The sequence below is a fragment of the Momordica charantia genome (assembly GCF_013281855.1).
Source record: "Momordica charantia cultivar OHB3-1 chromosome 10 unlocalized genomic scaffold, Mcharantia_2.0 BLBB01000010.1, whole genome shotgun sequence".
In the NCBI taxonomy this organism is placed as follows: Eukaryota; Viridiplantae; Streptophyta; class Magnoliopsida; order Cucurbitales; family Cucurbitaceae; genus Momordica; species Momordica charantia.
Window position 1 is genome coordinate 19,493,882 of NW_028275158.1, and position 64,962 is coordinate 19,558,843.

At 33.9% G+C, this 64,962-nt stretch overlaps 5 protein-coding genes across 6 annotated transcripts; 4 read left to right on the top strand and 1 right to left on the bottom strand.

Annotated features, from left to right (window-relative positions):
• Positions 1–8,171: 8,171 nt before the first annotated feature.
• Positions 8,172–11,424, bottom strand: LOC111020425 (SNARE associated Golgi protein family). 2 transcript variants are annotated; one of them, XM_022297101.2, is made up of 4 exons: positions 10,850–11,421; positions 9,898–10,134; positions 9,588–9,805; positions 8,172–8,777 (listed from the first exon to the last, which is right to left on the bottom strand). In XM_022297101.2, the coding sequence occupies exons 1-4, from the start codon at positions 11,132–11,134 to the stop codon at positions 8,594–8,596; spliced, it is 924 nt and encodes a 307-aa protein (XP_022152793.1). In that variant the 5' UTR covers positions 11,135–11,421; the 3' UTR covers positions 8,172–8,593. The 2 variants fall into 2 exon arrangements, with proteins under 2 accessions (XP_022152793.1, XP_022152794.1); XM_022297102.2 differs by lacking the exon at positions 8,172–8,777 and adding an exon at positions 9,353–9,459 and having other exon boundaries at positions 10,850–11,424.
• An 8,812-nt stretch (positions 11,425–20,236) lies between these two features.
• Positions 20,237–24,396, top strand: LOC111020412 (putative sodium/metabolite cotransporter BASS5, chloroplastic). The gene is made up of 8 exons (XM_022297079.2): positions 20,237–20,474; positions 20,566–20,663; positions 22,315–22,445; positions 22,546–22,739; positions 22,823–23,075; positions 23,158–23,411; positions 23,535–23,617; positions 24,140–24,396. The coding sequence occupies exons 1-8, from the start codon at positions 20,303–20,305 to the stop codon at positions 24,221–24,223; spliced, it is 1,269 nt and encodes a 422-aa protein (XP_022152771.1). The 5' UTR covers positions 20,237–20,302; the 3' UTR covers positions 24,224–24,396.
• A 6,797-nt stretch (positions 24,397–31,193) lies between these two features.
• On the top strand, positions 31,194–32,228 carry LOC148208753 (uncharacterized). The gene has a single exon (XM_088119175.1). The coding sequence runs from the start codon at positions 31,194–31,196 to the stop codon at positions 32,226–32,228; it is 1,035 nt and encodes a 344-aa protein (XP_087975301.1).
• Positions 32,229–36,921: 4,693 nt separating this feature from the next.
• On the top strand, positions 36,922–52,793 carry LOC111020413 (Phospholipid/glycerol acyltransferase family protein). Its single transcript, XM_022297082.2, is given in 7 exon segments — positions 36,922–37,153; positions 38,918–39,160; positions 39,258–39,385; positions 51,368–51,453; positions 51,938–52,012; positions 52,014–52,076; positions 52,344–52,793. Coding segments are annotated over 6 exon segments (852 nt in total). The 5' UTR covers positions 36,922–37,153; positions 38,918–38,936; the 3' UTR covers positions 52,620–52,793.
• Positions 52,794–57,705: 4,912 nt separating this feature from the next.
• Positions 57,706–60,594, top strand: LOC111020411 (pectinesterase/pectinesterase inhibitor PPE8B). Its single transcript, XM_022297078.2, is given in 3 exon segments — positions 57,706–58,496; positions 58,498–58,636; positions 59,791–60,594. Coding segments are annotated over 3 exon segments (1,515 nt in total). The 5' UTR covers positions 57,706–57,821; the 3' UTR covers positions 60,492–60,594.
• Positions 60,595–64,962: the final 4,368 nt, after the last annotated feature.

Sequence of the window (64,962 nt, forward strand, 5' to 3'; positions counted from 1 at the left end):
AACAAATTATATTATAAAAGACATGTTTAATAATTATTTTGTTTTCGATTTTTGTTTTTTCAAAGTTAGATTTATTTTCTAACCATTTTTTGTTTGTTTTCTAATATTTACTTTAAAAGTCGTTTTCAAAATCATAATTTTCAAAAACTAGAAAAAAAAATTTGAAAAATTAATTATAGAACATAGTAAATATTAATTACTAATCATAGAGACCAATAAATAGGTCCACAAAAGCTGACTATTAAATGACCTTTGAATATTTCATAGGATTATCTATACCCTTTGCCCCCTTCCTAAAAATTTATTACTATTTAGTTTCTAAATTCAACAAAAGAGTGTACAATATTTTTATTATATATATTTTTACCATGATAATTTAAAGAAGAGATTTTTTTAGTACAGCAGATATGTGGATATCTAATTTAAACTCCCATCTCAAGAGAAGAAGTTGATACCTTAACCGCTTAGATATACACATTTTAGTAACGTAAGGAACAAATTTGAACTTAAAATAAAATTTTAAGTTTTTTTTCTCCTTTTTTTATAATTAAATAGCCAATTTTCTTATGAATTTTATATACTCAATTTTGTTCCATCATGCACTAGTATATCGTTTGGAAACCATATTTTTTATATTTTAAAAAATTAAAATTACATTTATAAATACTTTTTCAACCTCTGTGTTTCTTTACTTTGTCATCTATTTTTTAACGTATGTTTTTCAAAACCTAGCCAAATTAAAAATAAAAAATAAAAAGTAGTTTTTAACGTGGCAAGAATCGAAATATATCTTCTAAGTGGTCGTTTGTTTCATGGGAATCCAAGATTCTCGTGAGACGAGCATCTGGATTCCCACATTTGTTTTGCAGTAATGTAAGATACCCGGGTATCTTGCCCGAATATCCTACGATGCCCATATGGGAGGCACCTTATGAATTTTGGATGCCCTTTTGAAACACGGGTTTCCAAGATTCCCGCGTTGAGGGCATCCACTTTTACATTTGTTGCCTTCTATTTTTTTCTCCATATACTTTGATCAATTTTTTTAATTTTTTCTAAACAATTTCTTTATTTTATTTTTAAATTCATAAATAAATTAATATACTCATTGTTTAATAACTAACTTTATGCTATTAAGTATATTTGTATATTAGATTTGCATGTAAAATAAACTACAATTAAATTATATAATATATCGATTTTTATTTTTAATATTGTGAAGTAATTACATTATTTATAATATTTATTATCATAAATATATAATTGTAAAGCAACATTTTTTTACCATCAACATACCCGTCATATTTTTCGTTTTAAAAAAAATAATAAGATGATAGGATAAATAAATTTTACGTAAGATAATATAAATCATGTAATTGTCATTTTGGAAAACTATTGAAGTTGAAAATAAACTTATATTAAATTAAAAATAAAACTTATATTAAATTAATAATGAATTAATTTGTTCTACAAAATAATATATAAAAAATAAAAATATTAAATTAATTCAAATAAAATATTTGTGTGGAATAATAAATTAAATGAAATAATAAATTATATAAATATTTGTGTAGACATTTTTGAAACATTCTATAAATTTAACACATTCCTAAGAATAAATCCTACAAAACAAACGTGACTATCCAAATATTCCCGAATATCTTTAAAAATATTCCTACAAAACAAACATGGTTATCTGAAGATGTCGGACATCTAACATTTCGGGCATCTGAAATTCCGGACATCTCTAGATGTCGGTCATCTACATTCCCAAAAAACAAACGACACCTAAGAGTTATGAGATTTTTTTTAAGTTCAACAATGATAATGGTAGGAGATTGAACCATCAATCTTTTTTACAGTAATATGTGTCTTAGCCACCAAATTACACTCGAATTTAACAAAAAGTTCTCAAATTAAAATATGAAAATTTTTATTTTTTAAAGTTGAATGATTAAAATAAAAGAAATGAGATTTATGCATCCCCTTCCCATCCATAATTTGTTATAAGAAAAATAAATAAATAAAAAGTGAGAGAGATTTGAAAGCGTGATGAGTGGACCAAAATTGCTGTATTCTTTAATTCTTTGATTGCAAATTTAGTTTCAAACTACATCCAACTGTTTTCAATAAATGCCAATGAAATTAACTAAAATGGAAAAAAAATGTCAGAGAATTGAGAAAGCAAAAAGAAAAATAAAATAAAATATAGATGAAACTTTATAAGTTAGATGCTTTGATAACCTCCCGTTTTCTATTTCTTCATTTTTAATAATGATAAACATAATTATATGGCTTCAACGTCCATCAACTTAATCCAACAATATTTATGTTTATGTTTTGTAACAAATTGGAAATGGAAACAAGAAACTTATTTTGACTGTTTTCAAAATTTCTATACAATTTTAAGAATGTTTCCAAAAAAAATGAGAAACAAAAAACATAATAATTGTAAAATACTTAGGTTTCTTACTAAAATTTGAAACAAAAAAACAAGAAATATAAATGTTACTAAATATGCCCTAAATTTTTAAATCCATAAAAAATAGAGTTCAATTTCATTTTGATTCTTGAATTTTTGGATAAATTCTATTTGACTCTTAGATTTTCAAAATGTTTATTCTAGTCCATATTGTTCAATACATGGTTAACTAAGGTAGTTCACATATTATAATTATTATTTTTTAATTTTAAGTTTAAGATAAATGTAAAATATCTTAACTAGGGCAATTGTCTCCTCTTCGTCATTTATATTAGAAAAACCACGTTTAAAAGTTAGAGGACCCATCTGATAGCTATTTTGTTTTTTGTTTTCTATTTTTTTTATAATTAAACTCGTAAACACTCTTTTCAACCGATGAGAAAAAAATAGTTTTCAAAAACTTGTTTTTGTTTTTGTTTTTTTTTAAATTTGGCTAAGATTTTAAATACGTTTTATTAGGGTGAAAACATACCAAATAAATTGTGGTCAAGCAAGCATTATTTTTAAAAAAAATAAAAAAACTAAGGGTGAAATAGTTATCAAACAGGGCTTAAAATTTTAAGGACCCCTCTTTATTTTTCTGTCACTAAATTTTCAAAATTGAATGTTATGATATATGAAAAGCTATAATGTAAAATTGTGAAAATTTTTTACTTCACTTAACCAATTAAGCTAATTAAGCTAAGCTTAGACATTTTATTATGATATTCATTGATTATTCCTAAAAAATTATTCATAGATAAATATAAGTTGGTGATTTTTTTTAAAAGAATAAATATGGATAATTGACTAATTATTGATTAACTATAATCATAGCAACAAGAAATTAATATTAACCAGCGTATTAATTAATCGTCATCACTTACGCTGTTACGCACATGTCTTGTAATTTATTTTTTATATTTATAATTGTTTTTTGAAAATTAATTATTTTATTTAGATTATGGAAGATTTGCAAGTACCCTAATAATTAATAAATTGAAAAATGCTGGTATTAAAACGGAATTTCCTTAAAAGTGATGCAATTACAGCCTTTGGATCTTTGTTTTCGTCTACCACATCAACGTCAGAGAGCACTTTATTTCGCATTGACCGTTATGCACCTGCGTCGCACCTAAGCGTCTAGAAATCACTGTCGCGTGCATCGAACGCGCGTTTACATTCAGATTAAAAACTTTTTTTTTTTTATTTTAATTTTAAAAATTAAACTGAAAAAAAATGTGAAAAATATTCTAAAAAAATGTGAGAAAACAAACATAATTTTTTAAAATATAATACTAAAAACGACGTTATTACCGAATAGAGTCTTACTTATTACACTTCAATTTAATTTCCTTATATTTTCACATCTTTTCTATTTTCATATATTTTCAAAAGTTTATTTTGATTCTATACTTCTACTTTGAGCTTTTGTGTATCTTGACATCGTACTTGGAGTCCAAATGTGTTATTTTTTTTAAATGGTTTAAATTCTATTTTGGTCTATATACTATTAATTTTGTCAATTTTGATTTATATACTTTCAAAATAGTCATTTTGGTGTATATAATTGTTTTTGTCATTTTAATTTTAAAACGTATATTTTGGTTCTCATACTTTTAGAATTAGGTCGTTCTGGAAAATATATTTTCCCTTTTTTTTTATTAGATTTTAACAAAAAACTATACTCAATCAATTTCTTGAAATATTGTCGTAACTTTATATTAAGAAGTTTCTTTTATGTATAGAATTTACCAGAGTATTTTTTGCATACAATGATTAAAATTAACGTTTTGAAAGTATATATGAATCAAAAATAGACAAAAACTAAAAGTACACATGGTAAAATAGAATTTAAACCGAACCATTATTCGGTGAAATTACAAGTTTAGTTCATACACCTTCAAGACTAAGTCTAATACATCTCTCAAGTTTAAAATATGTCTAATAAGTCGTATCTAATACGCCAATGACATATTACATAAAATTTTAAATAAACGGAATCTATTAGAAACAAAAGTGAAAAGTCAGGTCGGACCAATGAATTATTTTCTTTTTTAAAAATTCAAGTAGATCAATGGCTTATTCAACAACTTATTTCACCATTTGAAAGTTTTCGGATTTATTACATATAAAATTGAAAAAAAAAATCATAAAAGTTTAAGACGAGGACAGAAGGAAGTGTCCCACTCTCAGAGGCTGTCCCGCTCGGCGCGTGTGGTTGAGAGGCGTTTGTGCCCATATTTGTTTGTTGGGTTGTATACAAAGATTCTCAGGCTCCATACAGATCAGATAACTTTATATTATATGTTTTTTAAAACTTCTTTTTTTTTTTTTTTTTGTAAAATTAAAATTAAAATTAAATAATTAAATGTAGTGGACAATTGCTTGGAACTTGTTCTGTTCATTTGCTTTTGTTTTTTTTTCCTTTTCTAGAGATTCATTAATGTGTTTTGACTGGTTCAACACCATTGGAGTAGAAGCCCATGGGCTTTGGCCCATTATTATTTAAAAGAATTCCGAATTCGCTTTGAAGGGAAAATGGCCAAATTCATGGCATTCTAATGAAAAATGACCCTAAGTGCTTATAATTGTTTTTTTTTTATATATATACTTTTTACTTTTTTTAAAAGTGCTTTTGAGTTACTCTCCAATAAACATGATGATTATGAGTGGGAAGTGTTTAGAATCTTTTATTCTAATACCATAGTTCATATATTGATATGATTATATTATTAGGCTATTTAACGAGCTATCTTTAAGTGAGACGTGATTAAGTGAACTAATTAGACTTTTATTGAGTACGAGTCTATGAGTGGATACCCATTCACTCTTATTTGACTTAGCAGGCCGACGAAAAATTTATATAAATGATGTGGTCGTGATGAGAGAATTTTAGTTCTAGTGTGTTTAGTTAAAGTTAACATCGTTTAGTGAATTCCGGTTAGATTGTTCCTATGTACTTGATTCTAATAGTTCAATATGCTTAATCTTGGAACTTCGTATAGCTTTAAAGAGTTACTTTTCTAAACCTAATGTTTTTTGTCTTCTTATTTTAATATTTCAAAAAGTGTTTAACTACCGTGAAAATGAACATAACCTTATTCAATTGTACCATCAAATTCTCAGTCTATGAAATTTATGATTTCAATAATTTGTGGATCATGGAACTACTCTACTCCCCTTCGAATAATGAATTGTCACAACTACAACTTAAACTTTAATTGGCATGTACCATTTCCCTTCGAAGGTTCAAATCTCTACCCAAAACATTTATTGACGAAAACATAATAAGAATTAAAAGTTAAAAAAGTCATAGAATTTGAACTGGGTATGAACTAAATAAAATGGATACCTAAAGAGTTAAGATAGAGGAACTTCGACAAGATTCTATTTGAGGAACTTCGTGGTATGATTTCCAATATGCTAAACATTCTACTTTCTCTATTCTTCGTCTGGCAAATTGCCCCACGAGTATGTTTCGAATCAAGAATACCACTCTTGCTAATATTGTATCAAGAATTCCACACATTTCAATATGGTTCGCTAGATTCATTTTACCTTTTGGCTCTCTTTTGGAATGTGTTTCTAAGTCTTACATGTTTTATGTTTAAGCCAAGTAGTTGTATTTTTACACGAACCCTCGTTTGATTGGTACAATTTTCTACATGTTTGTTTAATGAATTTACATTACAAAACTCAAACACTAGAAATTCCTCCATCCACATTGTAATTGTTGAACTTAAAAATGTCCTCCTTATCTTATTACATCATCTTTTAAGATCTAAGTGTGACAAGTCTTTATTCAAAAGTTCCTTTTTTTTAAGAGTATGGCGGTGTGAAGTGGGGCACGCAACATATTCTCTATTCTCATCCCCGTTTAGGTGGCAGGGAAAAAACCTCCCCCATCCTCACTTGCGGGGGCCTAAACAATGATTCTCCGCTCCATTTAAGATGGGTATCCATGGAAAAATGGACACCCCAAGAAAAAATACACATGAATCCCATGATGCAGATACATTTTAAGATGCCTACGAATCTAGGAGCTTTTGATGCCTTCTTTTTCAAAGTTATATTGTATCATCTCAATTTATATGCTCTAACATACTGTCAATTTGAACAGAGAAAATCCAAAGGTTAATGGTTTGATCTCTCTAAGCTAAAAAAAATACAAATTAATAAGATTAAATTTTCTTAGATTATTAAAAAGAAAAATTGAACTTTTCTATAGTTCAAAAAATATCGGGTTAAAGACCATATTTTCAACCTTAATGAGTAATAAGTGTCTTATCCATTGAATTATCATTGACAAAATAATAATAATAATAGTTTAACTTTGAGTATATTATTTACTTTGTATTAAAAATGATATAACTAAATTTATCATGGTCATCGTGCCTGTATCATATGATGATCCAATCAATTTCAACCACATTTGTATATCATTATGAGTAGTGGGTTCAAATCTATTTCCTAAGCAATATATATTCTTGAAAAAAAAATGTATTAAATATATCTAATAAAAAAATTAAAAAAGTTTATTGATTGATACCACTCCTTATGAATGATAGTTCCTTCTCCTAAGTTTTCTAATCATAGACGCCACTACCTTATAGTTGACAAGCACACCATTCCAATTGAAATAAAATCGTTAAAAAAACCAATTTTAGTGGACTTTAAAAAAACATCCATTCAAATTCTAGAATTTTATAAAAAGTTTGTAAACCCATTTAATAAACAATTTGTAAATCCAATTCTATTACTATTTCATTTTTAGTTTTCATGTTTTTGAAAACTTATTAGTATGCTTCCACTTTTAGCCAAATTTAAAGAACAAAAATAGATTTTTGAAATTTATTCTTTTGGACTTTTGAAACATCTTTAAAAAAGTAGATGCAGAACATGTATTGTGAAAGTAGTGTTTACATCTATGATTTTCAAAGATATAAAACTAAAAATAAAATGATTATCAAACGAGATTTTAACAATGGATTACCTTGAAAAGTACCGATCTTTGATTGAAAGACGAAAAAGAAAAAAGGCCTCCATTCTATAGAGCTTATTGGAGTTTCTTCCTATACCAATAAACTTCATTAGACTTAAACATGACACAAAAGAGAGTTTGAGTTAATTACAAATTTATTCCATGAACTAATAAGTAGAGACTTAAAAAAGTATCTACTAAGTCTAAACTTCTGGAATCGTGTCCTTAAAATATGTTTAGTAAATGTTTAGACTTGTATGGAATAGGTCTCTAGATACAAATGTTCGAGTTCGAGACCATTTAAAGTTAAGAATCTATTCAAAGTTGAGAACCTATTCGACACAACTATGTCAGAACCATTATAATTTAACCCATAGTCTTTTTCAGGAGAGGGTCTAATTTTCCATAACTTGTACACTTGACCTGTGACATGAAAAGAAACTGGGATATTCTTCTTCCAAGGAAGAGTCCAAAAGAAACAGTAACCCATTTTAACTAATCAATGGATGAAAATAGGACCCTAGCAGCCAGCAGCAACAAGAATTATTTTTTAGATACTTACGTCTCATGGTGGAATTATCCTTCTGTCTCATCACAAACATACAGATAAAGGCAGACACAAAGGACTTCCATGTGAAGCCAACAGAGCTTCAATAATGTAAATTGAAAGAGAAAAAATGATGGGCATTGTATACATTGATTCAACGTTTTACTATTTGTGAAACATTGAACTCAGAAACAGAAGAATGAATAATATTATGTACCATCAGCAGCAAACAACAAAACTAAAACGTTTCCATATACAGATCTCCTGCATTTGCCTAAATCCAATCCAATCCAGTCCAGTCCAATATTTCATAATAGCTCATTCCAACCATTACAATTAAGATTTGAAAAGCAGACAAAGGGATAAAAGACAACATACTTGTTTCGCTTGATTCCGATGGCTTTTGGATGAGTTTTGTAATCAATCTATGATTATCTGGTGTATGATATTTGCATTATTTCTTTGTTTCTCTGTACCACTACTTGAAGCTTCTTTGAAACCACCGTGGATACGAATTTGTTTGGTCGGTTCAATCATTATATTGTCCAGCAGCTCTATGTGCTTGAGAATAAGCAACTTTAACCCGGCTAGGGAAGAAGCCTTACAACAGCAATAATTGCTCATCTTCTGTCTGCAATGCCTTGAGTTTCCTTTTTGCATATACAGTGAAGAAAACCGTCGTAGCTGCAGTAACGCAAAAGCCAACAACGGTGAATACAATCTGAGGGGCTGAGAGGAACTGCTGATTTTGCGAAGCATTGGCCAATGTCCTGATTAAAATGCCGCTGCAGTAGAACAGGAAGGTAATGAAAGTTTAGGTAAATAGGTATTCTATAAGCATTTCAAGAAAAGGAAAAAAGAACATAGTAAGGTATATTTTTGAGTAAGATAAACTGTCTAACACTCAAATAATCAACTGATCTATTTGTGAAAGAGCATCAGTTAATTTCAAAGCTTATTTCGCCTTAGATTAATCATAATCTAAATAACATACTGTGGGCATGATCAGATGATGGGGGTGGCTAACACAAATCAATCATTTTAGAAATTTCCATATCTTCTTGTCAACAGGAGGCAACCATTAGTAAGCTCTCCTATGTCATTCAATTTAGTTTACTATAATAACACGGTCATATCATGCGTTATCTCCACTGCACCCACCACCTCTAAAAAAATTGAGAGTTATCCATAAATTTCATCCTAATGTACTTTTTGTTCAATAAGACACGAACATAAGAAGTCAATGGAGAAGTTGAATGAATATCTTTTGGACCAATGTCTTATAAAGGACAACATATGGTCAGATCACAATCAACCTAAATGAGAACAAGGCCTTTCCATAATTCACAATTTACCTTGCAAAAAAAAAATTCCCAAGCTAATTAGAGAAAAAAGTTGTATTGATGTGGGAAGATTTTCTGAGCAAAAGTGTGGAACGGTTGTGTTTCTTGCTGCAGGAATATGATGCTGATTCCAATGTTTTTAAATGTCAGAGAACATTCTTAAAGTAAATTTATAAGCAAGCATTCAATAAATATGGAATTCAACATATGCAATGTATAAGTAAGGTTCAGGGTCAAGTTAGGCATACGTACGTGTATATAGTGACAAATATTTCTGGCACCATTCCAACCAGTGACCCCAAGATGTAAGGACCATATCTGACATTCGTTGCTACAGCACAATAATTATATAGAATGTAAGGAAATGGAGAAATCCGAATTAGTGTTACCGCCCGAAACTGATGAGTCCAATTTCCTTCGCCTGCTAATCTTAAGACAGAAGCTCTTTTAGGATATTTGTCTAACCATCCCTGTAAAACGAGGAAGAAATGTTTAGCACCAAGGGATAGAAAGTGTGTTGAGTGTTTAACAAGTAGAATGAAGATTTGAAACAAGCACTAACTTGAATTTTACGATAGAATAGGGAGCCAATGAAAAATGGAAGTGATACACCAATAGTTACTGCCGATATAATTAACAGGAACCCAAGGCCATAACCAAAAGTCATCCCTGCCAACCACATAGAAGGTGAAGATGGTAAAAACAATGAAGGGAACAGTGCTACTGAAGTAAAAACCAAAACTGCCAGCACTGGAGTACTAAACGTCTCAGCTTCCCAGTTTATAATTGGTATTATTTCCTGTAGCAAATGAATTACATGTCAGGCTAAAAATAAAACTTTGGAGAATTCTATTTATATAAGCTAAAAATGCATATGTCATTAAATGAGTGAAATGTAACAGTCTCAAGAGTTATACATTATGATTGATCTTAGTGTCAATTATGAAATAAATGCACTGCATGGCCATTGTAATAGCTGCATAATATAACCTTTTCCCTTGAAGATAACATAACCAGAAGAAAACACACGATCTAATACTTTTCAATATGAAAGAAACTACCATATGGAGAAATTTCTCCAACAAGAATTCGATTCTCTTAAATGGTGACACAACAAGAAACATTATGGACAAGTTTTTAAAGGATTAAAATCAAAAACCCAGAAGCAATAAACACCACAAAACTTAAGAACAACCGAACAGAACAGCTGCATCATTTGTTTGAAATGAACTCCTAAAGGTTAAAACACATGCAAGTAAGTATCTCCATTTGTTTTCCGGCCATATAGTCAGAAATTACAGAACCCTCAATCATCAATTATAAGAATTAACAGAATTCTTAAGCAAAGTTAGTAAATCAAACCCAGAAGACAACAGGATAGACAATGCCATTGCATGAAGAATTCAACCAAAAAATATATATATATCTAATACGAAAGCAAAGTCCAAGCAAACAAAACTTTATAATGATGGAAAAATCACGATTGCGTTCAAATTCAACACAAATATACTGACCTTATTCATGAAAAAGGGCCCAACCCATTTGAAAAAAACAGCAGCTAATAACCCCAAGAAAGCAAATAGCACCACCAACCGAACCCAAAGCCACAAAGAGCGTCCGGGAGAACAAGGCTCAGAACCCCCATGCGAGGGCACCTCCGCTTCACAATTGCGAGGAGTCTGCCCCAATGTAACGTAATCCCCATTGTTATTACGGTCACATCCAATTCCCACGGTGATATCCTCCGCAACCACCACTTCTCCTCCTCCCCGGCCGTTCTCCGTCTCATGATAGGTCATCGGGCACAACCCAGCAGCTCGAGGCCACAAAATGGCCTTCCTCTCTCGAAAAATTCGTGGGAAATTTCAGAAAACCCTAGAAAATGAAACGAGGGGAATAGAAAGGAACAATTAAATGGAAGAAATGGAGAATTGGAGAAGGGTAACAACAATGAGGCAGATTTGAGCCGAGGTTGCAGCGGTAGAGAATCAGAGAGAGGGGAGATTGATTGAAGAACGAACCAAAAATCAAAAAACTGGCAGGGAAGAAATTTCCTGAAACAATTTTGTATTTCTGAAAAGATAAAGAGACGAAAAAGAAATATATATATATATAAATGAAGAAAACATTGCCGTTGTTTGGGATTTGGGATTTTCTTGGGAAAGGAATTGAAATTACGACTTTGCCACTGTTTCGCACGTGGAGGAGTTCGGAGGGCGTGCGTGACAGGTGTGTGTATTTAATTGGTTGGTTCTGTTGTCTGTCGTGGCTTCGGCGTCACGGTCAGTGAGATTAGACTTATTACGCGTTCGAATTTCCGGACTCCACAGCTTCGGACCGTGTTTCATCATCTCCTCGTTTATTTATGGAAAATTTGCAAAAACCATTTTTCTTTCTTTTCAAAACAAATATCATCTTTATCTTTAATCAATAAAAGTTGTTACATTTACATCATCTTTTAATTTGCTGAATCATCCCTAAAATATATAAAATTGTTGCAAAAAAAATTATAAATATTGTTACAATCAATCTCAAACTTAATTTTTTTAATTGATTATTTCTTTTTATAAATTAAGATATCTGGTCAACATTTAAATATATATGAAAACTAAATTTTCAATGATTAATATTATGGTTTTTAAATTTTATAGAGCTAAACAAAATCGAGTAAAATTGTAACAATCTTATATTTTAAGGTACACCATCAAAATCTCATAGTTTAAGGATGATTTGTATGCTTTGAAATATTTATGGATTTGACTGTAACAATTCATAAGCTTAGAAAATGGTGATTAAATTGGAAGTTTGATTTTGTGATTGTAACTAAGCTGTGTAGTTTAGGATGGTTTGTGTACTTTTTCTATTTGTTTATTATGGTTGAATTTTTAATTTTAAATCCAAAATTTTATTTTCGTTTTTAATATAATATCTAAAGTTTTGATATTATAATATGGTCAACGTGACATCATTTATGTAGATATTTATACTATCATCTTTGTGTTGTGAACATAAGATATTATTATTTTCAAAAAAAAAAAACATAAGATATTATTAATAAATTGACAATGAACGCCTTGGAGTGATGGACCTTTGAGGTAGAGTTGGTAGTCCTATGATCATATCAAAGCTTTTTTCTTCTTTTTTTTTTAATCTTTTTTTTTTAGAAAAGTATCAAAGTTATTTAGTACATTAATTTTATAAAAACAAAAAAAAAAACAAAGGTCGCATTGGTCCCTAACGTTACTTTATCTATAAGGTAGAGTAAATATTTTTGGTACATGTAGTAGAAGTTATAGGTACATAAGTTGAGACAGTTATTGAGTGTGTGAATTTTTTGTGGTATAATAATTACAATGACAAAAATAGTTTCTTTTTTTAAGTTGAAATTTTAAAAGACTATACATAGATGTTGTATTAAAAGAAATTAATAGTTTAAATTGAACGTCGGTTCATTTTAGGTTTACGTACTTTGTTCAAAACGTACCAATTCCTAAAGTAGGTGGTCGGCATGGGATTTGAACTCATTCCCTCTCAATTAACCCTAGCCCCTTTTGACCAAATGAACCACTCATGATGGTTCAAAAATTACTATTTAGGTCTTTTTTTTTAATTATTTATTTGATTCATAATTTTAGCATGACAATTTATCCTCCACTAAAGTTATTTAAATGTAGAAATTGATTAAAATATTTCATTCCACACAATTTTTCAAATAAGTGTCAAATCACTACTTAAAATGTAAAAGAACCAAAATGAAAATTTTTAAAATACAAATATTAAAATAAACAAAATTTAAAAATATATGAATCAAAATAAACAGAACTAAAATAAATAATTTAAATCAGTCCTTATTTAATTATTCTTCGAGGGGGAAATTGGGCGCCGCGCATTTGAGGATAAGGAGAGTTTAACGTCTAGTTTCTGTGGGCGGTGTTGACGGTGACGGCGACTGGAAAAGACATTTTTAATTTTTTTTTTTTTCGCTTTTTCTTTATGAGGACAAAAATTGCAAATAAAAAATTCAAAAATTATACTACTCTATAAAATAATGGATTTTTTTAATTGTACAAAGTAATAATGAACCAATAATGTAGTTTAAATTAATTAATGGTACACTATAATTTTGATTAATCTGATTATTAATGACTATGTTTATTTAAATATTAATTTAAATTATATATTACTTTTTAAAATTTTAAACTGTCTATCAGTTTCTTAATTTTGGAATATTTTACCTTAATTTATGGCTCAGCGTAAAAAATTATTTTAATTTTTTTAACAATTCATGTTAACAGAATTTTGATGTAGTCATATTTTGTCGTTTATTTACACAAGGTGAAACTATACGCGTAATAAATATTTCGAGTTTTTTGGCAAATTTTGTTTTGCTAAGGGACTCATAAAAAAAAAATGTTGTGTTACTGATTTAGTTTTTAGACTTAGTTTTAGTTTGGTCAAACTTAAAAATCTGTTCATATTATAAGTTGTCGTATTGAATACCTAACACCTTTTTATATGTACATGACATTAGTATTTTCTATTTACTCGATTATGTTAGGGTTTAGAGTTGAGTATGTTAGAGAAAAATTATTGATTGCCACATGTCGACGATGGATACATCATAAGAGTTATTCTTCATTTAAATGATGGGAAGAATCGAGCGTGTGACTCAACGCTCGAAAGATTCCTACAGCTCAGCAAGTGATGCTGAGCCAACTCATATTCTCTACATCAGCCGACCTTCTCAAAGAACGAGTCGACCTTAAAGAGCTTATGTCGGCGCAAACCTCTAACAGAATCTCAAACAACACACCGTGATTTTCGATGCTGTCGGAGAGTCGTTGTAACACTGTCGAAGGTCTTGTTGGAAGCTCATCTCTATAAATAGATAAGTTGTTTCACTTTTTAGGTACGTGAAAGTATTCTCTCTCGAGCAATAGGTCAGATAAATATTGACTTGAGTGTCATAAATGTTTCTCTCTTTTGCATGTCCCTTCGTTCGTCGGTACACTAAGTTCGAACTACGAAACGTTGATCATTTTCTTGGTTAATAGTAGGAAAAATAAGGGAGTTTTTGGTTATATAAAAATTGGATTACGAACTATCCGTGAATTTGAGTTAAATCATACCTACTCAATTAAAATATTTAAAATTTTAGAGACCAAGTTAAAAAAGGCAAGCCCCAACCACATTAATTTCATTCATGGTTGGCTTATTTGATATAAATAAATAAGTGAAATAATTAGGAATGTCAACTAATTCGCATGTCTAAAAATAATAATAGAAATGTTGGATACTTAACGTGTTTAAGATATTATGTTTATTCTGTAGGAAAATTTATAACGATGTTTCAAAATATTTTTAAGGGTCATTTTAATATTTCGTTTTATGTTTTTGATATTTGGTTTTTAATTTTTTTTTGAAAAACAACGCGTTTGATGAATTTGAGAAAAAAAATTCAAAAATAGATTTTTGTTTTTCAAAATCTCATTTCTTTTTCTTCTCATAGTTAACATTTTTTTTTCTTTTCACATGTTTATCTCTAACAAATTTCTTTATCACTCTAAATTTTTTTCTTCATAAATATATCTCTAAAAATTTATTTTTTTCTCTCTAAAATTTTAATATTTTAATATTTATCATTATTTCTATCTCTTCAAATTTTTCATCACTATGTATTTTTATTTTTTTTCATTTTCGTTATAACAAATCACTTTCATTTATCTCTCTAAAAATTTAATATTTTCATAAATTTTTCTCCCTCTAAAATTACTTTTCCTTCTCTTCCTAATCTATTTTTCATTTGAAAACTATATCTTATTTTCTCGTTCAATTTTCTTTAGTATTTTTTATTTACTTGATTATGTTAGGGGGTTTAGAATTGAGTATGTTGGAGAAAAACTATTGATTGTCACGTGTCGACGATGGATACATCATAAGAGTTACTCTTCATCTAAATGATTGGTAGAATCAAGCTTGTGACTCATCGCTCGGAAGATTCCTACAGCTATGCAAGTGATGCCGAGCCAACCCATATTCTCTACATCGGCCGACCTTCTCAACGAATGAGCCGACCTTAAAGAGCATCTGCAGGCGCAAACCTCTAACAGAATCTTAAACAACACACCGTGATTCTTTATGCTATCAGAGAGTCGTTGTAACACTGTCGAAGGTCCTGTTGGAAGCACATTTCTATAAATAGATAAGCTGTTACACTTTTTAGCTACCCGAAACTATTCTTTCTCGAGCAATATGTCAAATAAGTACTGACTTAAGTGTCATAAATGTTTATCTCTTTTGCATGTCCCTCCGTTCGTCGGTACACAAATTCAATTTTCTTTCACTATAATTTGTATTTCTCTTTGTATTTATTTATTTTTTCTGACAAGTATATTTCAAATCTTGTTTTTATCTCTATTTTTTTTTCTTACAACCATTTTTCTTTTTCTTTCTAATTCGTTTTTTTTAACGTATCTTTTCCTCTCAACTTCACTCTTCCTCTCTAAAATTTTTGTCTTTAACTTTTTTCTTTCACTAATTATTTTTTTTTAAATTGTGAATAAAATATTAAATATTTTTTTAAAACTAATTATTTATACTAGTAAATAATAATTCTAAAACTAATTAATATACATTTATTACACTTTTTATTTTCTAAATTCTAAAAATAATTAAAATTAATTATAAAACCGGTAATTTTTCCCACGAATATCCCCGTCCCCAAATAAGTATTCTTTAACTTGGATCTCAATTCCCGGACCGAAAAACAAGGTGGAGACGGGGACTAAAATTTTTCACGAGCAGATGTGACAGGACATTCTACTCCCGCGCCACACCATTGTCATCTCTACTTTACATAAAATTTTCTCTCTAATATATATTTTCAATTTTCTAACTTTTTAAAAACAGAAAACTAAAAATGATTACCAAACATGTTGAGTTTTTTGTTATTTAAAAACAAAAAACAATATATGTTTTGTTTTTTTTTTAACATAAAACTAAAAACCTAAAAGAGAAAACACAAAAACCAAAAACAAAAAACAGAAAACAGAAATGGTTATCAAACGGGCCCTAAATAACTATCATGATTTGTTCTTGGAAATGTTAAAAAAAAAAAAACTTACGAATATTCATCTAGTTGCGAATATGAGCATAGTTAAGGAGTAATTGACATCTATTTCCTCCTTTCCTCGACGTGAGGCTCAAATTAGGAAGAAAAAAAATATTCATGTAGTTTATATATTGACTTTTATGTCTTTATTGTAAATAGGATTTTTTTTTAGTTTATATTATTTTTTTTCTTGCAAATGTTATTTAAACGTTATTTCGTAGAATTTGATACTTTTATAAAATATTTAATATATAACTATTAATTCCAATTTTAACTTTTCACTTTTTCTAAAAAGAAATTTATATAAATGATAGCATTCTTATTGGATTATATTTTTATGTTATCAAATCACAAAAAGAAAAAAAAAGGGAAATATTATTGATTTTTACGAAAATTTTAGAGAGAAAAAAATTTAGAAAGAAACACATTTTAGAGTGAAAAGGAATTTTTTAGAGATAAATACGAGAAAGAAAAAGAAAGTCGAGTATTAGAAGAAAAAAACAAATTTTGAAAAACATATGATTTTGAAAACTTTTTTTTTTTTTTTTTGAGATTTACGTAGAATTTCAAAATGATTTTTGAAAAATAAAAAATAAAAAATTGAATTGGTTATCAAACCCTCCTATTTAAAAAAGAAACTAAAAATAAAAAACCAAAAATAGAAAACGAAAACTTATGGAACAGGCCCTAAATAATTGAGATATTATATAATTAAATTGAAGTTTATTTTAGAGGTAAATGTAATATATAAATGGTAAAGACATATGACTTCTTCTTCGTTATCTTAATCTTTGGAGGTTCAGATCCTCGTATTTTTATTAGTTAATAAATCATAATAACATTTTTTTTTTGTAAAGAATTAATCTCATAAATACAAACTTCATTTATTTCTATAAGGCAAGTTTAGGATTGTTTAGAATTTTAACGGAGAGTTTGATAAATGTGATTAATTATTAATTTATAATAAAAATTATTTTGTATTGTTTGAACTCGAAATTGATGAGCTCGGATACGACTTAGATCGGTACGTTTAGGACGATCTATGGCCAACGGTCCCGTACCTTTCCTGAACACTCTTGAGACCTGCAAAACAAAGTTAGCACTCCAACGAGCAAGTTAGTTATGGTCCGAGCTAACTTGCCGAGTCTACTTAAGATTGCGTCCCTTGCATTTAAGGCTAAAGTTTCTATTTATAGAAACTAGGCCCGACAGGAGTTCTGACACACCCTAAAATCGCGGCGTGTTGTCGGGTACGGAAGGGACATTGTTACGGACTTTGTCTCAGGTCGGCTCGGCGCTTTAGGTCCTACCCTGTCTGCCGACCTGAGTACTTTGGAGCCACTTTGTATATTTTGTCCGCGTGTTCATCTAACTCACCTTTTGGATCATGACACGTGGCAGGCTAGGATTCGCCTCCAACATGTATTTTTTTTACCAGAAAATTATTTTCAAATTTACTTCAACCAGTGTTCAAAATGTCGATGTCGATGAAAATGTCAAGGTCCAGATTTTACAGATATATCGATGGACATGTCGATGTCGATGGATATTTCGGAAAAAATAATGGAAATTATAGAAATTGATGGAATTTTTTTTGTATTAGCAAATAAAACTTGAATTGTAGCTTAATTAGCCTATAATTGATCACCTTTAACATTAAATGTAAGACTATGACCATTTTACTTATGAAAATGTCGATGTCGATGAAAATATCGAAAAAAGATTTTTTCCTTTGATGAAGATTGATGGAAATTATTTGAATATGTAAAGTAAACTTTAATTGTAAACTTTTGACTACTTCTTTATGTTTTTCGTAACATTATTCATTTGGAAATGAGATAATTAACAACTTGGTTTCCAACACATTTCTAAATTTTAATTAACTCGTACATGTTTACTTTTTACCTACTTCTCTTTTCAAATTTGAATTTACACATTTTTCAAACACATTTTCAAATCAATCATAAATCCAACTTTCCAATCAAATTTACACAATTTCCAAACACCTCAACCTCGTGATTGTGTCATTCATACAAATTATCTACTAATAGAATCTATATGTGTTTCATATTCTACTTTGAGCAACTACCTCCAAAACTTTCAGTCTATGATGACTTGGGAGAACTATTGTAATTTATATCAAAGTTATCAAGATAGTGCACTATATCCTCCGAGATCATCTTTTGGTAGTAATTAAGTTACCTATTTTACTTCCTGTTTCACGACTATTTATATATAATAATATTTTATTTTTTAAAAATTTTAAGATTATTTCAATCTTTATATATGTCAATATTTCACATATATTGTTTAATTGTGTAACTAAAGACTAGATTGGATTAGAAACTATCAATAAAGCAAATTTCAAATCTTATTCGTTATACTTTATACAGTATTAAAATGCGAATGTTTCACTTAACAGACTAAGATGAAAATAAAATAACCTTAAAAGAAGAAGAGGAAAAAAAAAGAAGATCGACATGTCAAACGACATTTTGAACCCTGACTTCAACATGCAAAATCTTATTCATAGCCACTTTTGAGATTTTTATATAGTCAAAAGAAAAAAAGCAAGAAAGAAAAAGAGATCTAACGGCTCTAAAAATTTGTTGCCTTCTCTAACAAAAACTTAAAAATTTGTCGCCTTCACCAACAAAACTTTAAATTTTCAGTTATACGTTTCTTATATCTTATTTTATTTTATTATTATATTGAAATAAAATTCGATTTTTATAACCTTTTAAAAATAATTATAACAATTTTTTTTAGATAAAACCACTTTTGAAAATCTTTTATCAAACAATTGAAATTAAACATAATAATTTGTTGATGCAGATTTCCATCGAGCTCCACAGGTCAGTTACGAGCTAACTGGAGTGAGCTGTCGTGGTGCGACCTCACGTGACAGTTGAACCTGCACAGGAAAACAAAAACTCTGACGACCAAGTTAGAGTGAGCTCAAACTATAATAAATCGTTCTCTTGCATACCTGATACATAGGGTGAAGTGTCCCTTTTATACTCACAACCTTATTGTTGGAGATATATGTCAATTATCGCTAAGCTATGCTCGTTTTGGTAATATTTAATCTATATTTAGTTTATTGACCCAACAAGAAAATTATTTATATTTAAAATAATATTTTAGTTATGTATTTTTATCTTGAGTTCATTTTGATCCTCTAACTTTCAAAGTATTTATTTTTGTCTCTTAATTTTCAAAATGTTCATTATGGTCTCTATACTTTCAATTATGATTCATTTTAATTCATGTATTTTTAAAATATTCGTTTTAGTCTCTATACTTTGAACTTTGGTTAATTTTAGTTGTATTTTAAATACTCGCTTTGGTCATTTTACTTTTAAAAAGAACCTGTCTTTTAATTTTATTTCTAATCTCATTTTTTTATCTCAATTTAACACGATACTATACTCAATATATTTCTTGAAATGTAACAATGAGTTAATATTAATAAGTTTCTATTATGTATAGAATTTGTGTCAAAAACTTGAAAATATGAACCAAAATGGTCGCTTTTTAAAAGTGTAGAACCAAACAGAACATTTTGAAAGTAGAGAGACTAAAACGAATCAACGTTGAGAGTACACGACCAAAATGAACGTTTTGAGAGCAAAGAGATCGAAAATAAAAATAGTATTTTAACGATCATTTATTAAGAAATCAATTCCATTAAAGTCCATTTAAAAGAATTCATTTGTATTGTAAGTTTGTAACTGAAAAAAGAAAAAAAAAACTGATTTCAATACAATAAATTTGTCAACTCACTCGATTGTCATCTTCCCAGCTCTAACCCCTCCCTCTCTCTTCACTGCTAAAATTCTGTGAGAGAGAGAGAATGAATTTGAGTTCTAGTATTTCTGGGAAGAACTTGCAGATTCAGCGTCTCCATCGCTCTCAATTGGAGTTCACATCGCGTATTTCTCCTCGCCATCATTCGATTTTGAAGCCGTCTCAGCGATTGCCGCCGCGGATTAATGGAGTTTCTGTTCGTTGTTCGAGCACTTGGCGTGAGTTTCGCAGAAATTGATTTCATTCTACTTGTGTTCTTAATTTCATGTGCTTGCGTGTTTATTAAGCCGATTGATTGAGTTTCTGCAGACTGGAGCTCCAGATTCTCGATCGGTACTAGATGCGTACCGGATAAATGTTCTGAATCTTCGGGGCTGGATCAAGATTCTTCGAACAGTTCGTCTCAGGTGATGTTTTTGTTAAGTAGAAATATCTTTATCATCAGTACTCAGTACTAATTCGTTATGCTTATTACATTATCATGGTAATTGAGATGAAAGGAGATTCATACGAAGTGTTCCGAGCAATGTGTAAGGTTGATTGAATTCTAATTTCTAAATCGTGGCACTAAAGACATTTGAGAAAACTCGAAAGTGCTTCGGTTGTGACAGATATTTAACTCGCCATAGATAAACAATTGTACTGGAAAGTGCTATTTAGGAAAAGATACGGGGGTCTGTTTTTGCCTTTTTTGGATTTTTAAAGGAAGGTTGCAGCAGGAGTTAGAACAACATCTTTTTATTTTTTATTTTTCATTTTTTTAAATCATCGAAGTTTAGTATCTTGACAAGAAGTGTGGGAGAAAAGGAAGATGAAAGAATCCAGATAAATTTTTTTAGTAATCTCTTGAAGGAATAATTAAAAAATAGGCTCTCTGGTGCTCGGTCTTCATGGTCCCATGTTGCCTTAAAGCATTTTAAAATAATGGATAAAACAACTGGAAGTCAGAAATAAGCATTTTCTTTCCTCTTTCTTGGTATTATGGGTCTCACAGAAAGAATGTCTGCGGGGAAGTGTTGAAAACAAGATTGGTATTACAACAGGAAGTGGAATTTGTAAAACGTAGGATGAAGATCTATAGTTCTCTTCTCTCCCTGGGTAATTGGGTTAGCTCCAGCAGTTTTAGAAGTGAGAAAGTTAATTTAACTCTCCCTGGGAAGAAAGTAGAAACTCAGCTTTTGTAAATCATCAAACTACTTCAAATGTATATTCCCTTGTTGAAATTTTTGAGAGGGTTAGTCACCATGAGTTGTTCCGTTGGTTATTGAGACCAATGAAAAAATAAATGACTTAGAAGGAATGAGTTCAAACGTCATGGTAGCTAACAACCTAGGATATTAGAAATCCTTGAGTTTTTTTGGCAACCAAATTGCATGGGGTCAGATAGTTGTCTCATGAGATTAGTCGAGGTGCACCCTAGCTATTTCAGACATTTAGCCATATTAAAATAGACTAATTCAGAGGTGGTTGAACAAAAGATTCTCCAGCTCAAGCTATACCAACTATAGTTGAGTGACTTTCTCATCTAACTCCTACATGATAATTTAGACTAAAAAGTTAGTACATTATTGATTACATTAATAATTAATTAATGCATCAGCTGGATACTCTTTGAACTAGGCTATCAAATGAGATCAAGTTTTTCATTTTCAAAAAATTGTTTGAAATTTATGCAACATTTTTGAAAACTAAGTTTTTTAGTTTTTGAAATCTGGCCTGGATTTGAAACATTTTCTTTGAAGTAAAATTAGCAAACAAAAGAATCGTTGGTAAAACAAGCATAATTTTTATAAACTAAAAATTAAAAACAAAATCTTTGTTAGATGGGCGCTTAATTCGTGAAACTAAAGATTGCCATTATCTTAGAGTATAACATAACTTTATTTTCACCACAAAAATAAAAATTAGACATGCATAATCTTTTATACTAAAATTGTCCATTTTTATTAGTCTATCCTAATTCAGTATGGGCTGATTTCAAAGTTATTTAAATAGTAACAAATGTCGACATGAAGTCTCTCTAACGTAGCTGTGGGAACTAATTTTCCTTTTCATTAGATGCTTGAGCAAAAGAAATCTACAATTGTGGAGATTCTGAAACAATCAAATTCTCTCCTGCCTCATGTGGTTCTTGCCAGCACACTAATTGCCCTTATCTTTCCGCCGTCTTTTGCATGGTTTACTAGCAGGTGATAAAGATTAGTTAAAGTGAGCTTGGTTGACAAATACATTGCTTTGTCTTTGCTGAAAGATTGACTATCTTCTGAATATATGTCAGTTCATTTACAGGTACTATGCACCTGCATTAGGGTTTTTGATGTTTGCAGTTGGGGTAAATTCCAGTGAAAACGATTTCCTTGAAGCATTCAAGCAACCAGCAGCCATTTTTGCTGGTTATGTGGGCCAATTTTTTGTGAAGCCGCTTCTTGGTTATCTGTTTGGGACGATCACAGTGACCCTTTTTGGTCTTCCCACTGCCATAGGTGGGAGTTAGCTTACTCAACCTATATCAAACTGTTTGGACTTCGGAGAAATCTAACCTTGATCTTGTCAATAAATCCATCAGGTGCCGGGATTATGTTGGTCTCTTGTGTTAGTGGGGCGCAACTCTCAAGTTATGCCACCTTTTTAACTGATCCATGCCTCGCTCCCTTGAGCGTTGTTATGACATCGTTATCCACTGCTACCGCTGTTTTTGTCACACCATTTTTATCTTTATTGCTCATTGGGAAGAGACTTCCAGTTGATGTTAAAGGGATGATTTCTAGTATTACACAGATTGTAGTTGCGCCAATTGCTGCAGGCTTGCTTCTCAATCGGTGATGAAACTTTTTTTGATAATTATATTCAGAATGTCATCTGATGAGTGGTTGACATTATCTTATATGTTTATGCTCCCAGGTTCTTTCCTCGGATTTGTGATGCAATTCGGCCCTTTTTGCCTCCGCTTTCGGTATTGGTGACAGCTTGTTGTGTTGGAGCTCCGCTTGCTATTAACATCAACTCTGTCATTTCCCCTTTTGGATTTGCCATATTACTGCTCATTGTAGCGTTTCATTTATCTGCATTCGTAGTTGGTTATGCATTGACTGGTCTTGTGTTCCATCGGGTGCCTAATGTGAGAGCACTGCAGAGAACGCTATCCTTTGAAACAGGTTTGACCATTTTTCAGAAGTTGAATATCCAAAAGAATACAATGTTTCATTTTGCTCAAATAAAAGCTCGGTTTCTCATTAAAAAAATAACGAGTTGATAAACTTTCCCTTTTTTTTCTGTAGGAATGCAAAGTAGTCTCCTTGCCCTTGCTCTAGCAAACAGGTTTTTCCAGGATCCACTTGTTGGCGTGCCCCCTGCAATCTCAGTGAGTTATTTTCTCTGTTCTTTAAACCTGTAATGTTGAAATGTGATGTGATGTCTGTCTACACTCTACATATAGCAAATTGTGATGATTTAATCCAAATCAAGGCCATTATAAAAGATAGGTTTAGATTCTACTTGGTCCCTAAACATTCAAATAGTCCATTTTAATTCTCCTATTTTAGTTTTTGAACTTGGATAAAAAACTAATTGATTCTATATTATTAATCATTTAATGATAACACGGCTGTTATTAAGAAACTTAATAACAATAACTAAAATGATTTGTACTTGATTTTTTTTAGGCAAAGTTCAAGAACTAAAATGAAATGTTTGAAAGTTTATAGATAAATATAGACGGAGAATGAAAATTTAGGACCAATATAAGATTTGATCAGATTGTCCCAAAATTTTTTATAATGCTTGTCACAATTGTACCATATTCCAGTTTATTTGCATCATTCCCATCACAATGAAAAATTTAACAAAACTTTGTTCGTTCTTTTCCCCTTTTGATAATTTTCAGACTGTGATGATGTCCTTGATGGGATTCTCTCTGGTTATGATATGGAACAAGAGAAAAGAGAAGAATTTGATCAAACAGAGTTGACAAAGTTGGTTGATTTATATTTATTGTACAGGTGTTGTTGAGTTGGAGGCTCTACCTTTTCTTTTGTTATCTTTTTTGTTTGAATAAGTAGCGGGAATCGAACTTACCATCTTTAAGAAGGTTATTAAAACTTTAATGAGTTGAATTATATGCTCGCAAAAATTTACTTGTAACCCTCTTTTCTTTTCGTAGGATATGAATCTTTAGTCGCTCCTTCTACCCCTCAACATTTGAGTAACAAGGAAGAAAAAAGGAAAATCAACTTCAAACTTTTAGAATTAAATTGGATCCTACACTTTTGACAAGTGTTAGTAATTTTTATTATCAATGGAATTTTTGTTAGTTCACCCACTAATTTTAATAAGTAATTAAGCTTGATCAATGACTATGGATAACTATGCTAAAGCTTGTATTTTTTTCTTTTTTTAAAAAAGCTAAAATATAATTTTTTCTTTTGAAATTCTATCCATTTTATTCGAATATATATTTTATAATTCATATTGAATGGATTTGATATATATATTTTAACAACAATTCAAATGAAAACCCCAGGTGAGGTAAAGCTAAAGGAAGTTTAGACAGATTAATACTTAAAAAAGGTGGAATTTGATAAAATTAGAAGTAATTTTTTTTCCTGTAATTTTAATTTTGAACCATACTTAAATGTCAACCCATCTAACACATATCTTTATGTTGACTACTAATAAAAAAAAAATTTCCTTGTAATTTTAATTTTAAACCATACTTAAATGTCAACCGATCTAACACCTATCTTTAGGTTGACTACTAATAACAATTTCTTCAACAATTTGTCAAAAGTTTAATGATGGCAGGAATGAATATATAAAGAGAGAGAATATAATAAATAGTTGTGAATTTTTTAGCGGTGGTAAGTAGAATTAATAAGACTCGTAAATGCTTAAGAAATTGTTTGCTTTTCGAAAAACTTTTTCAAACTTTTTACTTATGTCCCCTATTTCAAATTACATTTTGCTCCTCCTTTCTCTTTCTCTCTCACATTGTTCTTCACATCTTTTTCTTTTCAATTTTTTTCCTTTTCGTTTCTCCCCTCAAATTTAGAATCTTGAGTTTAATAATTTTCTTTCATTTTCTCTCCTCTCATAATCAAAATCTTTGAGTTCAATTTTTTTTTCCTCTCAAAATCAAAATCTTGGATTTTAATAATTTATCTCTCTCTCTCTCATTGTCTTATTTCTTTCCTTTTTTTTCCTCTGCTCCCAAAATCGAAATATTTAATTTTAATAATTTTTCTCTCTTTCATGTTTTTCTTTCTCTGTTTTTTCTTTTTCATTTTTTTTTCTCATCACAAAATCAAAATCTTGAATCCAATTTTTTTTCCCAACTTGAAATGGTTGACCCTCCTCCTCTCACGTTTTTACTGTTCTTTACTTGTATCTCTCTTGTTACTTTCATATCTCTCCATGCTTATATCAGTCGCTGCTTTTATCTTTACTATCGCTCGGATCTTTGCTAGCTCATATCTCTCTGCATTGTATTGTTGGTATATATTATATTGTAGCTCATATCTCTCTTGCATTTGGATATCCCTCGCTCTCGCTCTAACTTAATCCTTAAGAGAGGGAGTTATTTTTATGAAAAAAAAAGAAAAAAAAAAGAAGAATAAGTAAAAACTGAAAATAATAGTCAGCTACCATCAAACACAGAAGCTTAAGTTGATAGTGTAAGGTATTTAATCTTGATTAAAAATTTTGGTTCATAAACTTTTGCGCGTGTTAGTTAAATTTCAATTTTATGTCTAATTTTGTTTTAAATTTTATATCTACTAGATATTTAAAAAGTATCTAATAATAGATCAAACTTATTAGATACAAAATTGAACGATTAAAGATATAGACACAAAATTGTAAGTTTTGGATGTGTTGGACACTTTTTAAAATTCAAGGCTTTATTAGGTATCAAAATTGAAAGTTTGATCGACCAAGCTTATAATTTAAGCTTAAAATTTTCATGTATATTCCTAACACTCTCCCTCACTCATCTCGTGAATGTCGAAGTTAGCGCAACATTCAAGCTACTTAGTCAATTAGTTATTTCCACTTTTATGGTTAAGGTTGAAAAATGTGAATTTATTTTTTATTTAAATAATGGACTTTTATGTTCAAGGTTGAAATATGTGAATTATTTTTCATTAATAATAACCATAAATAAAATTTTAACTTTTTCTTATGGTACAACACAAATGGAGTCAAATTGATTATCTCCAACAACGACATGGAACCTGCAAATATATAAAAAGATTATGGTTTTGATAATCAATGATATTGGAGCAGTCATCTAACTTTCTTATATAGATGTTATAATATTTTTTTTTTTAAGACAATAATGTAGTGTTTACTGATGAAAAAAGGAGATAACTAGATTGACGTGAAGATGTGGAATCTACCAATATACAAAAATATTATAGTTTTGAGAATAAATGGTATTGAGGAGTATCTTTTATAGATGATACGAGTTTATTTGTTATTAACATTATCTTTTGTAACTTTTGTAGTTTTCATATTTATTCATAATTTTTCATGTTTTTATATTTTTATCTATAATTTTCACATATTTATAATTTTGCAGTTGATTGGAATACTTTGACATCACATCAGCATTCAACTTGAGCAGATAGAATATTCTATATTTAAAAAAAAGTTTAGCTTATATGATAAGTGTAAATGACTTTATCTTATTTAATGAATATTATCGAGACGAGGTAGATGATGAAGGTGCTTAGGTTATGCTAACTTCTTAGGACGGGCCTAAACCATAAGTACTCACGTTATTAGGAAAAGTTAGTGCCCCAAATGTTGCCACTTGGAGTGCTGAAACATCGCCCACTAAAATATTTTCTTCCAGTCACTCTTAGACCATAGTACCATACTGGGTACTATGAAAGATTTTCATTATGAGAAGGGTCAAGATTGTGGTCAATTTTCGTGGATTATGTATGAGTACTCTCTTGATCCTTCCAATCTACTATTAGATACAAAAAACGATATAAAAGATTCTTATGTTCTTTGAAATTGGTTAAAGAATGTTGAGGGTGATAAAAAAGTTCCTACGGAAGATCATCCAAATCACAAACGTGAATGACATGAGACGAGACCTCTTTCTGTGTGGTAATATTCTTTTTGACACCTACTTATGCGTGGCAGTTGATTTGAATACTTTGAGATCGCATCAGCATTCAACTTGAGTAGATAGAATATTCTATATTTAAAAAAAAATTAGCTTATATTATAAGTGTAAATGACTTTATCTTATTTAATGCATATTATCGAGACGAGGTAGATGATGAGGGTGCTTAGGTTATGCTAAATTCTCCGGCCGGGCCTAAACCATAAGTACTTTATTAGGAAAAGTTATTGCCCCAACTGTTGCCACTTGGAGTGCTGAAACATCACCCACTAAAATATTTTCTTCCACTCACTCTTAAGACAAGACCATATTGGGTACTATGAAACATTTTCATTATGAGAATGGTCAAGATTGTGGTTATTTTTCGTGGATCATGTATGAGTACTCTCTTGATCCTTCCCATCTACGATCACATACAAAAAACGATATAAAAGATTCTTATGCACATAAAATTTTTTAATTTAATTTTTCACTAATTAAAAAAATTAATAAAATATAAAAAATATATCAAAAGTAAAATTTTTTTAAAAATATTTATAAATTCATAGAATTATATGGCTGGTGAAATGATGTTGGAAGAAAAATCTACTTTATATTCTAGAAAAAAAGTATAAAAATTTTACATTGAGCTAAGAAATTTCAAAACCAAAACAAATATTCTAGAAAAAATAATATTAATATAAAAAATGAACTTTTCATAATTAAGCAGAACTTTTCCCTTTAAAAATTATATACATTTATTTGGTGCATTTAAAATTTAATTTATTAAAAATTGATTTTCCAAGCATTATATTTTACTTAATAAAAATAGGATTGATTTTTTTCCCTAATTTTTAGCATTGGGAACTTATCCATTTTTATTTAAAACAATAGATACTCATAATTTTATATTTATAAGTTAATTTACGTATTATATTTGTGTATTTAATTAATAAATATAATAATTACTATAATAAAAAATTATTATATTCTAATAATTATATAATATTTATTTTAATCGACTCTTAATTTGTTATATTCATTTTAAGGAGTTATGATAAATAATTGATAGAAATATACATAAAAGAGTTTTAATTTAACAAATTTCTAAGTCGGTGTACATAATATTTCTAAACAAAATATTCCTATGCATATTAAAATATCATTTTTTAGTTACTTTTAATTTAACAATTACTAAAAATATGCTATTTTCTTTAAATAAAATGCAAAAAAAAAAAATAATAGCATCATTGTTTAATGTTAGTGGGAGATAACTTTTTTTTTCTGAATAAAATAATAACAATACTAATTGTAAAATAATTTATAACATTTATGGAATGATTAAATACTTGGATTTCTCAAGTATTGCCCACCTTTGATTGATGTTTGAGATCAAATTATAAGATTCAATGACTTTTACATATAAACAACGTTATCTTGCAATTCTTATAAATAGAGATACTCAATGTGCTATACTATCATACAATATGACACTACTAAATCTATAAGCATAAAATTTAAAACAATTGATCAATAAATGAAAAAGAACGAAGATAGCTAAATTATGGTAGGAGGAAGAAGGGAGGAACTCATATATGTACTGAAAATCTTTTGAGATTCCAATACCTTTTGAATTCCATTAATTTCAATTAAAGTAAAATAATAAATTATTAGGGGTAAATAAACCTAACTTTTCATATGCATAACTTTCCTTTTTTATTAATTAAAGTTATTAAAAATAAGATACTGCATGGGTAGTAATTTAAAATTTGATAAGTGGGTATAATGCATATTAAAATATCATCTTTTCAGCTACTTGTAATTTAACCATTACTAAAAATATGATATTTTCTTTAAATAAAATCCAAAAAAATACAAATAATAACATTATTGCCTCATGTTAGTAAGAGATAATTTTTTTTTTTGTATAAATAAGAGAAAATAATAACAATACTAATGGTAAAATAATTTATAACATTTATCAGAATGATTCAATACCTCTATCTCTTAGATATTATCTATACATTTGATTGATGTTTGAGATCAAATGGTAAGATTTAATGACTTCTACTTATAAACAACATTATCTTTCAACTCTTATAAATAAAGGCACTCAATGTGTACCACGTCATTGTGCAATATGATACTACTAAATCTATATGTATAAAATTTAAAAGAATTGATCAATAAATGAAAAGAACCAAACTAAGGAAGATAGTTAAATTATGGTAGGAGGAAGAAGGGAGGAACTCATATATGTACATGTAGATGATGAATATAAGTTGAAAATCTTTTAAGATTCCAATACCTTTTGAATTCCATTAATTTCAAGTAAAGTAAAATCATAAATTGTTAGAAGTAAATAAACATAACTTTTCATGGTAGATGATAGATATAAGTTGAAAAAACTTTTGAGATTCTAATGTCTTTTGAATTCCATTAATTTCAATTTAAGTAAAATCATTAATTCTTAGGAGTAAATAAACATAACTTTTATTTATTTTATTAATTGAAGTTATTAAAAATAAGAGATGATATGCTTAATAATTTAAAAATTGATAAGTGTTGTAATAGTAAAAAAAAATATTTTTCCAGCATGCTCCATTTTAATATAGTATAAATATAGATAGATTTATTCCTGCCTAATATTTTATGGGGTTATTTTTTTTTAATATATTGTTACCCTATTTAAAATTTTAATTTTGTTCATAGTCCAACCACACAAATGAGATCCTTTCTTCTAAACCTCACAGAGTAATTTTAATTATTTTGAAGCCCAATGGCACATATCAAATTTTGGGATCAAAATATCGGGCTTAAAACTTCAATATTAGTATATAAATAGAATCTTGAATTGTGAATGAATTCTTTGTATTTGATTGCTAAATGAGCATTTACTAGAACAAAACCATCAACTAATTTCTAACGTAGGTGATCATCATGGGGTTTGAACACATCCTCTCTAATCCTAGTCCATTTAAATTAATGAGCCACCCATTATGGTTTGCTTCAATCCCTATATCCACGAAATTCTATATGCAAGAGCAGGATGCTCAAATATGTACAAAGTCAGAGGTTAGTTGCATTTAAACTTCAATACCGAGTAAAACCTAATACTAGTATAAGCTATTTGCGGCAGTAGACGAAACCAATTCGAAACCAATAGGTACTAATTTATAGATATAATATACACCCCAATTAACTACAAATTTGGTACTTATTTATAGATATAAAATACTCCGCATATAATCTTCAATTATTGAAGTCTAGCACATGCTTCATTATTATAAATTACTCCTTATAACATTAATCTAGCAAACGCAATCAAATACAACTACAAGATAAACCTATATGATAAATATAAAATATATTTGACTATTGGTACTTATTTGTAGATATCTATTATATCCGCATACATACAAATGAGTATCAAATTCACACCTAAATTTTACACACTCAAATCATATTTGATTATTTGATAATGTTAAGGAATCCAAATAATTCTATTGCTATCAATCGCAAGTTTCTGATCTACAGCTCACAACCACCACATAGTTGCTGTCAATTATGGAGGAATATTTATTACTGTATTTTTTGCTGCTGTGATGATATTTTCCAATTGTGTATCAATCAACATTTATTGGTTATTTCCTTTTATTCACACGTAGCCTTATGTAATTACTTTCCTTTCATTCATGTAAATATTTTCTATATAAGTCAATACATAGCATCATGCTCAAATTAACTTTGACTGAGCAATTACAAATCATTTCTCAACCTTCCTAAATTCTTCTCTTGATATCAGAGCATCAAGGCTCACGCCACCATGGACACCGAAGGTTCTTCCTCCTCAAATCTTAATACCCTAAATGTAATGCCAATCGCCACTGCAACTAACAACACCATATCATCAAATCCCTTTAGCAACCCACTTAGTACAGTATTGGCAGTCAAGTTGGATGAAAAGAATTATCTTCTCTGGAAATCCATGATTACTGCTGCTCTCCTTGGACAGAAGCTTGATGGCTACATTATGGGAACAATTGCTCAACCTCCAGAAATGATTCAAGGTACCGGTGCAAATGCCACCACACTCATTGCAAATCCTGCGTTTGATTCATGGTCTACCACAGATCAATCGCTCCTAGCCTGGTTGTATGGATCCATGACTCCATCTGTGGCTTGTGACATCCTCAATCTACACACGTTTAGAGATGTATGGAAAGCACTAGAAGATCTCTATGGAGCAACAAACAAGGTCCGAATCACCCAACTGAAAAGAAACCTTCAAATGACGAGGAAAAATCAGTTGAAAATGAGCGAATATCTTTCAACAATGAAGCAGCTTGCTCACAGTCTTGCTCTAGCAGGCGAACCGGTAAGTGAAAATTCTCTCATCACTAATGTTCTCATGGGTCTTGATGCAGAATATTTACCAATAGCTTGCCAAATCAATGGAAAAGAAAATATGACCTGGCAAGAAATGCATGCCACATTGCTAGCTTTTGAAAACACACTCATTCATCTTAATGTTGTAACCAACATCATTGATGTCACAAATGCATCAGTCAACTATGCCTCAAATAGGAGCTTTAATCTAAGAGGAAGGTCTCACTACCAAAATCAAAATCGCGGACAAGGAAGAAATCAAAGAGGAAACAACCGTGGCAGAGGAGGCAGAGGAGGACAGAACACATACCAAAGAGGAAACTCCAAACCAACTTGCCAGGTTTGTGGAAAATTTAGGCACTCTGTTGCAATTTGCTACCATAGACTTGATGAAAATTACATGGGAAACACACCACAAACAAAACAACAAGGCTCCTGGAGCTTTTATGGCAACCCCAAATGTTGTGAATGACCAAAATTGGCTTATGGATGGTGGGGCAACCAACCACACCACACCACCTACATTGGACAAAAAGATGAGTACAATGGTAATGGTTCTAAGTTACCAATTACTCATGTTGGATCTACTACTGTTAAATCAAAGTCTTAAAATAACTTGAGTTTAAACTTGAAAAATATGTTGTTGATTCCACACATCAAAAGAAATCTTCTAAGTATCTCCCAATTGACTGCAGACAATCATGTAATTGTTGTTTTTGACTCAAATTGTTGTTGTGTTAAGGACAAGCAATCCGGGAGAACTATACTGGAGGGGAGGCTTAGTGAAGGGCTCTATCAGCTGGATCTTCCAAATCCTAGAGCACATTTTTTTGCTTCAATAAAGCTGTCAATTTTCGTCCAAGTCAGTTAAATTCTCGTTCAAATAATTTTGTCCTATTGAGTCCTAATGTCAATGCTGTCAAAAAATTCACATCTTTGAGCAATCTTTGGCATCAAAGATTAGGCCATTTATCTGATAAAGTTTTGAATCTCGTGTCAAAGTCTTGTGATCCAAAATTTTCTTTCAATGAAAACAGAAATTTTTGTGATGCATGTCAATATGGCAAATCACATATACTACCCTTCAAGAAGTCACAATCTCATACATTACACTTGAACTCATACATTGTGATTTTTGGGGACCATCACCAACTCCATCCACCACAGGCTACAGATTTTACATTAGCTTTGTAAATGATTTCAATCGCCTAACTTCTATTTTTCCTCTTAAACACAAATCTGATGTATTGATAGCTTTCAAACAATAGCACAAATTGATAAAAACAAGTTTGAAAGAAAGATCAAAACCCTTCAAACTAATTGGGGAGGGGAGTTTCGAACCTTTGTTCCATATCTTAAAGAAATTGGAGTTGAATTTAGACATCCATGCCCTCACATCAGTCAACAAAATGAGATTGTAGAGAGAAAACATAGGCACATAGTGGAAATGAGTTTAAAACTCCTTGCTCAAGCATCCATGCCCTTACAATATTGGTGAGACGCTTTCTATTCAACCACCTACATCATAAATTGACTTCCCACTCCCATCCTAAATAACATCTCACCTTGGGAAAAAGCCTACAAAATTGCACCAGACTACAACTTCTTTAAAGTCATTGGGTGTGCATGTTTTCCTTGCCTAAGACTATACCAAACTCACAAATTTCAATTTCACTCAACCAAATGTGTGTTCTTAGGTTATAGTGACATTCATAAAGACTACAAATGTTTGAGTTCAAGTGGAAGATTGTATATTTCTAGGAGTGCTATCTTCAATGAGTCCGATTTTCCCTTTCAAACTGGCTTCTTCAAAACAATCTCTCCAAATGAGAACCCTTGTGAAACAATTATCACTTGGATGAATTCCCCAAGTCATTTAGTCAGTCCTAAAAATCTATCATCCACAAATCATACTTTACTCCCACAAAATGAGTCAAACAAGTCACCCCAATCCAGTTGGTACAGTCACAAACTTAGCAACTCCTGCAGAACAAAGTTCTCCCTCAAAGTCTGTAAGTCAACAAGAAAATTTGGTTGTTAATTCTACTGCCGCTACTAATGATTGTGGAAATGGTATAACTTGCACTAATGTTGAAGATCTTAGACTATCAAGTTGTGGAAATGGTATAGTTTGCATTGATGTTGAAGCCATTGGACTATCAAATGACAACCCCATTGATGATCAAGTTCAAAATTCTCCATCAAAACCTATTAGCCAACATGAATCTATCATTAAACCTCCCTCCCACCCAATGCAAACAAGGTCTAAAAGTGGAATTTTTAAACCAAAAATAAAAAATTATTTGGCTTCCTCCTCTAATGTCACTACGTGCTCCGCATTTACCGAACCTTTATCGGTTAAAGATGCATTGACAGTCAAAGAATGGAAACAAGCTATGCTTGATGAAATACAAGCATTGCACCGCAATTCGACATGGAATCTTGTTCCTCCTAACAAATCTCGCAACTTGGTCGGATGCAAGTGAGTTTTTTCAGTTAAAATACAATTCTGATGGGAGCATCCCGTCACAAGGCAAGATCAGTTGTCAAAGGCTTTCACCAAACTCCTGGAATTGACTTTCAAGAAACGTTTAGTCCAGTGGTAAAGTCCTCTACTATTTGAATTATTCTAAGTATTGCTATTTCATTAAATTGGTGTATCAGGCAACTTGACATCAACAATGCCTTAACCTGGAAGAATTAGTCTACATGGCTCAACTCGATGGCTTTATTGACTCGACTTGTCCCCAATATGTTTGCAAATTAAACAAAGCCTTGTATAGATTGAAGCAAGCTCCTCGGGCTTGGTTTGATAAGCTAAGGGGGTCTTAAATGGATGGGGCTTTCAAAATTCTAAGGCAGATTCATCCCTATTCTTTTTCAAATCCGGTGGTACTTCACTATTTCTCTTAATATATGTTGATGACATTGTTGTCACCGGAAACAATGTTAACATTATTCAAAAGTTTATATGTGAACTAAATCATCAATTTGCTTTGAAAGATATTGGAAATTTGTCTTATTTCCTTGGAATTGAAGTTTACAGGGATAGCTATGGACTTTACTCGAGTCAAACCAAGTACATCTCTAATCTCCCTCACATAATGAATTTCCAGCACCTCAAGCCATGCCCCACCCCTGCTGCCGTTGGCAAAATTCTCTCCAAAGTAGATGGTGTTCCTATGGACAATCCCACAGAATATAGGAGTTTAATTGGTGCACTCCAATATCTCACAAACACCAGACAAGAGATATCTTTTATCATCAATAAATTGAGTCAGTTCTTACAGCCGCCAACCACGGTTCGTTGGCAAGCGACAAAATGAGCTCTTAGATACTTAAAAGGTACTATGTTTCATGCTTTGCATATTGCACCATCATCAAAAATTAATTTAGTGGCATACTATGATGCAGATTGCGCATGTTGTCTTGATGATTGAAAGTCCATAGCCGCCTATTGTGTATTTCTTGGAGGGTTTCTTGTCTCTTGGACGTCTAGAAAACAACATGTTGTTGCCAGGTCTAGCACATAAGTCGAATATCGATCATTAGCTCTTGTAGCAACTGAAATATCATGGATTGAGTCCCTCTTACATGAATTACATGTCCGTACAGTCAGTACATCTATTGTATGGTGTGACAACATTAGTGCATTATCATTAGCAGCAAATCCAGTCTTCCATTAACGAAGCAAGCACATCGAATTGGATGTTCACTTTGTTCGTCATAAGGTTCTAGCCAAAAAGCTTGACGTTCGTTATGTACCTTATGTCGATCAAATAGCCGACTGCCTCACTAAAGCACTATCTAAAACTAAGTTCTCAAATCTTCGAGCCAAACTCGATGTAGTCAACTCACCCTCTCGTTTGAGGGGGGATGTTAAGGAATCCAAATAACTCCATTGCTATCAATCACAAGTTTCTGATCTACAGCTCACAACCACCACGTAGTTGTTGTTAATTATGGAGGAATATTTACTGCTGTATTTTTGGCTGCTGTGATGATATTTTCCAATTGTGTATCAATCAGCATTTATTAGTTATTTCCTTTTATTCACACGTATCCTTATGTAATTACTTTCCTTTCATTCATGTAAACATTTTCTATATAAGTCATTACATAGCATCATGCTCAAATTAACTTTGATTGAGCAATTACAAATCATTTCTCAACCTTCCTAAATTCTTCTATGATAATATGGACTCCAAAAAAACAAAACTGCAGTATATAGAATGTATTTCTTCACCTAAATTTTACACCACTCAAAATAAAGACTCTAATACTTGTTCAGGTAGCATTTTAAAACTATTTAAACTAGATATGAAATATATAGAAAAATTAAGAGAAAAAAATTTGAAAAATTGAAGGGGAGGGAAGAGATTGATGAGCTGAAATTGTTTCAGGCTCTCCCATCTTGGGATCAAGATTCGAAGAAAGAGGGGAGGGAAGAGAGAGAAAGAGATAACAATAAAAAAAATCATATAATTTAAAAATAATAAATGTAGAGCTCATCGATGCCGCTTCAATCAATAAGCCATTTCAATCTTCTTTTATCATCAGCAACGCCCAAGGACTCCCATGCCTTTCTTGGTTGGACTAATCCAACCGGCGATTTCTGACAAGTCTTTCTTCATTTTTCGAGCAAGAAGCGGAATGTAGTCTCAACCAGAGAAATCAACCTGTGCCCTTTCATTTTAGGTCGTCGGCGGTGTAGAACGCACTAATCCGCGACCAACAAGTTTTCCGAAACCAAACTGAAGAGAATTGTCACTTTACAAAAATGCTTGTTGAAAATAAACAAAAGAAGGAAGGTCTATTTTCCCACGTAGTTCGTCGGTTGGCTATCTTCTTTAGTTTATTCGTTTCGTATCTATCATCCGCTAAAGTTCATTTTGTTAGATACTCGATATATGGCTGTCTCCAATCCACTACATCGATAAATGTATATTTTGCTCGAGAGGACATTCATGTATATTTTAGACAAGTTTCTCCTTGAGCTTTTATATCCCACCGTAAGAACCTTTTAGAACTATTTTTCCAAAGTCTGAGAAGGTAGCTTTTTGAAGACCAAATAACTTCAAACTTAAAAAAAAAAAATACGGATACTTTCTTAATAATTATTCACTTAAATTAAATTTGAAATGCCCTTTGTTTTCTAATTGTGCGCCGCGATATCCCCCTCCCCCCCGATTCTCTTCTTCTTCTTCATCTCATCTCTTTGCGGCGACCATCATTGCCACCCGTAGCCGCCACTCGCCGCTGTTCGTCCCATCACCCCTTGTCGCCGCCGAAACCCCCCTCCCCTTCCATTTCGCAATTTCCTCTCATTCCGTCGCCCAACGCCGCTGCCGTGAGTTGCTCGCCATCGGTCCGCCACCTCCACTCCTCTTGCTTAAGGTAGTTTTATTTTGATTTTAAACATAGATTTTGTGACTTCTATTTGAAGAATTTGATATATGTTAGTTTATTTTTACTTCTTCCCGAAATCTCATAACATTTGACTGTTAGAATTTTGAATTATTTCACTGTGCATCTTACAACAATGCAGCTCAATTGGTGAGAATCGAAGGACAATAGTTACAAAATTCTTGACATGTTACTGAAATGTTTTTTTTCCCGCCTCCAAAGTCAATTCTGGGCTGATATGCGCTTTAGCTAGGACTTTTGGAGTTTTGGTAGTTCTCTGATACGATGTTTTTGTCTCAGTACACTACTAGAAGTAGAACTGCTATGGTGCATGAGATATGTCAAATAAAGCCATTCGCTTCCATTTTTGTAGTTTTCTGGAGGAAGTAGAGCCAGAGGCTTAAAAAATATGAAGTATTGCAGAACTTGAGGGAACAAAATCTGCATTCATACAAAAAGAGGAAGAAAAAAAGAGACCCAAAAAAGTGAGTTAAAAAAAAGAAGGGCTTCGAAACACAAAAATTAAGCTTGTGGAGAAGACCTACATGATAAAAGAGACAGAGAGGGATAGAAATATGGAGAGAAAGAGATAGATAACATAAATTGAAGGGGGTTTTAGGAAAATTATAAGACTTGCAGTTTGAGAGAGATGGTAGTTGGGTAATGGGGTGTTGAAGAAAAAGAGCTTTGAAAGTTCTTTATCAGTGCATTTGCCACTATCTGTGTGTGTATAGGAAAAATTGAAGGCAACAACAGAGAGACAAGAGGGGGGTCTTGTGACTTTAAAAGGGGAAGAAATGGAAGAAGAGAGAGCGGCCAGGGGGTTTAGGGTTATTTTGTGATCTAGTTTGGTTGAGAATGAAGGGATATGGGGAGGACGTTTTTTGCCTTAGTTTTTAGTACGAACTTGATATTGATCGCATAATGGGGATTGAAGACAATCGTACTACCCTTATGATAAAGAACATTCCTAACAAGTTAGTTGCTTTTCTCTTAAATACAAGTACAAGTTCATAAATTCGAGTTTCTCGTCTAAAAACCGTTATATTTAGGTCGGTCCTGAAAATATCCACATAATCATAGTTTAATTGTTACATAAGCATTCTGTTAGGTCAATTAACGGTCAAATGATGTTAAGGACCATTTAGAGCTATTTTTAGACACTTATCTCAAACCCGAGGGACAAAAAGTATATTTTTTTCCCTTCATTTTACTATCTCTCTTAAGAAAAAAATTAGCTGCTTAGTCGTGCGTAGGTCCTACCTATGCCAGCTTTTTTTTTATTTTAGTACAATAAGGAGTGAGAGATTCGAACTCACGATCTCGTGGTCAGAAATAAGTGCCAATTATCGTTGAGCTAGGCTCATGTCAGCCCCATGCCAACTAACATATGTCTTGGACTAAAAAGGTTATGAATTTGAATTTCCATTTGTAGTGAAAAAAAATATCTCCACCCTAGCATGGCTAAAAAAAGTTGACAAGAAGGAGATGAATGTAAAAAACAAGGGATGATAGAATTTCAAAATGAAGTTCCCCTCCAAGCCCTAACCGTCACTTCCCCCTCCCAAGCTACCTCTTCTTCATGATTGTTCCCAGTTGAATTTGACAATGTAACTTAGAAAGCATATACTTCTTGCTTCACTCAATTCTGTAGGTATGATTCTTGTTCAAACTTGGGTAGGATTCTTGATTCGACCGGCCATTACCATTCTGTTGATCTGTACATCATCATCCTCTACCTCTTGTCGAACACAGGGGCTCGAGGAGAGGAGGCATGAGTGTGGCCATGGGAGGACGTCATATGGAGTGCGCAGGCCGAATGGGCCACATGTGGGGAATTCCGAGGAAAATGATGTTCATGGCGGCGGGGGCCTTCGCCAAGACTGTCGCAAATCTTCTGAACACCACCACCGTCCACAACGCCAATACTCTCATTTGCCTTGTTCGACGCCGACCTCCCGGAGTGCCCCTTGTCACTGTTAGCAATCACATGTCCACGTCCGAATCTTTCTCCCTTTTCACTTCCCCTCCTGCACTAAACTATTGTTTCTGTATGCCCTAATTTGTTGAGTTTCAATCTCTGTGGAATTAACAGGTTAGACGATCCAGTCATGTGGGGATTTAAAGGTTTTCCAACCTCAGACGCGACATTGGGTAGGTGGGTGCTAGCTGCGGAGGATATCTGCTTCAAGAACGCACTGCTATCTTATTTCTTCCGACTAGGTATGTGAGATCTCTAATCCTTATTTACTATTAGATGAGGTTTTATTTTTCTATTTAGTTTGGCTTTATTTTTGGAGTTGTCTACTTGAGATTTTGGGTTTGCCCGCATGGAGTTCCAATTGCTCTTTTCAGAAGAGTATAGTTCCAATTTCTTTTCTGGAGGGGTTCTCTAGTAGAATTGGTTCTTACTTGTCGAGCTTTTCCTTCCAAATCTATTGGTTTACCATGTATCTGTTGGGCCACCGATTGTAAAAATTTTATGTAAGGACGGGAAGGGTAGAAAAGGGAAAGTCACTTCTACTAGTAATTAGGCTAATCCCTCCTCAAATTCCTAAAGGAAGTTATTTGTAGTTATGGGGATATTAACCCTGTTAGGAATATTAGTTGGGTTGGGAAGTATTATGGATGTTATTTGTTGGCCCTTTTTCTCTTTTCTTTCATTTTGCTCAATGAAAGCTTGGTTTGGATATTACTAGGATATGGGCATATTTGTCATTAGTAAGAGCTTGTTAGTGTTAGGAGGTTATGAATAGGGTGAGTTAGAGGGTTTGGGGATAGGCAGAATTTGGAGAAGTTATTTTGGGAGAGTTACTTTAGGCCCTTCGAAGTGTTTGGATATTGTATTTTCTTTTATATCATTTTACAATTTCAGTGTTACTTTAATCTCAAAATTTGGTTCCTATATCCTGCCCCTGCTAATAACAAATATGCCCTTTTTAATATCCTAAAATTTTTGTACTAATATTCCCAACAAACTCATACCAGAAATTGTTTCTAGTTATGGTCTTATGGATAGCTATGGGAATTTTACTTCCTATGGAAGTTATTTGTAGTTATGAGAAAGGGTAGTTTTGTGATACCCACTGGAAGTTATTTGTGGTTATGGGAAGAATATGAAGGACATGAGTATTTTACAGGTGTGATTAATCTGTCTAGAGTGTTTTGATGTTGTAAAGAGAGACTTTATCCCTGTCGAATTGGCTAGCAAGTAGGAGTGTAAATGTTCCATCTGAAGAGTGCTTAACAAATAAGGTTTCTTTAATAAATAAAGTTCCTATCAGTATCTCCCAAACGATTGCAAGGTATTTGACTATTTTCATGTATTGGAAGTGACCTCATCAAAGGTCGGGCTCTTCTCCTCAGCCACCACCCTTCACTCTCAAAAGAGAGAAAAGAATAGTTTTAATTCAGATGGTGCCAGTGCATCATCCTTGCATGGTAGAAAAAATTAGAACTTGTCAGCTGCTTCAATCTTCCAGCACCTATCAACTTCAGGCTGACCTTCAGGCTTCAACAGACAATCTTCTTCCTGGGTGAAAATTTATGACCAACTTTCTATTTTTTTTCCTTAGAATTAAATCCTTTTATGATCAAAATTTCCCTGCAGAAATAACTATTGGTTGTGCCGTTGTGGGCAATGATTTTTGTAAGAGACTTGGAATTTCATATCCTGATAAGCAAAAGCAGCAAGGAGATCAGGCATCTCTTCCCTGGGAATAAAAAAGGGGAATATATGAAAGAACTCCATTCCATATTTTAATGACACTTATGGGAAACAAAGTAAATTATTGTAAAGTTTAGTCGAAGGAGAAGATCATGTACTGTACAAGCTCCCAAAGTCTAAAAATCTTTGCTAGTCTCTTTGAAAGCTTTATTTCTTTCTATCCATTTATTTTGAAGGATGGATTTAGTCAGATTCTTCCTAAATAATCCTTGCTTTTCCTTGCAGCCACCATCCCCTTAACCTCTTCATGTAAACAACCATTCCAATTAAAAAAGTTGAACAATCTATACTAGCAGCCCATGGCCAGAGAGTTGGACCTTGTTGTGACTCGTGAGTATATCTGGTTCATGAAGCATTTGATGCACACTTGTGGAAGGAGGTAGACATGAGTGTTCTTTCTTTGGAATTGGACCTTGTTGTGAGTGTTTATACTTTTGCGGGCAAGGGACCATAAGAAGAACTTACCCCTTTCGGGCACTTTGAATCCCCTTTCGGTCTGTTTTGAGCATGCCACTATTCTTTGACAGCAATACTCTAACTGATATATAGGAAATTAAGAACTTCTCAAATTGTCGTAATCTCCATTTTTACTTGGTTTATGGCTACTAGCCTACTCTTCTGGATTGCTCGAACTCGAAGGATGACATTGTTACATCTCTTAAGATGATTTTGTTTCTAGTACGTCACTATCCCGTTTGGATGACCATTTTACCTCTCTAAATGAAGAGTTTGGATGACCATATCACCTCTCTGAATGAAGAATTAGCCAACATTCGAGAAGAAAAGATCCAACTTGATAAGCGCCAAGGTTGCTCGGGTTTACAAAGCTAGAGGTCCTTCTAGGATCCTTGCAAACATTCACAAAGACGACTAACTTACCGAATGATTCCAACCAAGAGTAAGGTTAGAAGATGAATCACTCTTAGATCGGACTTAGAATCTACGATGGTCACTCCTAGATCCTAAGACGACTCACTCCAGAATTAGCTTGATCGAGACTAATCCAATGAATCGGTTTAAACATCAAACCTAAAGCAAGATTTGAAAGAAGCAACACCAAAAGTGTTAAGGAACAAAAGTTCTTGAATTTCAATATGTTTAAATCTCTCAAAACAAGGTGATTACAAGCCTTTAAATAGGCCAAAGGGTTGTTCAGCGAAGGAATACCAAAAGTCCATCAAATCCTATTTAATGCAAATTGTAGAAAATAAGACATGCAAATTAAAACTTGATTGCACATCAAACTAGACAACTAAATGTGAATCAAAAAACGTAGAATTGCTTTAAATTGTCTTGGAAATCACATGTAGGAGGCGCTTTACGTTTAGATGAGATTTGATAAGCTTTGACATCACAAACTCCCAAGAGGTGCAATCTGCAAAGGCACCTGTTCACAGATCTGCACACTTTTTTTGTCCTTCGTGCCATCTCTCAAAATAGACAACTTTTCCCGTGCCATCTTTGCTCCATTCTCTTCTTGACTCATTAAAGTAACATTGTAAAGAATTTTGGCCTAAGAAATCTTTGTCTCCTCGTGTGCATTAGCTAGCCTTTGAAGATGTAATATGAAAGCCTCTTGAATCTTCTTTGCTTTGCTTCTTGTAATTGGTCCCTCGGGTACATTCAATGGATCCGTGGTTGGATTTGCATCACAACTATATCTCTCTCATATCAAGAAGTGGATTTGGTTACTTAAAGACTACTTAAAGAATAAAGGATGCTATTGAGGATTCCCCTTCAATTCTTTTTTGCCGAAATAGGTCTTGAAGTCTTATGGTGTTCCAAGATTCATTTATGAAGTTTTGTGGTTTCTCGTGTTGCAGTCCTTGGCTTTTTTTTTTATTTTTAGATTAGAAACCTTTTATAGACAAAAAAGAGAAAGAAAACAGCCTAGAGCAGGGGCTGAGAGGACCCCCTCTCAAACAAAAAGCTAACTCTCCAATCTTGAATAATCAAGGAGTGGCTATTTATAATTACAAAAGAATTACTTGTGATTCCGCCAAGAAGATGAGAGCTGTACACCATTACAAAAATTGTCAAAAGAAGAAGATCTATCCTAAAAAAACTCTAAAGTTTCTTTCGTTCCAAATGTTCCAAAGAAGGGTTCTTGTCAAACAATTCCAAATGACCTCGGGTCTTTTCTTTTAAAAGACCACCCCAGCAAAATCTCAACCTACCAATATTCTATTCGGCTAGGGAGGGAAATAGACGGATAAAAAAACTGCAGAAGAAAAAGCCAGCCCTTGGTAGCAAACTGACACTGAATAAATATGTGGTCTACATCGTCCTCATTCCTTTGCACAACAAGCAGTCTGAGGGAGACAAGGCCCAACTGTGGTATTTCAACTAAAGTCTATCATGAGTATTAAAGGCTCTATGGCTAAGGACCAGAGGAAAACTTTGACCTTCTTTGGGATCTCATACTTCCATATAAGGGAATTCTGAGGCGAATTCAGCTTGGTCGAAGCAGCAAAGAAGTTCTTCACAGCTAATTTTGTAGTAAAACTACCCTGTGGGTTCAAGGGACCAAACCACTTTGTTCGATTCTTCACCAAACCAAACAGTATCCAATTTGCTTCCGAAGCCGGCCCAGCTGTCCAGTCCAGCTCTCTATCAAACCGTCCTCTTCTTAAACCCAAGTTCCAATCCCTTTGAGCTTCGTTCCAATATTCTGCAATCGTAGCCTCTTTCTTTAGAGAAAGAACAAAAATGTCGGGGAAGTCCACTGTCTACGAGTTTGAGCTTGCCCACTTGTAATACGAAAAACAAATTCAATCACCATGATTCATTTTGAAAGATAAGAATTTTAGGAAGAAAGCAGTATTCCTTGCAATACCGAACCAGGGCCTCCTTTAGCTCTCCCTTTCGATTTTATTGTCATCCAACCATGAGGTTCCAGATCCAGATCGTAGATGCTCAAAATAACCTTTCAGGCATTTTCCTCTTAGGTAAACCTCCATAGCCCTTTGAGAAGCATGCATTATTTCTCTGATAAAGCCACCAATGCCCAACCCTTCCCATTTTCAAAGAGAGGTAGGTTTCACCCCAGTTGACTAGAGTCTTGCACTTGGAAGAAGAGTCTCCCTTCCAGAAAAAATCCCTCACTATCTTATCCATATCTTTAGTGACACCAGCCGGGGCTTTGAGAGGAGAAAGGTAGTAATTAGGGAGGCTATTAAGCACTAATTGGGTCAAAGTCAATCTTCCTCCATTTGAAAGTTGGAGCTTCTGCCACTTCTCTAGCTTTTGTTTAAATTTCTCCACCATGTGCCTCCAAAAGGCTGAGGCACTTGTATCGTTCTTATCTATGGTTGTAACGCTCCTTGTTGTGCTTTTATTTTCTCCTCTTTTTCTTAGTTCCTTTAGGAGTGTGTATCATTGAACTTTTATAATTTTCATATATTAATGAAAAGTTTTTCTTGTGAAAAAAATATAGGAATGTTTACGGGAAGGATGTCCCTTCCAAAATTGGCTATCATCGAGGTGATTAGGGATAATCAGCCATTCTTTGAACTCTCTATCCTTTACATTCCTTCTCAAATCTGGCTTCATGTCTAGGCCACTAGATTCCCAAACCTCTACCACCAATTTCTCTTTGAACAAGCTATTGCCACTGATCTTCCTAGAATTGGACCTTGGTCCCTCTCCCTCTGAAGGCAAAATTAGTCTTCCATAAGTTTCTGCACTTGTTTATAGAAAACCAAAGGGTCTCAGAGGGAAAAGTACTTTCAATTGGCTAAAACCACTATTCACCATTTCCAAAAGGCTATTTAATGCAAAAGCTGAAATTCACGAATGCTTCATCAAGAAAGGTGTAATTATGTACTTTGAGGACAATGATTCCCTTTTGCCTGAAAAGTAATCAAGGATACACCAAGATGTTCGCTCCATACTCTCCTCCCTCCCCAATCACCGACCAGCCTACCTAACTACCTACTCCCTTCCCCTACTCACCCCTCCCACCCCCCTACCGAACACGATGAGCACTTGGAACTACCCTGCTCGCAAGCTAGGATCGAGCGAAAAACCTTCTCGATCAAGGTCGATGAACACTTCAGAGCAGTGTTTTCAAGGCGACCCAAGGCGCTCGCCTTAGGCGAGAGGCGAGGCGAGGAGGCACTTGGTCACCTTAGCAATAGTCAAGGCAAGCAGGTTCAATAAGGCGCTCGCCTTCTTCGCTTTTTTGTCATCATACCATTCTTGCATGGCGACAAAAGCGACCGCCTGCATGAAGACATGCTTTTTACTTGACGATTTTTTTGTCTCTTCCTTCTTCGATCCTCAATTTTGCTTTAGTCTTCAATTATAGCCCAAAAATTATGTTCTCTCTCAGTCTTTGCTCCTTCTTCTTCGTCAATTTCCAGTTCCACTGTGATCTTATGGAAGATGGCCGAGCAAATGAAATAGTTTCTCAAACCATTGAAGAAAACCCATATGTGAACAGCCCCACCCCTCAATTTTCTACTCTCCATTGCAAGACTTTGATGAGTTAGAGAAACAGAAGAATCAAGGAAGAAGGAGAAGAATCGGAGAAGAAGAGTGGAAGAAGAAAACTCTGAGAGAAAATCGAAATTCCGCTTCAATCATCCCCCTATCTTCAATCACTCTCTCTCTTTTTTTTTTTTTTTTTTTTTTTTAACATTTCCAAGTCGTTCAAAGAAGTGGTAGTGCTAGACTCACATGCAATAAAATTGCCATCTGGTGGCAAAACTTCCAAATGTCACTAAGCCCTCACTATTTTCATTGAAGTGTTTTTCTTTTTATTTTTTAGAAATTGAAGTTAAAGTATGATTTAATTTTTGTTTAATTTAAGTATAAATGTTTTAACATGTTTCTATGTAACCATATTTAACCACTATGTTTACTAAATTTTTTAATACTTATATTTTTAATATTTTTAATTATTTAATATAATTTGATTTACACAATAAATAATTTTACAAATATTTGCATTCAAAGTATTCTATTTTTTTCCACAAAATTTCCTATAAATAATATTTACTTATTATTTTATTAAGTGCGCCTCACTTCACTCAGGCAACGTTTTTTCATCGCCTCTCGCCTCAAGGCGATAAAGAAGCTTGTCGCCTTGAGGTGCGCCTTGTGCCTTGAAAACACTGCTTCAGAGGGAGTCGCGCCCGTTTATCTGATGTTGGAAAGGATGTCAGCATCAACCTGATGCTGGACCCTATCGATTATAAGGATAAGGCACTGGAAAAAAAAGGCTTCTTTTCACCAAATAGGCTCCAACACTATCTGGAAAATTATCTAAAGGATTCGGGCCTTTGCATAATGGCGATTCCATAGACGGGTTCCAAAACAAAGAAGCCACCCAAAGCGGGTAAACAAAATAGGAACCCGTGAGCTCAAGAATCGAGAAACGAAAGCTTCTCCAGGGGGGCCATCAAACATCAAATGAAATTACTATCATGGAATGTCAAACATCAACCTGATGCTGGACACTCCACTTACCCACAAATTCTTTAAAGAACACCGAAGTGATGACTACATCCTATGGATTGAGAAGCTAAGCAATAAGAAAGGATATTGGCTTGAGATAAACAAGCTTGATAGCAATGGTGGTAAAAATAGACTTATGCTTACTTCCGGTGTAGGCAAGGAAGGATGAAAGGCTTTTTGCCACCTCATCCTTAACTATCCCACGACTAACAAACCAAAGACATCCAGCCTTTCTGCTAGGGATCTATCAGACCACTCCCCCCTCAACGGGACTCTCTCCTGGCTAAGCAGTCACCCACCCATCACTACCAAATCACAGACTCGCCCTCAAAATCGACACTAGTCCCATAAACCTTTGCTTGGAGCCGTTGGATAATATTACAACGTCAATCATTCCATGATGACTGGTACTCCATCCTTTGGGTCATACAAGAGACAGTGAGTGAATTATGCTCCATCAACCCTATTCACCTTGATAAAGCTCTCCTCAAATGCGAAGATGACAAACAAGCAACCGCACTCACCCACACTGACGGATGGCAACCCATTGCTCATTCAATCTACGTTTTCTTAGATGGAGCACGAGGAATATTAACTCAAACCGTAAGATTCCTTCCTACGGTGGATGGATCATAATCCGAGACCTTCCCCTTCATCTATGGAATGGTTCCATCATCCCCTACATTGGAGACAAGTGCGGGGGGTTCTTAGAAATCTCGAAGGTAGCTGCGAATCTCCGAGATATTATGGAACTGAAGATTAAGATTTTGAATAATGACTGTGGTTTCATATCGGCTACTGTCGAGATCCCATCAGACATTACCCAAGAAGATGATCTCCTCATCCATATTGATTCTTTCTTCAACACCAGCAATCTGATCGGAAATCGCATGCCTGTCGATAAGGTTCTGCGACAACCATACAAGACCACAGCCAGAACTGGCATTCCAAGATGTCGGAATCCAATCGACACCGCCCTGTCACAGGCCGTTGAGAAAGGACCCGAAAACCAAGAAGTTGGGCAAGATGTCTCTACAACATACGAGGTTCTGACAGGTGATATTGACCCTACACGAAAATCCCTGACCTCGACAAAAGGGAAAGCAAAAGTCATTGACCAACCTGCAGCCTCTGTCCCGCATCCCACTGTCATGGTACAAAAGCCATTAATTATCTATGAAGGTAGAGAACACGTGACTGTATAGGAAGCACCACCCATCCTCACTTTTTACAAAAACATAAACCTTGGTTTATCCAAGACAGTCCCATCCCCGATGATCCGATGACTTGGATTACTTTTCTAGCCCTCTTCCCAAGGACAACCCAATCCTACCTTTATGCATTATCCCAAACACACCTATTATACCCACCATCCTCTTTGGCGATATGCCATCCCCCGAGGCCACTAACACTCAACCTATTACCAAACCCACATCTACTCTGGCCACCACCCCAAACCTTCCCTTGCCAAACATAGCCATCACAGAAACTACTACCCTACGTCCACTGACCGGAGAACCTATCAGCATCGATTATAAGGATAAGGCACTGGAAAAAAAGGCCTCTTTTCACCAAATAGGCTCCAACACTATCTGGAAAATTATCTAAAGGATTCGGGCCTTTGCATAATGGCGATTCCATAGACGGGTTCCAAAACAAAGAAGCCACCCAAAGCGGGTAAACAAAATAGGAACCCGTGAGCTCAAGAATCGAGAAACGAAAGCTTCTCCAGGGTTGGGCTCTTGGAAAAAAAGAGCCCTCATAAAGCAATCTATCTCTCAACTAAATCCAAATGTGGTAATTCTTCAAGAAACTAAGCTCTCCTTTACGGACTCTCTCATTGTAAAGTCCCTGTGGAGTGCTCGTGGGATTAATTGGGTTGCTCTTGATGCATTTGGTACAGTTGGTGGAGTCCTCATCCTCTGGAACAACCCAGATTTCACTACCACATAAATTATAGGTGTTTTCTCCCTCACTATAAACTTTTGTCTTTCTGATGGCTTTTCCTTTTGGGTCTCAGGCATCTATGGCCCCTCTACTACAGATTTTCGCCACCTTTTCTGGCAGGAACTCCGTGATCTTTCTTATCGGTGTGAGAACCATTGGATCCTAGCCAGAGACTTCAATGTTTCAAGATGGTCTTGGGAGAAATCACATGGCAGACCCTTAACAAGGAGTATGCGGATTTTCAACACTTTTATTGAGGAGTCCAAGCCAGAAATCAAGCTAGAGAGGACCTTTTATCCATCACCGCCAAAGAGGAAACCTTTTGGAGGCAAAAGTGCAAACAGAAATGGCTTTGCGAGGGGGATGAAAATACCATGCTAACAAGAGGAGGAGTAATATCGCTGAAATTCTCTCACGGAAGGGGACTAGCTTGACATAGATCAAAGACATTGAAGAGGAATTCATTGATTTCTATCGGACACTCTGCACTCGAAGGATGATCAAAGATGCTAACTCCACAAACCTATCTTGGGATCCAATCTCCACATATCAATCTACCTTACTAGAACAACCTTTTTCGAAGGAAGAAATCATCAAGGCAGTACATAGCCTTGGCACAGATAAGGCACTGGGCTCGGACGGATTCACAGCTGAATTTTTTAAAAAGTCATGGAACATTATCAAAGATTACATAATGACAATGTTCCAAGACTTTTTTAAAAATGGAATTATCAATGCTGCTCTAAATGAGACTTACATTTGTCTCATCCCCAAACGGGAAGCAGCCAAAACCGTGCATGATTACAGACCGATCAGCCTCATCCCATGCGCCTACAAATTCTTGCAAGGGTTCTCTCCGAACGCCTAAAAAAGGTATTGCCTTTTACTATTACTAACCAACAATCAGCTTTTGTAGGAAGAAGACAAATTCTGGACTCCGGTCTCATTGCCAATGGAATTATCGATGATTGGAAAGCATGAAAATCTGATGGGGTTGTGATCCAACTCGACCTTGAGAAGGCTTTTGACATGGTTGTTTGGGATTTTCTGGATATGGTTCTAAAACGCAAAGGTTTTGGGAAGAAATGGAGGAAATGGATAAAGGCATGTATCTCCGCTACAAGTTTCTCCCTCATCATTAATGGGAAGCCGAGAGGAAAATTCACTGCCACTAGGGGATTGAGACAAGGGGACCCCCTTTCCCCTTTTCTTTTCATCCTCATTGCAAATGTTCTCAGCCGGCGGCTTCACCATGGACAACAACATGACCAACTCCAAGGCTATGCCTCTAGATGTGGTTTAATTAAGATTAACCATCTCCTTTTCGCAGATGATACTCTCATCTTCTCAAACAAGGATCTTTTCTACATCAAAAACCTCAACAAGATCATTAAGTTTTTTGAGATACATCGGGTCTCAACATCAACTACAACAAATCTAGTGTTTTTGGCATTTATATTGATACACAGACCATCAACAACATTGCTAGAGCATGGGGCTGTTCATGGGGGACTTGGCCAAGCATTTATTTGGGAGGGGTAACCCAAAAAAGGAATCTTTCTGGCTGCCTATCATCAAGGAACTTCAAAGTCGCCTTTGTAATTGGAGTAGTTTCTAAGGGGGAGGGGGGGGGGGGGGGGGGGGGGGGGTGGGGAGGGGGGAGGGAGGAGGGGGTTTTTTATTTTTTGGGATTTGGGGGGTGGGGGGTGGATTTGGGGGTGGAATTGGGTTGGGGGGGATAATCCATCCTTCAATCCGATCTTCGCACATACTACCTATCACTCATCAAATTATCGGGCAAAGCAGCGGAGAAGTTGGAAAAGATCTTTAGGGATTTTTTATGTGAAGGCCCAAACAACAATGGCAAGTCTCATCTCATTAATTGGAAAAAGCACATAGCTTCCAATCAATGAGGGAGGCCTCGAAATTGGAAACATAAAACTGAGAAATTGTGGTCTCCTATCCAAATGGGTGTGGCGTTACATAATTGAACCTAACCATCTTTAGAGAAGACTCATTTTAGCAAAATACTATGGATCCCGCTCCAATTTTTGGCCTACCAGCTACCATCCTAAACACAAAGGACCATGGACTGCAATCACCCTCAAACAAACCTTATAAAGGACAAAGCCATTTGCAGGGTGGGGGATAGGAGCAGAATCAGTTTTTGGAAAGACTTTCAAACTCCTCAGCTCTCAAATCGATCATCAACCTCCACCCTTTACCCTAGCATCTGGCATGGGAAATGTCCCAAGAAAATCAAGTTCTTTTGCTGGGAGCTTAGTCACGGAGCCTTAAACACATGTGACAGGATGCAGAGAAAGCTCCCATACATGTCCTTCTCCCCACACTGCTGCCATCTATGTTTGGAAGCATCAGAAACTCAAAGTCATCTCTTTATTCATTATCACTTTGCCACATGCTTTTGGAACAGTATGCTCTCGGAATTTGGATGGAAAGCGGCTCTCCACTCACAACCAGCTACCTTGCTTGATTGCATCTTGGTGGGTCGTCCTTTCAGCAAAGGCAAAGCTATTCTTTGGGTTCAAATCGTCCGAGCTTTCTTATGGTCTTTGTGGTCAGAAAGGAACCATCGGGTTTTCAATGATAAAGCCCTCTCTTTTTGGAAACTTTTTTGATAGAGTTATTGTTCTAGCTTTGGGTTGGTGGAAATGTTTCTACCCCCTTCAACAATTACTCTCTAAATGATTTTATTACAATTTGGAGAGCTTTCTTGTAATTACCTATGAGGCCTTTTGTATATTTCATACCATCAATGAAATATTTGTTTCATATTAAAAAAAAGGTTATTTAATGCACAAAATGAGACATACAAAATACTGAATAAAGTTAGGATCTGTTCAGGATCGGGTCATATAAGGGGGACAGATAAAAAGGATAGGAACATGCTCATGCATGAATATGAAGAAACACGACCATTCATTATATCATTCTAAATTTTAAACTTTATATGATTGCATACATAATTATGGAAAGTATTTGTTGTATCTCGTGAATTACTATTTCAAAAATTTAAAACGTTTTATTCTTTTTCACATAAAACTATGCAGGAAAATGTATACCTATTACTAGGGGTGCGGGAATTCATCAAGAACATATGGTTGAAGCACTTGAGCACTTAAGGAATGGAGAATGGGTACTTCTCTATTATTCTGTCATAATAAACATTTAACTATAATAAGCCCTGCAAATTAGGTCAATATATGTGCCTTATTTTAAAATCATATTCAGCTTTTTTTTATTTTATTATTATTATTATTTTTTTTAAAAAAAGGAAACACTTCACATTGAAAATTAAAGAGTAAAAAAGGGAAGTTAAAAATTAAAGAGTAAAAAAAGGGAAGTTAAGGCATACTCGAATTGGCAGTGAGTAATTACGAAAATGTTTACAAAAAGAGTTTCACTTTAAAGCTTGACCATTCACCCTTTCCCAAGAGAGTAAGCATCAACAAAAATTTTCATTGGATTGCAACCACGTATCAGTGAGATTTTTTTTTTCCTTTTTTGGTTATAATAACATGTTTTCTAGATTAGGTTCTATACGAGACTTTTTTTTTTTTCAAATACATCAATGGTCTAATCATGGTCTTTTATGTTATGCTCATGGACATATCTGGCAGCTCCATACTTTTCCTGAAGGTAAGGTGATCCAAGAAGATGTGCCTATTCGGCGACTAAAGTGGGGAACAGCTAGTCTTAATTGTTCGTTCTCCTATAACACCGATAGTTCTGCCCATTGTCCATCGTGGCTTTGAGGAGGTACTTTTCTTTATTAAACGACCATATCATTTTGCACAAACGATTCTACTAATCTTGCAAATATGGTGTTAAGATGAAACCATGAAACCATCGTGATAAACTATGAGGCTGGTCATAGATACAAGCGGTCTAAATAGCAGATCATATAATGGCTATTTATAAACCTTGGGCCCGGATCTACTGAGTATATGCTACATTTTTTTAATAGAAATCCAATATCTTCCTTTCATTTCGGCTCACTTTACTATTACCTATGTGGGTTTCCAGATAATGCCTGAAAAATATCTCTTTGGTAGGAGGCCTCCTGTTCCCTTGTGCGGTAAGAAGATTGAGATTATTGTGGGTGAGCCTATTCAATTCGACCTTCCTAGCATGAAGCAGATGGCGATTGCCATGTCTCGTGATTGGTCACCTCCTCTACTAGGATGGCCTACCATTGAAGAACCAACGCGACTGGATGAGGCTGCACAGAGGTTCTTGTATGGTCATATCTCAGATCAAATCCGAGGTGTTATGGAGAGATTACGTGGTAAACGATTATAGAAGCTGAAGGTTTAAATTTGCCTTCTAAAAATAGCACTATGGCCCACACGTGAGATGATTTAGGTGGGACGTTTTCAATAAATTCATTGCATTGTTTGGATTAGATACCCTAATTTATATCAAATGAAATTTGTTATTTGATTGCAAAACATTATTTGCATTCAAAATTTCTAACCCATGAATCTGTCCAGGCTTCTTACATTTTCTCGTGGATAACATTATTTTCAAGATTTGTTTGGCCTACACAATACACATTTTGGCAATCTCAATGCTTGTGCAGATCTTTGGTTTGCAGCTTGGACGACAGGCTCACTCTCATGTTCTAAAGCATGGATTTCGATTTCAATTGGGAGAACAGTCGGATATTTATGTTGGGAATTCTCTAACAACGTACGAAACGAGCTGGATATGCTGGCAGCAATGAAATTAATGAAGAACAGCAGAAAGATCATGACATACCCTCATGTTACCAAAATTGAAATGCCATATACGGGTAACTAGATTCTTCATTCGGATGTGTCTCAATCAATCATGTGAAGGGCTTAGATCTTTTCATCTTGTTTGGTTTGATTTTTCCTAATGTTGAGGGTGTTGTTTCCCTTGATTTTAAAGGGTACATTGAGGTGATAGAACCATACTGATTTTGCCTGTGTTTTTTGGAGAGATAAGAAGAAACAATTGGAAAGACTTTAAATATAGAGTATAGGGTCGGTAACCAACCTGAATACAATTTAACTAGTTAAGACATTTTTCTTTATGAATATTTGAATTCTCCTCCCACATGTTGAAAAGTACAGGGAGGGTGGGTTGTGTAGGACTTGTGGGAGAGTCATTTTGTTGCTTCATTATGAACTTCCAAATGAAGAAATTTGTAGCATACAGTTTGTTACTTCTTCTTTTTGTAAATTGTATTATTCTCATATTGTTTATGTTACTAGATTTTGAGAGGGTTAGAAAATTATATTATTTCTCTTGTGATGAAATAAAATATGTGCGTAATCACATTGTTTATATGTTTGCTAATTAGGCATCTACTTGCTATAATTGCTTCTGTTGCATGTTTAAATTGTTTAATTAGTTATGATTTTGTACCCTCTTGCAAACGAAAGTCATAATTAATTTCATCAATATTTCTATGTATCAGTGAGTTGGGTTTGACATCAATACGATGGTAAATCGACATTTTCATAGTATTGCAAAAAAAAAAAAAAGAAAAAAAATAAAAAAAAATGAAAAATATCAACAAAATATCATTAGTATAGACATAATATTAATATTAACCATTTCTAACTATAACGTGAAATGTTTATTTGTTAATTTAAATACATTCTTAGAATTTTTTTTAATAACTTTTCAGGAATATCTATTTCATCGGCATTTTTATAAAATCGAGATTGTGGCATTTTCGACATTTAAAACATTGCTGTAGACTGATTTTGAGTTTTTGGAGAAACAGATTAAGAAAATAGAGAAACCATTTTGTAAATATTGTTTCTATAAGAATTTGAGAAACGGGCTTTGAATCCTTCGAAACAGACAATAATTTCTTTCAAAAAATAAGAGTTGGTTATATGTAGGTAATTAGTTTCTTTAATTTGTTCAACAAAATCTCATTTCATCTAAAAATTGTCTCGCTTTAAAAAAGTAAGGTATTTATTTATTTATTTAATAATTTTTATGAATTTATTGATTTTTGTAATTGTTCATAAATATCTATCAACATAAAAATTTTATATAAAATTAGACTTCGCATCTAAATTTAAAAGCTTCTATATATTTGCCATTTATTGGGGGAAAAAACTTTAAGCATCCCCAAGTTTTTATTTATTTATTTTTAATTTTATTAAAAGCAATGTATGGTTGAGTTAATGAGATCTTAGACTAAAAAATACTGGTAACTTAAATCTACTCCTTTTTTTTCCTTTCATTTTTTATTTTTAAATATCTATGAATATTCAAACTAGTTTAATGCATTTCAACAAATTTGACAAGACAAGCACCTGACTTTCTACCTTTGATTAGCGGGAAAAAAAAAAGTCATAAAAATTTTCCTAGGTAGGTAGTCACCTGTTTTGAACTTTGAATTCATTTCCTTCTAAATCTCATGAGTATCAAGTCTCGTTTACTTCAAGGGAATACAAATTGAAGAAATAGGAATGAAAATTTTCATTGTGTTTGATGGTGCTTACTAAAATGTATGAATGAAACATCTCAAAATTTGGGAATCAGAAAGAAAAAAAAAAATCTCATTCCTTATTTTATAGGACCCACCTTTTGAATACTTTACAACTTATATTCTTTCTATCTCATCTTTAAGACTCATAATTTTTTTTATAATAATTTTACACTTTATTTGTTTATTTATACTACCAATATTTTTTCTTGGAATAAAAAATTATACAACATCTATTCAATTTTACTTTGTTATTATTAATTAGTATCAATAAAATCGTTTAAATAAAATTCGTTATTATTAAACATTATAAAAATAAAAATTGAATAATGTTTTGTATTAACCTTTTTAGTTGATATAAAATAATTTTAATTATCTTTTTATTATAAAAGAGAAAGCAAAAAACTAAGAAATGAGAACATCCCAAACGAGCCTCTACTAATTGTTATATATCTAGCTTCCTATTCCGATTGCAGATAAAACATCAAACAAATAACATTCTCATTTTGATAGACTCTATTCTACTCTATTCGGTTGATTTTTATACTGATTTCTAACAAATAAACGAAGTCTTAATGGCAAAGAATAATAGTTGGACTAAAAAAAGAATAAAAGAAAAGAAAAAATTAGTAAAGAATAATAGAAAAATGGAAAGCTACCGACATCCACGTTGAAGATGAAGAAAAGTAAATTTATTTGCTTTAACTTCATTTATTATGACGATAGCGATGCCATACAAATCACCTTTTCCAACACACCAAAACGCGTTGACCCTCCTTTACTAAAGCAAACCAACTCACATATAACCTCTGCAAATCAAACTTTACCTTCAATATATTATATTTAATCTAAACAAATTTTAATTTTGTTTGGCCACGGAATATCGTTCACAAACGATCACGGGAGTCTTCCTCGAAGAATAGAGGAATCTTGTAAGATAAAGGGTAAGCATGGAGCGTTCAAGTCACTGCAGGTCGGAATAGGTGTAAAGATATTTTCTGTCACGATTCACTTACCTCAGCTCTTTGGGTATTTATTGTTTGCTTTATTGGCAATTCGAGAGAGAGTTGGCACCGTGATGCACGCCGTGGATCAAGGGACATAAGGAAATTACGGACGGATTTAAACTTCCTTCACCAGATCATGGCGTCATAGGAAGTCGATCAAAGACCAGGGATACTTTCCTCCTGTACGTGTTGACCTCTTTGTTAGGGAGATCAATCAGATCGGCTTACTCTCGTTGCGACGACATGTGGTAGCCGATCTTACCCACAACAATGTAATAATCTAATAGCAAGGATCTAAAAACACTTTATCATTTGTTTAAAACTACTTTTGTCGCAAGGCTAATATTTTAAGTGGAAAGTTGATGTAACAATTAATATGGAAGCTTCCTAGATTGTCTGTCCAATTTTGTCCTAAAAGTTTTCTGGCTCAATTATCAACGGAGTTTGCTTCTCCATTATCTACTTAATTTTTCACGTTAATTGTTAACTTTTTGTTTTAAAATATTAATAGATCTTTGCTCAAATGATATTTTTGAAACCTTTACAGAAGGTCAATGGTAGCATTGAAACTTTTTGAAATAATAGAAGTACTAAAAAAACAAATGACATATTCAGGCAATTTTGTTTTTCTTAAAAATTATATTTACTGCCTCAAAATTTCTTTCATGGGCTCCCTTAAAAAAAACATATCAAAGAACACAGACAACTTTTTAAAATTGAACTTAAATGGTGAAAACTTTTTTAAAAATAGATAACAAAGACAAATAAACCCCAATTCTCTTATCCTCATCTTTTGTTTTATTTTTTCTCATTAATTGTGGGTAATGTTTTGATTCATTTTTGTGGTTAGGAGTTTGATTTTGTCAAAACAAATGGAATGAAATTCAAAACATATTAATTGAGGCATTAAATATTATTTGTTGATTGTTAGAAAAGATGGTGTGGGAAATGTTTTTGGTTCCAAAATAACAATGACTAGACATTGAGTTATGATATTGACATTCAAACAAAACCTTTGTTCTCTTCTCTTCTACCATCTAAAACTATTCATATGGTTTCAATAAAAAGTAAAATTAGGACCAAATCAAATCTGACATTATTTTTCAAAATTAATTTTTTTTCAACATTTTGTCAAAGCCTACGAAATTAGGTTCTTTACTTCGTTACAAAATATTGTCTCACCCTCATTCGTGCTTTCTCTTGCTTACAGTCTGAGTTCCATGTGATTACGAGTGGAAGAACTTTGAGTTCTATGAGTTTTATTTTTATTTTTTATATCCGTGAGTGTCTAAGTCAGTTTATGCATGCAGCTCGACTAATTCTCACGATGCAACTGCCTGACCCTATAACATTTGGTGCTAGGAAACATATAGAAATTACTAATTCCGTGGCCATCATGAGAAGAGATTTGAGTTCTACGATTTTCACTGTTTTCTCTATCTTTAAATAATCGAACGAGTGGTGGAGAGTGTCAATATATCTTCGTATATTCGAGTTTCTTTCGTTACTTATCCTCTTGCCACCAAAGTCATGGTTAGGAGTAAACTCGCGCTTCTCTTTCTTTCATCTTACTATACATTTTTTCGACAAATCTTAGTTGATTTCAACTTGTGTTCCTTTTGTAATAACTATATTCTCAATACAACAAGCAAGATCAAGTATATTATTTCGCGTGCTTGTTAACGCTAGCAAAAAAAGGTAGAAAAAACCAGTCAGAAATTTTATTTGAGCCCAAATTTTTAGATTACCCCGTCAAAACAAACTCATAAAAACTCAAATTTCAAGTCGAATGGAGTCAATATCTTTACTTACGCAGTCGATATCGACATTTTGAACCGAAGCTTTTATGAGTGGCGCCGACGCATGCATTTCAGACAAGCCCTCCCCCAGACAACGTGACCCTCCCATACAAATCAAATCAAACCAAATCAAAAGCCCCATCTCCCCAACCTCCCTCTTAAATTCCCTCACCACTTTTTAAACTTCCATCACTGCACTTTGCAGCTCAATGCTTCATCAACAATGGCGGAATCAACCACAAAACACCTTCAATTTTTCCTCTTCATCCTCTTCCCCATAGCTCTCGCCGCTTCTCCGGCGGATCTCGCCCACACCCAATGCTTGAAGGTCTCCTCGTCGGAGTTCTCCAGCTCCATCGTCTCCGCCATCGATGTCGTCCGGCAGGTCGCCGCCATTTTCTCCCCGTTCGCCAAATTACTCGGCGATTCCCGCCTCGCCACCGCCATCTCCGATTGCCTCGACTTGCTCAACTCCTCCGCCGACCAGCTGGACTGGTCCCTTTCCGCCGCCCGGAACCCCACCGGGAAAAACAACAGCACCGGCGATCTGACCTCCGATCTCCGAACATGGCTGAGCGCGGCGGCCGTCAACCCAGAAACATGTCTGGACGGATTCGACGGCACCAACAGCATCGTCAAAGGATTGGCGTCCGCCGGAATCGCCCAGCTGACATCGGAGATCTCTGAGCTTCTTTCCATGGTGAAATCGGTCTCCGGCCAGGCGGCGGAGTTTCCGTCGTGGGTCAAACCGGAGGATCGGAAGCTGCTGCAGGGAGGTGGGTTGGCCGCCGACGCCACCGTGGCCGCCGACGGGACAGGGGATTTCACGACGGTGATGGATGCGGTGGCGGCGGCGCCCGACAACAGCATGCGGCGGTATGTGATTTACATAAAGAGAGGGGGTGTATTTGGAGAACGTGGAGATCAAAAAGAAGAAATGGAATCTGGTGATGATTGGGGACGGAATTGATTCCACCATTATTTCCGGTAATCGGAGCTTTGTCGACGGCTGGACCACATTCCGCTCTGCAACATTCGGTACCCATTTTCTCTGACTTTAATTTCTGTTCGTTTTGAAGAAAATCTCTACAACAATGGCAAATTAAGGTTTCCTAGTAAAATACAAAGTCACTGAATTTAGAAATCTATAAAAATGTCACAGTGGGTGCCTAAAATTTAGTTTGATTCGAGGTTGGATACATGTTCGCCATTTTTGTGGTAGTAATTTGGACCATCTAATCGTATATAAATCGTAGTGATAATGACTCCTTAACCAGTTTTTCCATTGATTCATTCCAAAATTTCTCCGAAAAGTTTTTAAGTAGTTCTTGAAGTTTGAATTTGAATTTTTAATAAGTGTTTGAGTAGTATCATGACATAGGAGCTAACAATTTCTTTCAAAATGGGACGTGACACAATAAATGACAATAATATATGTATTAAGATAATTTATGAAATTAGATGACATCTCTAATTTAGAGGAAATTACAGCTTTGAAATTTGGTTTCAATTTGGTTAGTGAGGTTCTAAAATGACATATTTACCCTTTAAGTTTTAATTTTTAATTGGGTATTTAGATTTAAATTTAAACTTCTGGTGGGTAGGAGCTAACGTATATTTATTATTATTATTTTAGAAGCATCGATTAATATTTTTTTAATGTTTAAAGAAATTTTCTAATACTAGTAGGATACGTACTTCTTTTTTACTATATTTTTTTCTTAAAAGATAATTATTTAATACTAGGTTTAACATTTAAATTGATTAGGTTTTAATTTACAAGGTTTTTCAAAAGCCAACCAGTTTTATTAATGTTCTCATCGAGTCATTTAAGAGATCATTAGTTGTTTAGTCCACGATAAAACTTAACTTCTCACTAGTAAAGAGTAATATTGTCTTTTACCATCATAAAATATTTTATAACGTAAGAGATAAAAATATAAAAACAAAAATTTATTTTAAAATATAATGAATTATCAAATATTAAATAATGGTAAAGACAAAGTTGCTCCTCACAAATTGAGAAGCCAAATTAATTTTATGGTCCAAGGATAGAAATATTTTATCTTTTATCCAATATACATTACCTACCTCATCATCATTCAACTAAATCAAGTATCCGTGAAAAGGGACACAGCGATGGAAAAGAAAATAAGAAAATATTTGACTCAGAAATTTGTGATCATTTGCAGCTGTTAGCGGGAGAGGATTCATAGCGCGCGATATAACATTCGAGAACACCGCCGGACCGGAGAAGCACCAAGCGGTGGCGCTGAGATCCGACTCCGATCTCTCGGTGTTCTTCAGATGCCGCATTAGAGGCTACCAAGACACCCTTTACACCCACACGATGCGCCAATTCTTCCGCGACTGCTACATCAGCGGCACCGTCGACTTCATTTTCGGCGATGCCACCGCCGTCTTCCAGAACTGCACCATCCTCGCCAAGAAGGGCCTCCCCAACCAGAAAAACACCATCACCGCGCAGGGCCGGAAGGACCCCAATCAGCCCACCGGATTCTCCCTTCAGTTCTGCAACATCTCTGCGGATTCCGACCTTCTGGGCTCCGTCAACACCACTGCCACGTACCTGGGCCGGCCCTGGAAGGAGTATTCGAGGACCGTTGTGATGCAGTCGTACATTAGCGGCGCCATTCGGCCGGAGGGTTGGCTCGAGTGGAGCGGCGATTTTGCACTGAATACTCTGTTTTACGCGGAGTTTATGAACTATGGGGCTGGGGCGGGGCTGGGGAAGCGGGTCAATTGGCCGGGGTTTCACCGGCTGAATCAGACGAGTGAAGCCGCGAACTACACGGTGGCGGAATTTATTGAGGGGAATCTATGGTTGCCGGCAACCGGCGTCAGATTCTCTGCGGGCTTGGGAGCTAATTAAACACCAAATGAAATTGTAAACTCTTTCAAAATTTTGCCAATACCTCTGGTTAAATACTATTCTATTTTGGTTAATGTATTTTCGGCTTTGATTCGGTTCTGTACTTTTTTTGTTTTTTGTTTTAACTTTCAAAACGTATATTTTTATCCCTTTATTTTAGAAAAAAAAAAGTGATTATTTTGGTTTTTAATTTTCATTTTTATCTCGTTTATTTGTATACTAAATACTTCACTCACTAAATAAAATTTGTGTTGAAATTTTACCAAACAAACTAAAAAGGACACGAGCCAAGTTTTAAATGTGACAAAAATGAATAAAAGTTAAAAGTATAAGAAGTAAATGAACATTTTGAAAGTCTAGAGAAAGGAGAAAGGGATCGTTCTAGATCTGGAACAAGTGAGAGGTCTCACTCTCTCCTTCGTTCCAGATCTAGAATGAAAGAATGAGACCTCCCTCTCTCCCCTCATGCAAATGGGAATCGCATGGGGATCGATAGTGACGATGATGGCAACGGCAGGCAGTGGCACCAATAACGTTGGCCATGGGAGAGAAATGAAGGCGAGAGGAAGAGGAGAGGGAGAGAGAGAAAACCACAAATGGTCTACTAACAGTCGAATGACCATTTAGTACTATTTTTCAAATTTCAATGACCAAGTGAAATTTGAACGACTAAATAAACATATATTTCAAACATCAGGAAACAAAAATGTGCATTTTGGAATTTCAGGACTAAATAGACATTTAATTACACTACACATAAAGATAAAGAACTGAGACGTTCAATATATTTAAAATAACAAAACATAACCGATCAGTTTGGTTTGTCGGTTGTGCGATTTTTTTAAGCTCCTCGATGGAAAGAGCTTCTGGAGGTTATTTGCAAAAAAGAAATAGGTGTTAGAAAATACTATATCTTTTACTCCTTCACTTCTTCTGCATTACATTTGTTACACCATGTGATTTAAAAAAAGAAAAAAAATCTCACTTATAATAATAATATATGTTATTGTAATAATACATAATATTAAGGTTAAAATATACCTTTAATCCCTGAGTTTAAAGATATGTTTCTATTTGATCTCGAAGTTTAAAAAATTAACAGTTTGATCTCCGACCTTTAGAAGATAGTTCTAAAAAGTAAGGGTTCGAATTTGAATGCGATTTCGGAATGACGGGCTTGGCCTCCCAAGAGAATGGCACGTTCGTCTATTGAAGATATTTCACTCTTTTCACGATGCTCCGTAGATGCTTCTTACAAGAACTGCACTGCACATTCGTCTAGAATATAATCTAGTCCTGGCCTTGCCCACTCCATTTGACCTTTTAGTGGTGTACGAGGGAGCAACTCTTTCCAAAAGAGGGGTTGGTGTATTGGTAGGTTCTGTAGTTGATGGGTGTGATTCGATGTTAGATCGAACTAGATCGAAGGTCAATGTGGCGGCACCTGCAAGTGGTCGACAGGTATTGGGCAGTCAATGTCCATGTAGTCCTTGATGAATTGACTTGAGGGATCATTCTCAAATCCATCATCGTTGAACTCCATAGGCATCGACCCTTTAGTGGTAGTAGTGTCGACCCTTGAGTGGCAACAGTATCTTCCTCAATGTCAGTTGTCTAATCGATTGGAGTCTCCTTATATTGTTGCTTAGCATTCGACTCCCAGAGTCTAGTAGTAATTGTTGTCTAGATGAAGAAAACATAATAACATAAATCAACTACATACATACATTGACATCTACATAAAAGTAAGTTATCGTTTTCCTAACTTTAGGGGATTTGAAGACCCTTCACTCTAATAATCTAGATGTGATAGAGTGAGACCATGGCCACCTAAGCATGCGAGGCACGACTGTATCGCTCAGCCACTTCGCAGCCTTTTGCACTAAGGATGGGCTGGTCTCGTATACCTAAATATGCAAATAGACAACAGACTTATATGTGTATATATGTATTAGGTGTGAGACGATAGTATAACCTAGAAATGAAGAGAAATCTAGAGATATTGTACTTAAAGACGTAGCTTTTCTTTGAGGCGACCTTCTCTTTGTAACCCGCCTTGTTTTTCGATGCATATTTCGAAGACCTTTCAATGTCCTGTCCCATATATTGGACCTTCAATCCATGTTGAAGTAGTCCAAGTTCTCGACTTGGTCATACAAGTCCTTGTTGACCACTCTTTTCTTCTTATTCTTTCCCATCATTACAAGTTTGGTGTAGTAGACCAATGACACATTCATTGTATATATCATTGTCGTTATCGAACACTGCTTTTCTCATACTGTTCCTTGAACCCAAGCAAGGTGGTTATCGACATTATTGTTGAAGTACTTTGTTCAAAGGTGAATGTTCGATTCCTCATTCTGAGCCATTCTACCAGAGGATCGCCATAATCTAGTGACAAGTAGGAATTCAGCCTTCAAAAATGTCACAATGGTATCCTTCATACCGAAACTCATCACATCTGGTCTCATGTCCACGACCTCTCTTAACAAGATGTGATGATGCACCGACGACTTTTGAAAGCCAAGTCAACATATTTCTCCTAACCATATCCAGCTATGTTGGGGTGAGCTTCCTTCTGATAAATTTGTTTGTACTTTCAGAGTACGACAAGCTGGTAGCTTACCTGAGAAAGCGATTGGCTTCACTTATCATTAGAACATGTTCCGTTTAAGTCTTGCACAAGAATAAAAATAATTGATTGACGCAAACAAAAAAATTTTATTAAAAATGAAGTTAACTATAAAATTCTTGAATTATGTCTTTGCTCTTGCTTCTCTTGCTCTCGCTGCTCTTTACTCCCGCTCTCGCTACTATCGCTACTTTTGCTTTCACTTATCTCCCTCTTGCTACTCTATTACAGGTTATTTTTATTACTATAGATCTCTATCTTTTACTCTTACTTGTAAGCCCTAAAACCTCAAACTCTTTCACTCTCGTTCTCGCTAGTAGAAACTCTCTCCCTCCATCATATCATACAAACTAGAACAAAACCATAATTACATGCATTACCAAAAACAAATTTCAGAACAAGACAACTTAACAACGTATATCCACACCTCACATTATACCCATGTCAATTCAACCCTAAAACAAAACTAAGAACCCATCAAAACCAAGGGAAAGTAGTCGATAGAACAAACTACTGCCCAAAAAGGTTAAAAACCCAACCAAAACACAATTGAAAACATACTAACGAGAATGTTATGAGACTAATGAAGACGAAACAGAGCAATAGTTTAGAGCATTATGATACGAATGAAGAAGATGAATGGAAAGTTGAATCAAATAGTCGAAAACTACAGGGAGACAAAATGATCAAAAGGAAGGAATTGTACTGAGAAATTCGTTGGGAAACTGACAAAAACAACCTAAAAAAGTTTTCACGTTTCTCAAATGATCCACTATTTGACAACTTACTTTCTAACCTAAATCAACTTTTTCTGACACGCCAGTCAAAGATAAATTTATCGTATTACCCTCACTTTTACAAACCCACAATTTTTTCCCTCGGCCTAAAACCCGTCCAAGTTCATGCTTGAGTAAAAGTTATGCACATTTTGAAAGTCTAGAGAAAGGAGAAAGGGATCCTTCTAGATCTGGAACAAGGAAGAGAGGTCTCCCTCTCTCATTCGTTCCAGATCTGGAACGAAAAAGGGAAATCTCCCTCTCTCCCCTCACGCCATGGGAATAACACGGGGACTGATAGTGACGATGATGGCAATGGTATGTAGTGGCGCCAATAACGTTGGCCATGAGAGATAAATGAAGGAGAGATGAAGAGAAGAGAGAGAGAGAGAAACCCACAAATGGTCAACTAACGGTCAAATGACCATTTGGAACTATTTTTCAAATTTCAAGGACCAAGTGATACCTCAAGGACTAAATAAACACATACTTCAAACCTCAGGAAACAAAAATTTGTATTTTGAAACTTCCAAGGGCTAAATAGATACTTATTCTAAAGTTTTACAAGATGTAAGTTTTAGAAGAATCTTCCCTTTTCCAAGGACGGCCGAGTTAACCATAAAGACGCATTCACCATCAATGGAGTCTTGAAATTCGTGGAAGAGCTCTTGGTTCGAACAAAAGTGTCGAGAAGCTCAAGAGTCGAAAATCCAGTCGGACTTGTTTTCAACCAGATTTGCCTTCACAACCACAACAACAATAATGGCCTCTGTTTCTGCAATGTTGGCTAATGGAGCATGCTTTTGTTCTGGGTTTCCTTTCCTCTGGTTGCACTGGTAGGACCTGTGTCCAGGTTTCCCGCACACGAAACATACTATCTTTGATTTTTCAATTCTTCCACTGGAACGTTCAAATTAAAACTTCTTCTTCTTTTGGACTCTTTCCTTGGTAACCTGTTTTCCTTTTACTTTTGAACCTGTCTTTATTTGCACCAGAAGATTCAATCAAGTTAACATTGACTGAATTGATAATTGAGAAGAAAGTTTATCCTTTTGTCTATTGG

What these genes read in the sequence shown, in the direction of transcription:
- LOC111020425 (XM_022297101.2), bottom strand. Translation starts at nt 11,134, where the DNA reads ATGACCTATCATGAGACGGAGAACGGCCGGGGAGGAGGAGAAGTGGTG. An exon ending in GGCCCTTTTTCATGAATAAG is followed by an intron (nt 10,135 to 10,849) that starts GTCAGTATATTT and finishes CATTTGCTACAG; the next exon opens with GAAATAATACCAATTATAAA. An exon ending in TATTCTATCGTAAAATTCAA is followed by an intron (nt 9,806 to 9,897) that starts GTTAGTGCTTGT and finishes CTCGTTTTACAG; the next exon opens with GGATGGTTAGACAAATATCC.
- LOC111020412 (XM_022297079.2), top strand. Translation starts at nt 20,303, where the DNA reads ATGAATTTGAGTTCTAGTATTTCTGGGAAGAACTTGCAGATTCAGCGT. An exon ending in TTTGCATGGTTTACTAGCAG is followed by an intron (nt 22,446 to 22,545) that starts GTGATAAAGATT and finishes GTTCATTTACAG; the next exon opens with GTACTATGCACCTGCATTAG. An exon ending in GCAGGCTTGCTTCTCAATCG is followed by an intron (nt 23,076 to 23,157) that starts GTGATGAAACTT and finishes TTATGCTCCCAG; the next exon opens with GTTCTTTCCTCGGATTTGTG.
- LOC148208753 (XM_088119175.1), top strand. Translation starts at nt 31,194, where the DNA reads ATGGACACCGAAGGTTCTTCCTCCTCAAATCTTAATACCCTAAATGTA.